Source organism: Apostichopus japonicus, chromosome 8 (genome assembly GCF_037975245.1).
Source record: "Apostichopus japonicus isolate 1M-3 chromosome 8, ASM3797524v1, whole genome shotgun sequence".
Classification (NCBI taxonomy): Eukaryota; Metazoa; Echinodermata; class Holothuroidea; order Aspidochirotida; family Stichopodidae; genus Apostichopus; species Apostichopus japonicus.
In genome coordinates, this window is record NC_092568.1 from 30945616 (window position 1) to 31017704 (window position 72089).

At 35.2% G+C, this 72089-nt stretch overlaps 3 protein-coding genes across 8 annotated transcripts in view; 1 reads left to right on the forward strand and 2 right to left on the reverse strand.

Moving 5' to 3' along the window:
- Window positions 1–549: 549 nt before the first annotated feature.
- Window positions 550–23353, forward strand: LOC139971554 (lysosomal proton-coupled steroid conjugate and bile acid symporter SLC46A3-like). 4 transcript variants are annotated; one of them, XR_011794419.1, is made up of 8 exons: window positions 550–691; window positions 1716–2663; window positions 3744–3809; window positions 4178–4351; window positions 17506–17589; window positions 18021–18180; window positions 21345–21486; window positions 23085–23353. XR_011794419.1 is itself a non-coding variant. In XM_071978132.1 (8 exons), exons 2-8 carry the CDS (start codon window positions 1772–1774, stop codon window positions 23114–23116), a joined length of 1482 nt encoding a protein of 493 aa, XP_071834233.1. In that variant the 5' UTR covers window positions 550–691; window positions 1716–1771; the 3' UTR covers window positions 23117–23353. The 4 variants fall into 4 exon arrangements, 3 of the variants coding, with proteins under 3 accessions (XP_071834233.1, XP_071834234.1, XP_071834235.1); XM_071978132.1 differs by having other exon boundaries at window positions 21345–21418; XM_071978133.1 differs by lacking the exon at window positions 550–691 and adding an exon at window positions 717–1047 and having other exon boundaries at window positions 21345–21418.
- A 136-nt stretch (window positions 23354–23489) lies between these two features.
- Window positions 23490–53596, reverse strand: LOC139971556 (large ribosomal subunit protein uL4m-like). Of its 3 annotated transcripts, none has more exons than XM_071978137.1 (9): window positions 53449–53596; window positions 49660–49756; window positions 49016–49175; window positions 48128–48179; window positions 47609–47726; window positions 44421–44578; window positions 43174–43232; window positions 34059–34138; window positions 23490–30435 (listed from the first exon to the last, which is right to left on the reverse strand). In XM_071978137.1, the coding sequence occupies exons 1-9, from the start codon at window positions 53503–53505 to the stop codon at window positions 30242–30244; spliced, it is 975 nt and encodes a 324-aa protein (XP_071834238.1). In that variant the 5' UTR covers window positions 53506–53596; the 3' UTR covers window positions 23490–30241. The 3 variants fall into 3 exon arrangements, with proteins under 3 accessions (XP_071834238.1, XP_071834237.1, XP_071834239.1); XM_071978136.1 differs by having other exon boundaries at window positions 49016–49178; XM_071978138.1 differs by lacking the exon at window positions 23490–30435 and adding an exon at window positions 31254–33430 and having other exon boundaries at window positions 49016–49178.
- An 8230-nt stretch (window positions 53597–61826) lies between these two features.
- LOC139971559 (protein phosphatase 1 regulatory subunit 21-like) overlaps window positions 61827–72089 on the reverse strand; it is a 127244-nt gene continuing 116981 nt past the window's right edge. The window contains exons 18-19 of the mRNA XM_071978140.1: window positions 64367–64495; window positions 61827–63775 (exon numbers count right to left, since the gene is read on the reverse strand). Of these exons, the coding sequence (XP_071834241.1) occupies window positions 63740–63775; window positions 64367–64495 (165 nt within the window). The 3' untranslated portion in view covers window positions 61827–63739. The remainder of the gene's footprint in view (window positions 63776–64366; window positions 64496–72089) is intronic.

Below are 72089 nucleotides of genomic sequence, written 5' to 3' on the forward strand. Positions count from 1 at the left end.
AATGGCATAGGAAGGTACTTTTGAGTGGGGGGGGGGGGCTGAAGACTGATGGCCGGCCTGGGGGAGGGTTTAAGGGGAGGGGGTGTCCCCCTCCCCTTTGGAAATTTTGGGCATTTCCAGGTGGCCTCAGATGCAATTTGGTGCAATATAGCACACTTCAACACCCACTCCATTTTGTAAAGAATTTTGCATTTTCACCTGGCCTTAGATGTAATTTGGTGCTTCAAATGAGATTTTTTTCTCATTTGGAAATGAAAAAGGGGTTTTCTGACTTGCGGAGCGGGGGAGGGGGGGGGGGCGGAACGATACTTCCGCCCTTATATTTTTCACTGGGGGGGGCTGGCGCCCCCCAGCCCCCCGGTTCCTACGCCCTTGAATGAACTACACTGAGGCTGGTATGCAAGATATGCAATTTTTTCAGCAATCATTTTGCACAGGATTGCTATTAATAAAAAACTAAGGCAAATTTGTCTACAAATGGACTCAATAGTTTTACAAAACATGAAGGTATGCCACCGCTCATTTCAGTCATAGCATTACCATGTTAAATCTAGCTTATAACTCTCCGAGATTGTGACCACCATCTTTCCACAATTCTTGTGCGGATGACGAAAATCTAATGTTTTGTTGCTTCTATAGCAATTGTGGAGATAAAATATACATATTGAATAACAGAAGAATGCAACTCTACGTAATGCACTTATTTTTATTCCAAGAGAATAGTTTTGTTGATTTTATTCACACTTTTCCGATCTTTAACAAATACAATAAAACATGTTTCGTGGATCTGGTACAGTAGTAGACTAGGCCGTTTACGCCAAGGACTTGAGCATCACGAATATGAAATCCCCATGAACTGTTCACTTGCTATCTGTTAATCTTTGTTTAGGTCCAAGCCCTGCGCATCAGCCAACATGTGTCAACAAATAACATTTAGTGACCAATCGCAGCAGTTATCCTAGGCCTAGACTAAGGTAGATATGCCCGGGTTAATCCCAGGCTTGGTGTCTAGGGACCATTATTCCAACTTAGCCAGCATTTGACTATGTAAGTGACTACGTGACTAAGTGACTAGTGACTACTGAACTTAAAACAAGTCTCCCATCTTAAGTATGTTAATTATTAAATATCATCCAGGAGAGTCCATGTACATAAAGCTTAACCCTCATGTTGCAATGAGAATATTATGAGTGCTGCATTCTAAAATTCATATTATAAGCATGGGCTAGGCCTAGGCAATAGTGTGAATACAAACGTAAAATACGTCATACAATTTGTAAATGTCGTATACAAGTTTTCCATTACAAATTTTAATTTCATTTCTTTCTTAGGATATTGTGGTCTGTGAATAAATAGATTACCTTGAGTATTTTAGCTAATTATGTGTTCAGATCATATTTAGCAATGCACCATATGCCACAAATTGATGAACTATTCATGAAAGGACAGTCATACTCATAATGCACAATAGAATTAGAAAAGCAAGTAAATTGTAACAGAGTTTTTGTAAGTCAAGTTTAAGGTCTGCCATTGCTTTAGGAAACTTGCTTTCCTGTTCTGATATTAGAGTAATGCAATGACTTTTGAGAAGACAACAAAGTTGAGGGCAGCAAGGAAGGATTGAGCCGATAAACAATGTAGGCTAATAATGTACAAGCAACAATTAGTTTTCATTGGTAGCTCTGATATTCATATCAACTTTTTTTCCCCAACAGATGTACCCACTTTTGGAGGAATTTCATTAAATGGTATAAATTATCAAGCAGGCAAAATGGTACTTGGAAACCTTCTGCATGCCATTAGCGAGGCCAGAAATGTGGTCACCGTTGAGCCTGTCCTTTTCCTGTACATGTTGGGATCGTTTCTCCAGTTTATCGCAGTTCAGCAGTTACTCTACTTTAAAGTGTGCGTCATCAAATTCAATGATACAGTGATGTGTAACAACTTAACAATGTACAAGGATGAAGAGAAAGAAGTTTCCTCTGCAGCATCCCATTGGGTGATCATATTGAATCTTGCACTCACCGTACCCTCTGTAATTAGTTCATTGTTCTTAGGTTCATGGTCTGATACCACAGGCAGAAGGACGGTCATTTTACTTCCCACAGTGGGTACCATTATTTATTGTTGTTTCTTAATTGTTAGTGCCTCTTTTATTTACACCTCTGTGTGGATAATCATAGCTGCTCAAGCTATTCTTGGGGTCACTGGAGCTTACCCGATTTTAACATCGGCTGTGTTTAGTTACCTTGGTGACATCACAACTAAGGAGAATCGCACGGTCCGGTTCGGTATTTTAGAATCCATGACTTTCATTGGAAGTAGTATTGGACTTTTTACGAGTGGCTTTGTGATTGACAACTTAGGGTTTGTAGCTGTCTTCATTTATATAATCATTGTTGAAGTGTTGATAGTCATCTACGTTTTGTTGTGGCTGAGGGAATCTGTTTCACAGTACGGGAGATTTGGCATTCCCGAAAGAATCGAGGACAGCGTCGAAGCTGATTTAGGAAAAGTGGAAAAGAGGAGATGCGTGGAGCTTTTTAAAGTGGAACATTTTGTCAAATCCTTTTCAGCAGTGTTTCGTGACAGACCACAAAAGAGGCGCTTGCAAGTTATCTTGTTAGTTATTTGTCTCTTCATCCTTGAGCTTGTCGGAACTGGTAAGTAATTCTGTATCTTAGCAATGAGCATATGACTGGTAGTTTCACTTCAAGAATTTACACATAGTCGCTAGGCTTGTTGAATGACAGAACCAGACCCTTACAGACACCCCATTGATCGACATACTTTCTCGCTCACTGAGACATATATGTATAGTTTGAGCTCGCCTATTTTTTGTTTGGCAAACTTTGTCATTGGAGAATTAGGAAACTACATTGTGGCCAGTATATCTGCAACAATTAAGTTTTCATTAACATGTATCAGAAAGATCGGTTCCTTCATGTATATACCATGATCATAAACATGATCATAAACATATATTGTATATATATAATATAAACAAGGTTTGTTGAACTGGGTTTGTTTCCTCACATGTGGTTCATTGCTGGAGAATCTATAGTACAATAGCCTACATGCTTAAAGAAAGATTTCAATGCTTTATATATATTTTTTTTGGGGGGGGGGGGACAACTAGATCTTATTTTTTGGTTGTGCAAATTGCAAAGTTGGTTGTCTGAAAAATTCTGGCAATATAACAAACAATGACAAATATTTATTGTATGCTGAAGGAGATGTTTACTGTAGGCTTGGTGAATAGAACGCTAGCTTTGGGCCAGTAAAACCCCCATTCATGTTGAGGAGGACCTACCACTATAGTATTTTGGCTTTATTTCGGTATCTTCAAAGTGATGGAGGGCGATACCAAATTGTCATTGTTACCTATTTGAGGATATTAAGTTACGGTTCAATTTGAATTTGATGTTTAGCAACTAGTCATCTGCCGGACAAACTATAAAGGTGATTTTGGTCGTCCAAACAGAAGTTTGGTCATTTTGGAAAACCATTACAAAATTTGCCCTGAAAGCCTTCTTTAAAAGAAATGATAATGATGTGATTTTTTCCTATGTGAATTCTTGGAAATGTGCAGTGGACTGAAATGTTCTTCTGATGTTGTATAATCCAGAGGAATGTACAGTACTTGCAGCATATGATTCTCTTCCATCCTCTGTAATCTACTGTTCTTATGAATGATCTGATAATAAGAATATTTCATCATTGTGAATGTTATTCTTTCATAGGTGAAAGGGACACAATTACTTTCTATGTGAAGAAAGCACCTCTTGCTTGGAATTCTACATTGATAGGTAAGTGTGCTCACCATGCTTCTATATTAGTTCATAACGAGACTGTACTTGAACCTGTACTCGCTGATACCCACCTCTGCTTCCCCTTGTATTACCTTTACTGCAAGCAAGAATAATGCTTTGCTGTTTTTTCCCCCTCTTTTTTTTTCTAATTTTTTTACTGAAACCTAAATGTACTACACCTTGCAGGGAAGATGTAAACTTCAGTTGTAGCCGTTGGTTACCACATCTGTCGCTTTATTACAAAAATGCCAAGTTCATATTACTGAGTCAGTAGTAGCCATATTTATTCCACTTTATGTTCAGATTGTGATTCTGTTTCTCATACATGGTTGATTTTTTTCTTAATCTCTCTTTCTTCTCTTCAGGTGTTTTCTCTGGCGCAAGAAACCTGGCCAAGTGTTTGGGTCTGTTAGGGGTATTGCCGCTGGTTCATTTTCTTGGCCTTGGAGACCCCATAATCGCTGCAGGGTCGACTTGCTTCAGAATGGTTGGCTACATCATCATAGCTTTTGCTAGAACCACACTTGTAATGTTTTCAGGTATGTTTATGACAGTTGTTGATTTAATTGAATGTTGTAACTCTATCTTACTCTATTGTTTCTTGGAATCTTGACTGATACCCTCATGTAGTATACTGCTCATCAACTAAATTAAACTCAAATTAACTTACCTTTTTTTGTTAATTAGAGCAAACTTTGGTGTTTGGTCAACAGGTTTTATACTTCAATACCAGATTTAAGAACTATTACTCAAAATTAGATTGTATGTATGTATGTATGTATGTATGTATGTATGTATGTATGTATGTATGTATGTATGTATGTATGTATGTATGTATGTATGTATGTGTGTGTGTGTGTGTGTGTGTGTGTGTGTGTGTGTGTGTGTATGTATGTATGTATGTATGTATGTATGTATGTATGTATGTATGTATGTATGTATGTATGTATGTATGTATGTATGTATGTATGTATGTATGTATGTATGTATGTATGTATGTATGTATGTATGTATGTATGTATGTATGTATGTATGTATGTATGTATGTATGTATGTATGTATGTATGTATGTATGTATGTATGTATGTATGTATGTATGTATGTATGTATGTATGTATGTATGTATGTATGTATGTATGTATGTATGTATGTATGTATGTATGTATGTATGTATGTATGTATGTATGTATGTATGTATGTATGTATGTATGTATGTATGTATGTATGTATGTATGTATGTATGTATGTATGTATGTATGTATGTATGTATGTATGTATGTATGTATGTATGTATGTATGTATGTATGTATGTTAGATCCTCCTGCAAGCAGGAACTCGCGAAGAAGCCTCATTGGCTTATCAAAGTCGCAAGCTGACCGCTTGTCAAGCCAATTTCAACTTAAGGTCAACGAGCGAAGTTCTTAACAAAATTCATTCACTTCTCATCCTTACATAATACCTTTTCATATTACCATTCACAGTACCATTAGCAAATTGGGAAATTTCAGAAAGTTTGACTGTTTTCATTACATGACTCCATTAGACCTATGAACTAATTTGTTGTGTGACTTAGATTGAATAGCTAGAAAAGTTTTAAAATGTTGAGTTAAAAATCCAATGAGGCTCGGTTCCTTTTGTTGTTGTTTTATCATATTACCATGAAATTCACACATAAAAGAAAAAATGTTAAACTTTTCCAAATTTTGGACTGTAACCTAACATTCCATTACCAACAAACAACATTTTTGTGGGACTTTCTAGTAATGAATAGCTATCATTTCAAAACGCTATTTTCAGGTCCAAATTAGACACACTTAAATTGTTGGTTACTGATTTGTGCATGTTTCTTCGTGTATATGACTACAGGTGGCTACACCTTATTGATCAGATACAATGGATGTAAAACAATAGTACAGTATATTGTAATCTTCTGTTTTATCTATTGGTGCTTCCATATCTAGAATAAATTTGTTGTTTTTATTGTTTTCAAGTGATGAGCTTTTGTTAGTGTGTGCCTCAAAGAAGAATAAGAGATAGCCAATGAAAACTTTGTAAAATTACTCCCTCGACAATACAATACTATACAATTTAATACCCAGGGTTAGGCTTTAGCTTTAAAGGCTTTCTGTTGTGCTCTTTTAGTTTAAAAAGAAAGATGTGGTGACCCACGGGTGAATTGGGAGAAGAAGAAAAAAAAATGTTCAAGTTACTTTATCTTGTGTCACCACCACTACTCCAATATATAGCACATCTCCAATATTAAAGAGAACAGACAGTAGGAAGAAGATTGTAAGAGAAAGAATAGGAAGAGTTACGTTAAGAGTTACGTTAAGTAGTAGGGATGCAAAGGATATACTGTCCCGCCGGATAATAACAAACTATCCAGTTCCAGTTCCGGCTGGATCTATCCAGATATCTGCCCAGAATTATCACTTTACAAAGATGTCGGTAGTGACTTAAATTTGTGCTCATTGAGAAAAGCTAATAAGATTTATTTTTTTGACAAATGTATGTAAAACAATGACTGTTCATCTCAAGTTCCTTCTTTTACAACATTCTGAGCAAAAGTCCAATCTGGCCGGATCTTTTGGAAGGATCCAGCTTAAATTTTGGGGATCCATTGCATCCCCAACTTAAAATTGTCTGCAGATAAAGGACAAAAGGTGACAGAAAAAAATCTGTCTTAAAGATTGATTTTGCTGAAAGAAAATCACAGATGTCAACATTTTACTTACTATATGTCCGTTTGATTTTGTGAGCAGTCATAGGAATGATATACTGTAACATATTGGTCTACACAGCTCTTTCCTTGTCCTGATAATTATTCATTTTTATCTCAATACATTACATGTATAGAGATATTGTAACAGTAAGTGGGACTCTCTCTTCTCTTAAAAAATTTTCAGCGTGTTCATATAAAGTTCTTTTTCTCTGAAATTTCCAGAGCAAGCATAATTTGGCCAAATCCCTCTGAAAAACCGTTGAACCAAGGCTTTTTTGCACACGCTACGAAACTTGTTTGTTTCCTTGTTTTTGATAATTAAGCCCCGCCTCCAAGTTTGGTTTGTAGCAGATTGGCAATGACTCAAGCCCCGCCTCCAAGTCTGGTTTGTAGCAGATTGGCAATGACTCATGCCCCGCCTCCAATTCTGGTTTGTAGCAGATTGGTTAGGACTCATGGCAGCTACATGTTAGATATACGAAAATGGCCACCCTCGCGACCAATTTTCTATACTGTTGTGAGATATGCTGCTGGTACTGGTAGTGTATTGCACTCTAATTTCATACACATTGTCGTACTACATTTAATTTATATTAGGACTTCGTCTGTTTATAGCTCCATGGTTTTAGTAATATCAATTTAAGGATTGTACTGTTGTTCAGGTAGTTTTTCAGAGCAAGAGTCATGATAAATTTGTTTGATTGCCCATCAGGTATTTTTGTACAATTACTTATACACATTGTTGTGTTTACAAGTTTAGGCTAGGCCTACAGTAGTGCATCCTATATTAGACTTTCATTTAGTAATGGCCACATTAGCATTGTACTGGTGGTGTTCAGGCAGTTTTGGGCCAGGGTGCAGTAAGTTTGTTCGATTGCCTTACAGTGTGTTTTAATTTTAACTTAAGTTTCCAACTTATATTTTAACTGTGACTCCATAAATTTAACATAATGTGAATGGTATAATACAACAACTATTAATTTGGAATAGGCCTAGAGTGTATATTGTGCATTTCTAGAATGAAGCATCATTATGAATTAACAGCTTGTTTAGTATATTTCTTTAACCCCCCCCCCCAAAAAAAAAAAAAAAGAAAGAATTAAGAACAAAAAATATAATCTATCACATTTTATTTTCACTGGAGTATGTATAAAAGAGGAGCCAGCCTTAGCATCACAACTTTTATAAGACTATAAAAATTGGATAAGGTTATGTTTTATTTATAAGGATATAAGATGTATAACTATAAGGTTATAAGAAGTATGTTTAGCTTTCTTTTGAACCTGTGATGTTTGACATCAAATATTCAAAGAATTAAAAGAAAATACTAAAATGGAGAGGAACTGGGGTGGCTATAAGGAGAGGAGGAGGCCACCCATCACTTTCAATTAAAAACTTGTAATCTACTTGTACATTTTTTTTTCCAAGTCATAAATCCACGAAATCTTCATGTCAAAATTATTGAGAAGGAAAAACGTGGGTTGTTTTGATACTTGGAAGTGTACACAGTTTTGATGGTAGTCACCACAACAGTCTACAGTAACGTACAGTAGGTCGATAGGCCTAGCTTTCTCAAGGTGGGCATCAAGAATATGGTTGAGTTGTTCGCCTCTTCTTATTTGACTGTTGTCATTGACGTCAAACTATATGACCAAAAATATTATATATATTGATATTAATAATTGTAGAGACAGAGCAAAGATATGAAAGTAGGAATCGAAATTAGAACTTAAAGTATTGAGATACTGCATCATTGATGCTCTTGTCTATGTTTTGTTGTGTTGACAGTGTTGCTCTGGTATGCCCTCCCCACATCCCAGTATACCTCTGTCACAGTGGTGTGTGAACAAGAAATAAATGGATGAATGGATGAATGAATGAATGAATCAATGTATCCACAGTGCAAACATAATACATAGTAATATATACAAGTAAACCAAATAATGATAAGAACAAATGTAGAATTACAAAATAAACAACAAGTGTACACTGAGATAAACAGAGACCAGAACAAAGTTCTGAGGCGAACTTACACAAAGTCTGGCCACCGTGCTAGGAAAGAAAAATAAATAAATAATGCTGACAGACATTGCTACTTTGTTACATACATTATCAATGTGCAATGTGCAATTTAGATTCTCATGAATAGTAACCCCTAAAAATTAAGTACATGTCACTCTCTTAACAACAGTTTTATTTATTTTGATATTTACATGTGGTAACCTCTTTCCCATAAAATGAAATAAAATGAAACTTGTTTTATCTGCATTTAACGATAGTCTGTTGCTACAAAGCCAGTTATTAACAGAATAAAGTTCATTATTTATTTTTATTGCCCCTTCTGTTAGGTCTTTATGATATTAGAGAATAATAGTGGTATCATCAGCAAACATTGTATAATTAAATTTGTCAGAAGAAGCACTGATATCATTCATATTGATAATGAATATCAGGGGATCAAGTGTAGATCCCTGGGGAACTAATGTTCACATACTGAGTGCGATTTTTTAGATGGCTAGAGATCCAGTTGTGAACTCTGCCTCTCAGGCCATACACGTATGTGCAATTTATGTAATAGTATACTATGATGAACAGTGTCAAAAGCCTTCTAAAAGTCTAAAAATATACCAAGAGAATACATTTTATGATCAAGGGCATATGTTACCTTATTAACAACATTCCCAAAAGCCATAAACGTAGATTGTGTACTCTTACGGAAGTCATACTGATTATATATTGGAAAGAATGTTGGAATTACTAAGAAAATGTGAAAATCGTTACGAAAGTTACATCTCATATTCTCTTTGACAATTTGATTACAGAGGATGAAACAGGAAGTTATACTGCCCACATATTTACCTCTCTCCCCCAACAGAGTTAAACTAATGTAACAAGAAATGACCACACTATGGCATCTATGATGTGTGCCATGGGGAAAGGAGTTTGATCGGCTCCTGCAGCACGAATCAAACTCATGGTATCAAGTAGATATATAGCCAGATGAAGATCTAATATACCATTTAATTCAACTACTTGTTCTTGACCTTATTTCTTGTTAACATACCTCTGTGACACCTCCATTATTGAGATGGGCCATTTAGCTGACCCAGTGGAAAATGTTGTTCCTTTATGTCTCTTGTGTAAAATACTGTATGCTGTACTCAACCACTCTTATGTGTAGTGCGTTACAGTATAATTATACATACCTATGAGAAAAGACCTGTGGGTGGGAGGGGGGTGTGGGGGGGATGATGAGGGAGAGCATTACCTCCTCATCAAATCTTTTGTGAGGTTATGTGGGTTCTCCTATGTTCTAATGATAAGATGTGCACTGTTGCAGATTGGGAGTTAGTCTGTGTCATGCTATCCTTAAAACAAGCAAGAAAAATATGGAAGTTTTCCAAAAATGCTCAAAATGTTATTGGCAAAACTATGTGTACAAGGTTGGATGTCATCATTCATTTTTACAAGTAAATATGGATATGCAAATTAGGATAGCACCCCCAAATTGACATGGATACAGTACTCTGGCTATCCAACCTTCAGAAACTCATGTCAAGGCAAGCTTGTTGTCATTTATGTGTGAAATGGTTGCAACGGCATAAATGACCATTGTTCCCTCCTCCGCCCCCTCTCCTGCAGACCACCAACACCATCACCTAACCCCCTCTGGCTAAGTTACTCAGCATTATAACTAGTTGCAAGATTCCATTGCATTGTACTGAACATAAGAGATATCAGTTTCAGAATCTAAAAGGTTCTGCTCTTCTAAAAACTGAATCAATTTTTTTGATCTCAGCCCATTTTCTGCACCAAAGGAGTAAATTTTACCAATACAATCTGGTATAATTTCACAGAATTTGTTTGACTTTTACAAAGTCATAAACACCCACCTGCAGAGCTTTGGGCCATACTTTCTGGTAACTTTGAAGTTCAAAAAAATAAACACTTGTCATATGACCTTGGAATGTAAAAATTCCACAAATTTGATTTCTGTTTGATGGTGTGCGACCTATATTAGTTGACCTTGACCTGGGTGACCTTGGTAATAGGTCATAATAGCCCAGTTGGCTGCGTTCCCCTTCAGGACATCAAACAGCAAATTTTTCCTTTTTTTAATATTTTTTTTATCTGATATGATCAATTGTAAGGTCATCCAGCATTTCATATTACTACATATAAAGTTTAACTTTCATTGACATGGTATGTTTTAGACTTTAAAAGGCTTCATAATTCAATAAGACTATTAAAATATCAAACTAGCTCAGTGAGTAGTGAGTATTATTAGTGTGTGAATACTTTCCAAACTTTAGCAATGCTACAGTATTTTTACTTACAGTAGGAAATATTAGTGCTACTTGTAATATTAATCTCAGCAATGGACCCATTCTACTGTATCAAGAGGGGATTGTGACAATCATGCATTTCATTTAAAAGGATTGTCTGGTGGCCCAAAGAAGTTACCTTAAAAAATGATAAATAATTTTCCAAACATGTTGTCAAAGTATGAGAATGCTAAATGTTGCGTTTGACAGAGAAACAATTGTTTAATCGTTAAGGATGGACATTTCCAATATGATTTGAACAGTACAGAACGTGGAGTCATCTACGCTAATGCAGATTGCAACATAACCCACACTCCATACAAAGTGAATTTTATTTCAGCAATTTCGAAGAACAGTTTATGAACTGTGGTTTGAGTGTGAGAGTATATTATGTGCAACGCTATACGTATACCAACTGGGCATGGTACAGTAGGCTATATACGTTCGCGATATCTACGTTATATATAATAGGCAATCACCTGTGCGTGTACACGTGAGAGTGTATTTGCTGCGGAAATGGGAGTGCTAACTTCAAGTTGCCTGTTTTGCCTATTTGCCTGCACTACGTCAATCACCATATTGAAGCGTTCGAACAAACGGTACTTTTGGTGAGAATCTGGTGAATTTGAAAACCAGATTTCTACATTCATGAAGAAAACGTCGAATGGGGTCAATTTTTACATGATTAGAAAGAGAAAAATAATGACTACAAGAACAATGTATCAAAATCTTCCACCAGACGATTCCTTTAATACACAGGGTATTAAATATTCCATGTTGTGTAGCAAAATCTTATGGAACATTTGCTATGAAATTGCTATTGTATACAAAGTCTGCAAAGATGTATAAAATTTTTTTTTTTACACAGGAATTGTAGTACTTTATAAAGAGACCAGATTCAGAGCCTTCAAAATTTCTATACTCAAAATTTGAACACAAAATTTATTCCCCGGTTTACATTACCATATATATTTAAAAAAATATAAAAACTTGAAGTATCTGTGGTGAGAAGATGAATATAAAGCTCCAAGTGGCCAGATGAGATTGAATTTGTTTGCCGAATATTTAACCAAACCTTTCTACTTCAGACAGTACAGTAAATAGTCCATGTATAGGGTTCATGCCTCTGGGTAAAGCTTAGTTCTGAATGGAATTTATACATCTCATATTCTTAAGGTTTTTCCCCCCTGATTGATGTTATTTGAATATCACTTTTAATCTGGTTTTGAATTTTGGCATTCATTATTGATTATTGATTATGTCAGTGACAAACCTTGTCAAGAGGGAGATTTAGGGCTTTCTTTTCATTTTCAAATATTTTGCCAACGGTGCTGTGAAACTACAAGCTGGACAATTGGCCAAACAAGTGTCCGTTTTTTAAATTGGTCAGAAGTTATTTGAAATTTGTACAGAATGCAGCATCAAGGTGCAAAATGAAGCATTGCTTTTTATGGTATTAACAAAAAGTAGCTTAGTTTATGTCAAAATGTAAATTTGCAAACACAAATCTTGTCATAAATTATGAATACCATCAATTGAATATTTGCACAATCTGTCAAAAGAAACAATATGGCTTGTTTTAATATTTGCATGTTGTGGCTATTTTAGCATATCTAGGTAACTGAGTTTTGGTTACTATAAGTGTATTGGTACTCTCTACGGGTAGAGTCTGTATACAATTATTTTAAGAGGCATCCAGGGATTGCTACAGCTGCAAGAATAATAATAAGAAGTCTGCAATATTTGACTGTTTTAAAGCACTCACCATTCAAAAATTCTAATAATAAAAGCCCCACATAAATTCAAGTTTAGAATCACAATAAATTGAGACAAAATTGCGAAGTAGTTTATTATCACTGAGTCTCATTAAATGGCTGGCAAGTTGTCAAAAAGTGGAGCTTCTCTCTTCATTAGACTAGCTAAGAATATATAGTTCTAATATATAGTTCTAAAGATCACCCACTTCACTCCGAGTTGATCTCTCTGTGCAATAGAACCGACAATCTACGAAATCCTACTATCTTGCCAACTTTTAGAATTATGCTTTTTAAGAACTCATTTATCTACAGGGCAGCCATTTATATTCCAAATGGGTTTTTAGAATCTCTGTTATAATCCTTTTAATCTTTCAAACTTCTAATCCTCCATCTTGTTTCTTATTTTTTCATACTTTCTTGATGGTACATTTTTACGTCTTTTGTGTATCATTATTATGTGTCCTATTTATAAATTTTGTAATTTATACTGGAATAAAGAAATTGAATTGAATTGAAGTAAAACACAAATTAATTACATTTAGAAAAGCAGTAGGTGGGGTACTTGCTGATCCCAAAGTTTACCATTACTAAGTGCCAAAGATTTGTGTCTCAGTCCAGTATCACAGGTTGGTGATGAAAAACATTCAGATGGATTTATTACCTTGTGCTTGTACTTATGATAGAGTCTGGAAATAAATATTATAAATCTGGAAAGCATTCATAGCAGCAAGGTATTTTCTGTAATTGTTCAAAAAAAGAGTGAAAATCTTGTTTAGACTTTTGATGTCATGTCAGGCATACCTCGGCAAAATCACAGAGAGTAAAAAAAGACAGATGCCACCCACCAGAGAGAGAAAGAGAGGGTCTTTTTTGATGTTTCAGAGCAGATGTTCCAACCTGTGTGGGTGTATCTGGTCATTCTCCAAAGTGAATGATGTTACCTAACCAAGACATCAAATAGTCTCCATGCCTCTTGTGACATTTCATGTTTAAATATTTATGCTTTTATATCTGCAAATATTCCCAGTTAAACCTATTTTAATTGACAGTTCATGACAGATAACGCTGACAGTTGTCAAGTTCAAGTTTTCTTTACGGAATGATGAATCGAAAGGTCTAGAGTTGTACTGCAGAATATATCCTCCCCCACCAACCCCCCCCCCCCACCTCTGTCCAAAAACAAAGAAGGGAAAGAATCTAATAGGTTTTCTTTCATTTAGCTTGTAAAATATGTCTTATTGCTTTATTATTGTTAATATTTATCTGTACTATCTGATTGAAACTAAACCATTAAAGTGTGAAACCAATCACATTTCATAATTAGCATTAGGCTGTATATCTTTTTGGAAATTAAATGAACGTATTGCGGCTTGGAAAAACAAAGCCAGGTTGTTTATGTCCAGTCCTTTTTTATTTTTTTCCTTTTTCTTCTTCTTCCTTTCATTTGCTGTGCTTGTGCCTTTTTAGGTGTGAAAAGTATCACAACTGTTTTCCCTAAGCTGTCATTCGGTATTGTTGTTTTGTGTAACTTTTTATCCTATTGTTGTGACAGTTTGCAGTTGCTACGGCAACAATGTCAACTACCATAACAGTTGTGTACTTTGCAGAAAGAAATATATTCAGTTCATCAACTTCTGTAACATCTCTTTGGGTTTGACTCTTGTTGAATCTTTTGCCAAAGGCACAAAAAAAGAGGTAACTTTACCTGAGAGATTTGATTTCATAGGTATTATTCATATTTTATTGATTTTTAAATGTTAGCTTAAAGCAGCAGGATGTGTTATAATAGTGGTGTTTCTTGCTGTGGACTGACTTGACTACAAATACCCATTGTATATTTTTTTTGTAGTTTTAATGCCTGTGGCCACAAGAAATGCTTGAGTGCTTTACAAAATTAAGTCATTTTCTTCTGAAAAAAATATGAAAAGAAAACAGAAATAAAATAAAATAAAATTGTAACTCTTAACCTACCTAGGAATACAATGTCACCTAATTAGTTTTTAATAACATGCTTGTTGTCTAGTCTGATTTGCATGTAGACCAATAGGGGCAAAAATTGCCAGCTGATTGCACCATTTTGGGGAAGGCAATAGATTCCCTGCACATATGCACTGGATGACAGTTCTCTAGTTCCTTCACTGAAAATATTCCTCCTAGCACGTAGGAAGTACATTAGAGGTTTCATTTAAATAAAAAGTCTGCTACTTTAAAGATGTTACAAATACAGTACTGAACGTGCAAAGCTTTTAACAGATAAAATTACACCAGGCAAGCCTGACTCTAGTTTGTGAAGGCCGGTTGTAGCATATTGGCGGGCTAAATTGATGAGAAGTGGGAATTTAGGGAAAGCTCACGGTGAGAACCGATATTTACTACCTGAGCTAAGTACTTTATCTATATAAAGGGAGACTGAAGAAGCTTGGAAGGTTACACTATACATTTTATATACCAAGCACAGAGGAATGGATGAATTAGCATATGGATTGACCATGGAAGGACAAGACAGAATATAATAACAACAAAAATCCTTGAATTTACAATTTCCAGGAGAATGGAACTTAATTGACATTTCTTGATAAGAAATTTTGGTATTTATTGTGTCTGGCATCAAACTTGCATTAGAAAGTTGAGTTAAACATTTATTTGTAAAGAACCACATGAACATGTTCTAGAAAAAAAGTTAAGTCCATTTTCTTTGACTATTTTTCATCTTCACATTCTCTTGTTATATAAGCTGTAAAATTAAATCTCCATTTTGTGTATTTGGAAGCAAACTTGGATGCCCCCTCCCACACCCAAATGTCATACACACAAAGAACTTCAAGGGTCTTGTTTCAGAAATATGTGTAATTATCAAAAGCATCGATTGTACTCACTAAATTTGAAAAGTTTTACCATCAAGTTTGGCACATACTGCTTTTCACTACCTGGTCACTATAAACTAACTGTTAATCAATGTGTGCAGGTACGTTCCACAGGGATTTTGCCAAAGCAATTTAACACCCCAAATGTGTGTTTTTGGATAGGCTATGACCTGTTCAGGATTCTAGTTTTGGTAAAGGCATTCCATGATTTCAAGAAAATAACCGGTGCTGAGGACGGATACAGAAGTATAATGTATACTAAAGCGGAAGAGACAAAATTGTTTTAACATTATTGGAGTGTGTAGATGGAAATTGGAAGGGGTGGGATAAGGGTGTGTGGGATAAGGGAAACTTCATTGGCTCCGTATCAGCTACAGAATTCAGTATAAACTACTTCTTCTCACCTGTTGTGCTCATCATCTGGGAAAGCCTGTGTACCTGTCGCAACTTCTCTTGCCATATATTCCAACTCGCACACTTCGTTCCTTCAACAAACTGTATTTAACTGTTCCTAAACCATGCTTGAAGACCTATAGTTACAGAATCTTTGAATGCTCTGGCTCTTATATCTGGAGCAAGTTACCAGATCACATTCGAACTTGCTCTAAACTTTTTACATTCAAAAGTCAATAAGACCCATCTTTTCACTTGCTCTTTTGTAAATAAATCTGCTTTCTTTGTTAAGCGCCTTGAGCAGTGACTTTTGTCTACTGATTTGGCACTATATAAGTCTCATTTATTATGATTATTATAAGGGTGTGTGGGATAAGGGTGTGTGGGATAAGGGGTGTGGGATAAGGGGGTTTGGGGGATTGACCCTATATAATGGAATAAAATCTCCAGTGCATCTTATCATGCTATAACATTGTTGTTGACAATTTACTTGTATTATAAACAATTTAACTTCAGCATGTACTGTACTCTTTTCACAGTTACAGAAATAGTTCAGTGATTTAAGGTTTGCATGGAATGTTAGCTAAGATAAAGAAGTTACGTTTTATCTGATCCTTGGCAAATCCTGGCGACATGCAGTTGCCTTGTAGTCCAGACAGCGGTTGAGTTTTATCTTGCTTCCATTTGTCTTGCTGTTAAAACAAATTCCATCCTTGAACTGAGAACTAGGTTTTTTTTATTAAATGCTGAAGAAAAGGTTTTGTAGAAGGGAGAGAAAAAAACAAAATCTGTACTGTTTGAAGAAAAAATCTCAAGATGAAAATGTACTTTTGGCAAATTCATGAACTTATCTAAAATTCTAAATTTGCAGGGATTTTGAGGGGTTACCTTTTAATAATGCTATACAGTTGTGCTTATATTTGTAAACTTAAGAGTAACTGGTCTCTCTTGTGAGTCCCAAAGGGTTCATGAACACAAGAGGTAAAGTGAGTTTGTTGTACTAGTCTGTTAAAGTCACAAAAGAAACACGTGCAAACAAATATCAACATAATTAGTCTCTTTGCCAGCCTTTTGTTTTCTCCATTTTAGATGAATAGTTTATTGTTTCTTAGTTCAACCATGCGGTATGCTTTGATAGATCAAGTACTTAGTAAAAGGAATGCATGGGCACCCTCCTCAGGGGTTGTACTTGGGAAGCATTTTGGAAAGTGAAATGTCACCATCTTATACCTTCTTAGATTTACTTTTCTTGAAACATGTTCTCTGATTACAGTCTAAAGCAAGTAACTACCACTAATGACTATCTTTTGTTATGCAGATGTAGACAAGTTTATTGTTATGTACATTTGTGGTGATCTCATGAAGCATATATATATGCAAATGCATAAACAAGTTATCTGAAGTGAAAATAAACCATTGGGAGTTGCATTGTACTGATAACCTGGGGGAATACAGCTTCATGATGCAATGTAAAGTGTTGCTTCTAGTGAGAGATTCATACATTCAATTGGAAGAATCAATCGTTCATGAATTCAAAACTTTTTATCTTTAAAATATTGAAATTATTGTCATAAAAAAAGTCCTTTTATTTTATTTTATTTTGTTTTGTTTTGTTTTCTCTATTCTTTATAGCTGTAGCTTTCATGACTTTTGCTGGAATTCCTGCAGCTTGTACCAGAGCAATGTTATCCAAACTGGTGGCTCCATCAGAACAAGGTAAATATGTGGTACATATCAGGGAGTCTCCATGGGAATAAATGTTCAAATTAAACATCAAATGAACGTGTATCGAATATGGGATGTAGACGAAATTTCACGGCTTGCCGAGATTAGATTCTTGTTTTCCGTTTCTATTGTAAATTTACCATCGAATGGTCATATCAGTAAAAGGGTAAATTAAACGTGTTTTGTACGAGTGTTGCATGGGCCCATCACATTTATAGCAAGAGACAAAAAATGAAATAGTTGAATATTAATAATGTGTAGGACTTTGGAGTTTAACTTTCGTGAGGGCGTTACTTACTCCTAATTTTAATGACGCATATATTAGCACAGCCGTCCGTTACCAGCTATATTTATACAAATGAATATGAGTGTAATTTTAAGGAATAACGAAACTCATTATTATGATTCTTTGTTCACTATAGGTAGTTTATTTGCATTTACTGCTGCCATGGAGACGATCACTGGTTTCTTGGGTTCACTGGTCTTTAATGCTGTCTACCCAGCCACCTTGGACATCATCGGAGGTGGTTTAGTCTACCTTTTAATGGCTGGGCTTCTGGTTATTCCTGTCGCTCTGCTGATGTAAGTAAACTCACAATCTTGCCCGATGGGACAAAAAGACATGTTGAAACAAACCTCCAGAAAATATCTATTTCTCCTAATTTATTATTATTATTGGCTACTATGTTCAAGAAGCTAATCACCAGAAATATTTAATTCTCCTTATTATGATTGGCTTTCAAAAAACCCTCTGGAAAGGTATAATTCTCATTATTATTTTATTGGCTACTGTGCTCAAACAAATCACCTTACTATTGTTATCGGCTACTATGTTTAAACAATCCTCCAGAAATATTTACTTTTCCTTATGATTAGTGGCTACTATGTTAAAACAAACCTCCAGAAATATAATATGAGTTTAGCAAACTTCTAGAATATTTAATTCTCATTATTATTATTATTATTATGATTATTGGCTACTATGCTTAAACAAACCTCCAGAAATATAATATGAGTTAAGCAAACCTCTAGAAATATTTAATTCTCTATGTAACAGTTGCCAATAAAAGTTCCCTAAGGAAATAGTAGAGATTAAATGCTCTGAAGGGAACTTTCATCACTTTTCTTTAGTCTTTTGTTGTATCTACCAAAAGAATATTATCCAAGTAAAATAAATAAACAGAGGTTGTCTTAGGTTGGCTCCTTAGACAAACTTTCTTTTACTAACACTCGATAGTTTTGATTAATATTTCTGACTCGAAATGAAATGTACCGCTTTATGCCAGTGTGGATTAGAAAGGCTTTTCCACTAGAACCATCACTTTATGATATGGTCATAGGATTGAGATCACCAACAGTTCAAGTTTTCGCAAAAGTTGGGGGAAAAAAGAAATCCTCTTGAAGGTTTAAACTCTGGTGTGTTTCTCTACTTGATCAGAACCTATCATCTGATTGATAACCCCCTCTCAAGGAGTTTGGGAAAATTGCTGTATCAACTCATAAATAGTTTATGGGAGTTGCTATGAACTATTATATTAAAACATAACCTTTGAAAATGCTGGACAAGATATTTTATCACTGTAAACTCAGAGTTCATAGAGGAGACAGCCTGAAGGGTGAAGGCTTGTACCATTTATAAACATAATTTACGTTTGTCTTGTCTTTAAGGTGAAAGCAAAAGACGAATTGTTCTTTAAATCAGGGAGGTGGAGAGGGTGGGAGGGGGGGGGGGAGAGGGGGAGTCAGAAGGCTGGCTGTGTGTAGATTATTTATGGATTTTCTATGTTTGGGGATATTTGATTATACAAAACCACTTGAAACACTCAAGAATAATATTCCCTTGTTGAAAAACAAATGGAACTGATTTTGAAAAAATTCCTGATGTAACTGAAAATACAATGTATCAGAATGTAACATAAATAAGGATGGACAGGTGTTTTTAAGACAGATTAAAAAAAGAAAATAAAAAAGGGAGGAAAAAGAATGCAGAGTGTGTTATAAATTTTTCAACAACCAGGGTCCAGTCCAAGATTGTAGATTAAGTACAAAATCCCAACATTTGAGTTCTCCAAATCTAAAGAGAGGAGACATTTGGCAATTTTATCAAAAGACTTTTTAAGACATCTGATCTGGACAGTTGCACTCCCTCCACCCACAACTGAATTCTTGATTCTCTCATTAGATAGAAAGTCCTAGCCATTTGTTGATGAGGTGAGGGGGGGGGGGTTGGGAATGTAAGTGGGTGATGTGATAGTGGGGGGACTTTGTGGGGATTTTTTTTCTCAAAATTTGATCGAGTATGTCGATGGCATTTTAAGGTTACCTTAAAGGAATACTCCTGACTTATGATGTTTGATTTAAGTGTATACATGCATTTAAGAAACTTAAAATAGAACATTTAATATCATAATTGTACACATATCTCGGTTTAAGACAATGTTGCAAATTGTCAAAGAGATCTTACATAAATCCTGAGCGCATGGTGTGTACTAGTTTTTGCATCATTGATATCTCAGGTTAAGGTATATTATCTTTTTGGCATTTCACTTCATTTGTTTTGTGCCTCGGCTGAGGAAATCGTTGACAGTGACTCGGCACAAAGTAGACTTATTTCCCACAGGGCTATTCTCCAGATCAACCCTGCTTGACAGTTTAATACCATCCAAAATATTATATAGACACACCGTTTGTTGTTAAAAAAAGTTACTGCCAAACAGTGCTGATCAAATTCGGATTGGGGGGGGGGGGGGTTCTGTGATTAGTGTTTGATTTACGATGCCCGTAAGGCCAATGTTTACGCAAAAAGTGAACGTGAATTCCCAAAAGTGACATATGTTGATGACAGATTTACAGATTAAGAGATCTTGCAAAAAATGTATCCAAACTAGATTTAACTTTTGTCTCTTTCTTATCTCTGCCCTGGTATTCAGAGGGGGCGAGAATACATCTGATGGTGGTCCTCAAGAGGGTGAAGCAAGGGTTGGGCTAGCTATTAGATGGTTTTCCTCATACATTTAGGTTTTTGATAGTGTGCGTATTACCACATTCAGTTTGAGCTAGCTATTAGATGGTTTTATTAAATATCTTTGTTTTTTATTGTGTGTGTATAACCACATTCAGTTTGAGCTAGCTATTAGATGGTTTTATTTACATATCTATGTTTTATATTGTGTGTGTATTACCACATGCAGTTTGAGCTAGCTATTAGATGGTTTTATTAAATATCTTTGTTTTTTATTGTGTGTGTATTACCATATACAGTTGAGCTAGCTATTAGATGGTTTTATTTACATATCTATGTTTTATATTGTGTGTGTATTACCACATGCAGTTTGAGCTAGCTATTAGATGGTTTTATTTACATATCTTTGTTTTTTATTGTGTGTGTATTACCATATATACAGTTGAGCTAGCTATTAGATGGTTTAATTTACATATCTCTGTTTTTGATAGTGTGTTTATGACCACATTCAGTTTGAACTAGCTATTACATGGTTTTATTTACATATCTATGTTTTTTATTGTGTGTGTATAACCACATTCAGTTTGAGCTAGCTATTAGATGGTTTTCTTTACATATCTATGTTTTTTATTGTGTGTGTATTACCATATACAGTTGAGCTAGCTATTAGATGGTTTTATTTACATATCTATGTTTTTGATAGTGTGTGTATGACCACATTCAGTTATGAATGTATCTAGTTGTGCCTCTGACAGTTTTGTCTTACCATTACCGTATTTTACAGATGGGTGAGATATCTGAAACGGTACGACGACACTTACCAGATCGAGGAGCAGCCCGAGGAGCAGCCTGAGGAAGGTAATTGATATACACTCGTGCAACCTCTCTTCTCAAAATCACTGTATACTGCAGCATCATCACATGGTGTAAGTTTTAATGTCTTGAATCCATGAAATGGTAAACAGATTTCTGCCCTAAAAAGAACAGTCCCTTCCCCCACTCCCTATTAAGGGAATAAATGTTTTAGCATCCCTCCTTGCACTAACTGTTAACATCAGTTATGTACATCAACTTGTCTGACATTTCATCAAATGGGGCAGAACTACCCAAACATCTAAAAACAAAATTTAAGCTTCCTTTTATATCCTCATTTTGTGATTGGGGAGTTTTCAAATATAATTGAAGGTGAAATTTAACACTGAAATTCGTTTTGATCTAATAACATTGATGCGAAATGTAATTTAATAAACAGATCTATAACTTATGAACAAGACATCTTCTGATATCATGAGATTTTATGGTTTGATGCAACTACTGCAGAACATTGATTGATCGAGTGGTTAGTTAAACTGTGTTTCATCAAAAATGGATTGCAATTATTTGAAATGAGAAAATATGGTAATTTAAAATGGTCAAGTTTTTTTCATTGAAGAATGTGAGGAGAAGCCATATGAAACTTATTAATTAAAATGTTTTAGGAAACCTGACACAAGTTTGAGAGTGAGGGGCCGGGGCCAGATAAATCAATGCTGTGATATGTATTTGGGGGCAGGGTGTTTGGGGCCTGGCACTTAATACAAATCAAACCAAGTTACTAATGATCAGAGCTGCTTATATTTCAAGTGTTTTGAATGTCATTAAATTGCTCAATCATCTATCAGTATGGGTTTTCAGTATTTATTATCGCTTTGATAAATTTAAAGCATTCTCACACTATAGGAAGCTATGCAGAGTCTGGTGTCTATTGCTTTGCCACAAGAGGTGGTGGGGAGGAGGTGGTGGGGAGGAGGTGGTGGAGTGGAGGTGGTGTGGAGGTGGTGGAGAGGAGGTGGTGGGGAGGAGGTGGTGGTGAAGAGGAGGAGGTGGTATGGAGGTGGTGGAGAGGAGGTGGTGGAGTAGTTATTGTTTGTTTCTCATTACTGATCATCTTAATCGGGTGTAGATGATCATTTTTTTCTATCTATGGTGGCATGAGTTCTGTGAGAACTGCAACATACGTTTAGTCATGTCAACATGTTGATGACAGTCACCTTACACAGTAGAACAATGAAAGGAACCAGGAAAATATGAATTTAAGTCTCATGTTTGTCTGTCAAAAGTATTTTGTTTTGTTTACTTTTGTTGCTCACAGTAATATTAATTTGTTGTCCATTGGTTTTAATATTATTTCATTGTTTTGTTGTTGTGGTTACTAATCGCACATAACACATTGCTTAAATAACCTGCATTCGTGAAATACATTAAAGTGAGCAATCAACTAGGGTGAGCATCACTCACTGTTTTGCCAGTGTATGTGTGAACTTGTATGTGACTTGCATTTTATATCCATGAAGTATCTAGTTAATGCTCTGATTATTACATTGACTGCTACTATGAGCATCCTAGATGATTTGGATAACAGATCAGATTGAGGTAAGCCTTGGGTGGGGTTACTGTATCTTGAGGGGTGGGGGGAGGGGGAAGAAAAAAAAAGGACAAAACATTGCAGCAGCAGAAATCATTGGATTTATGAATTTTCTTGCAGATCCACCATTAACAGAAGAAGGAAGCTTTTAAGAACCATTTGATATAACTGCAGCCTAGATTGAATCTCGCAGCTTGCATAATAGAGTACACTGCTATTTGCTGTTTGTTTTTAACTGGTCTTAATTTAAAGCTTATTATTTTTGGAAGATGTATTCCTGTGCGTTCATTTTATTCTACAGTGTATTATAATGTAGTACATGTGTTGGAAAGTATTCAGATGTTTCTTTAAGCTTTTATTTAAATTCCTTTTGTAGTAATATCTGGTTCCTGCTCCTCCTAAAAACATTTTAAGTTAAAGCCATTGATGCACAGAGACTAATGTATCCTCTCCCCCTGTCCCCTCTCCCCCACCACGCTGATTGAATTATTGGATGTCACTGGGTTATGTCAGGAGAGGATGCTGTTAGGGTGGGGTTTGGGAGGGGGGGTGGTTGGAGACTACATAACCTTTCTTCTTCATTTTGCTCCTTCATTTTGCTTCTTCTTTTTCGGCTAGTATCATTATGCACCTTGTTCCGCTCAATAGTAAACTTGATATTATTTTTAGAGGGATGGGAACCCTCTTTCATAGCCCTCCTCCAGGACCCTTGTGGACCTCTGTCACTCCTGGCTAATTGTTATTTGTTCATTCTGGATGCTCTCTGGATGACATGATATTACTTATTTCATGTAGAATAGTCTTTTGTTATCAGTTCCATCCCTTGTGAATACTAAAGAGGTCAGCTACATTCACTTAAAGTGAACTTCTGAGATTTCATTCTATCTAGAACATTTTGAAGTTGGGTTATTGGTCAGTCTATTTAGTGGTTAATCTTTATGCTACCAGTTGGATATTACTAGCATTTTCTAACATAGACCCTTTTATAGACATAAAAATTGGTTACAACCTTGAAAAACTTGGTAAGAGCATTATACAAAATATTGACAAAACTTTATACTTCAATATTTTTTTCACCCAAAAGGCATTTTTAAAAAGGTCAGGCTTTGTTATATTCAAATTCAAGACAATTTATGTTTAAATTGTTCTTTTTCTGTTTGTAGTAAATGGTTTGATATTATACAGCTTTTGTAGTTTATCAGACAACTCACCCTTTCACCTTTATTAAATACCAGTGTTACCATGGTTTCATTAATTGAAACAATTATCAGTACTCAAATCATATATTTGTAGATTTCGTAGTTCTTGTTTTGTGCTATTAATGTTATACTTCTCTTTTAAATGTGCGCTTAAATCGCTTTGTTTCTTTCATTTACACTTTTGAAGCAAAGATACTCTGAAGGTGGTAGGTGCCATGGATGTAAACATTGCTGTGTTCTGAGGGATGTGTTGGGGGGGGGGGGGGGGGAGTGGGACTGTGCTGAGGCTTCTATGGGTCCACTGTGGACATTTTTAATATTATGAAAAATGTTTGTGTATTCCAAGCCTACTTCTGCCACCTTGTTCTAGACTATGGGAGTAAATTAAAATTTTCTTGTATTTTTATGCCCCATTAGCAATGCCTCTGGATTTCCAGTAGATGCCAGGAGAAGGGGGGGGGGTGTGGGGAGGGGAATGGGCAGAGGGGATATTATACTATGCTGTAGGGGTCAATTTGTCCAAATATTTAATTTGATGTACAATGATTGTAAACTAGGAATATGAAATGATTTTCATGATGAATGACATCAGTAGTTGTTATGTTTGTAAACTGCTTGCATTCCATTTTTAACATATGCCTTCATTTTAGAGTTGGGCCCCCTGCTACAGAAATATCATGTAAGGTTGATCATAAGGGCTGTAATCCTATAGATATAGTGGGGGAATGAGTGAAATGTGGGCTAGGTGGTGGGGGAAGTGGGGGGAGGCATTTATTGTAGGGATTCATTATATTAATTTCAACAGATGTGGGCTAAAAGAGCGCTGACGTCGGCAGAATTCTCAAAAGATATTTATTTCTTCATGGTTAGCTGTATCATTGCAAGTTTAACGTGCAAATTTTCTGAAAAGGAGCAACGACCCACAACCCTCCACCCCCGCTCCCCTTTTCATAACATATAATATTATGGTTGCATTTAATGCTACTTGAATCAGATCTTATCATTGGTTTTGAGAGCCTGAGGAGGGAGATCTGTTAGTCTTTTGTAGGCTAAGTGACTCTCTCACAGAATCAGGCATGTGGAAGAAATTATTCAGTTCTCTCGGGACATTACAAGATTTTTTGTCATAGGATAGGATGGCCTTTTGACAACTTTTATCAGTTTTTTGGCAGTCAGAGAATTGTATAAATTAATACATAAAGTTGATCTCTTATCAAATTGTTACATGTTTTCCTGATTAATTTATCTCTGCGTTGGCTTTGCACTTATTAAACTTTTACGATACCGGAATATGCCAGATATCTCCAGATATGATCAATTCAAAGTTTTATTTAACCATGTTAGGATAGAAAAGGGGGGGGGGGGGAGAATTGAACCCATTACATGGAAGTATTTAGTACTTTGGGTCATTTTTCTCTTTGGAGGCTGTTTTAATCCCTATTGTAATGATTTGGCATCTGGTGTTATAAGCTATGCGGGAAAAGAAAAGTGCACCGATTTATATGTTTTAGCCAAAGATTTTATGCGATTTAGATTCATTGGAGATGCCTACGAAAGAGAAACCAAAACAGCGTTATGTCTAGTAAGTTTTATTAGCATTAGAATAAGAAAAACAAACAATAATAATAATACTGCAGTATTTTACCAATTTGGCATCTTGTATTATAAGGTATGATCCCAAATAAAATGCAGGTACACTTGACATTGTATATGAAAATGCCAACAATTTACAAGCAATCCAGTTGAGAGGTTTTTTTATTCACTAGAGAGTACAAATTAATTATAAAAAAAAGAATTAAAAAAAGAAAAAGATACATCAATATGGTAGTGTGCTGCACTAAGGGTTATGCAAGAAATAAGTTTTCATGAATATTCATGACTTTGTTTGTGATTACTTGCATAACTAAGCCATACTATACCATGCTGAAATCTACAATCTTAAATTTGTAACAGTATTTTTGCTTGAAACTCAGTGTAAGTCAAAAGCTGGGATGAATAATTTTGGTGATTGGGTAATAGGAGGGATCACGTGATGGGAGAAGAGGGGGTGTTGATGGGAATGGGGTGATGGGACTGGAAGAAGCATGCATAGACATGTGGAAAATTGAAACTAACAGAGTTAATGAGAAAGGGTTGGTTTTTAATTGATGAGAGTAGGTTCTAAATCCAGTAAGAAGTGTATATTTCATAGATATTATTAAAATATTAGATGCATGTTTGACATATTACTGAGCAGTCTGATAAACTGGAGGAAGGGGGTGGGAATGAGGTTGGGGGTGGGGGGGGGGTATAATGATACAATCTGATCTGATAAATCATAAAACTATATTATGCAATTGTTTACACTTTGTCAATATTCTTAATAAGAAAATTGAAAATTGAAAAGATGATATTAAATGTCATATCAGTTATAGAAATATCAATAAATGAAACTTCTCATTACAGCATAAGAAGATTGAGTCATTTTTTATTTCATCTCTCCTTTATGTCCTACTTTCCAGTAGTAATGTGAAGAGCACTTTATTTTGATTGTTCCTGTCATGAGTTTCAATTGTTTTAATTACTAACATCCTTATGATTTCCTGCAACAGAACTGATTCAAGAATGTCAATATTAATTTCCTGGTGGCCTAGTCTTTTTTTATGTTCTGTGTACTTTTCTAAATTTTTAAATTTTTTTTGGGTCAACGTTAAAATGTTAAGAGTCCTGTTACACATCATTAACACTTCTTTAGAGAGGTTTGTCCATTCACCTCCTTGAAGATCATTTTCAACATCACATTTGGTGTCCTCAACACCAGTTTTATGCAACCCCAGTTTTGGCTTTCATATCTTTGGAAACCTTCTGATAAGGAAAAAAAGTTTTGTTTCTCATCAACAGTTTTGGTTTCAAGAAGGTACTTTATATGTTAATTTTCTGGAGAGGGAAAGGGGGGGGGGAATAATTAAACAGGAGATGGGGGGGTCATTTATATTTTCTTTGTACCAACTTACAAGTTTGATCTGTGAGTGATATGAATGTCTTAGTAATATGAGGTTGGGGGAGTGGGTGTGAAAGTTCCTGGTCATCTATAAGTATAGATGTGTGTACTACTGGCAGGTAGAGGTTTAAAGGCCTGTCACATTCTAATATGCCACAAATGGAAATTAAAATCTCCATTTTCAATGAGACCGGACAGAGCTTTATCAGCTTCATCAAGCTAGGGGTATTTATGAACTGAACTAAATTCCAATCAGATTGTCTTCATAGAGAGGATAATTTCCTAGCTTGCTTTAATGATGTAGTTCTTACTGTCGCCACTGTAGGCCGCACCTAGCAGTTTTGGGTCTGGAGATGAAAGATTTGTTGCTAACTTCCGTGCTTTCTTAGAGTGACTTTTATTTGTTGCCCCTGTCACTTTATATTTATCCCTGCATAGAGGTAACTGTTGACCTACATACTTTCATGTTTTTAGTGTTTATTTTTCCAGTGATCCTGTTCGGAGGCTTTTCTGATTCTATCAATGACACTCAAATGAGAATTAAGCCGGCTGGTTTATTGGGAGGTCTCCAAAACAATTAAACAATCTCTTTGTATGGTACCTGACAAGATTGGTAAATTTTTGTGATTGGTAATCTTTCGGTTTAGGTAATGTATATGAACATGATACACACATGACAAATAAGAGGGACATGATATGACGATACCAAAAAGTACGGATAAACCAAGGAATGATAAATTGCTGAGAAAAACCAGAGAACCAGTCCTTTCACTAATTCGTAAAGAATAATGTCAATTCTTGTGATTTATGTTCTGCCTCCATTGATCTTTTAAACTATAGATGTAACATTAGTAGCGTTGTGCTATTATCTTTGTGTGCCATCCCTTCTTTACCTATATGCTTTCCTGTATAACATTTTGTGAACTTCTTTTAATTTCTATTTAGGTTTAGTCACTATTATTTCCCTTAATTTTCTTCTATTCAATTTTTAAAAAGCGATAGGAATTAATGTTTTTAATTTTTGCCAAGGCAGAAAGCAATTTGATGCAATTGCATGTGATGCCTTTGCATGAAAAAACTGGAAGTCAAAAAGCCAAGCTTGGATGAACTTAATAAGTGATAAAAAGTGGCATGTGGGTGGGGGTGGGGGGAGATGAGGGAATTCTAAATCTCCCCCTATCTGATTTAAGTTGGGTCATGGACCTTTACGGAAGGGCCAGAGCTGCCGCAAGGATTTAATAAAGGAGGGGAGGGCGACCCTGAGGTCTTTGTTCATTTTGTTGACATCCTGCTTACCTGTACATGACAACTCAATCTTTAACACCCTTTGGCCAGTAATACCCAATATGACAGATATTTCTAATTTGCAAGACCATAGCAAAATATGCTTAAAAATTCCAATGACTTCATGATGAACCAGAATGCAAAAACGCATTGTGGTTTCGATGATGTAACATGAGCAGTTTTCTTCATGAATCTGACAGTGAGGGTGTACATTTACAATTTGGCCTGCCACTGAACATTCTAAATAGATGTGGCCAATGAGAAGAGGTGACAAACAATCACACAAAGAAGAAGAAAATGCACATGTTTATAGTTTCACACTCTTGTAATTTGCATCTCTGTTTCTTAGCAAAAATCATTTTAACAAGATTAATTAGTTGTTTATTTAACATTTAAAAAAAATAAACAGCTGGGAAATTCAAAAAAACAGAAACACCCTAAAGAACCTTATTTTGACAGGGTTTGTGGTAGTTTTAAGGTACATTTTTGGAGATGTAGACATCCCATTTGATAGTTCAACTTGTATTTTCTTTAAGCAGCATATTGAAAATATTTCAATGATCAACATACAAATGCAATGATCAACATACAAATGCTATCTAGTTACTTTGAATAGGATATAACCTTTGACCTTCTCACAATGACAGCATTCGTGAAAGTTACTTTTGAGTGTTGTTAAATACTGTCTATGGAGACATGCTAGGTTCCTAGGGTAAAACACTGATTACTGTCTTTCAACAGCATAAAAGAGGGAAAAGGACTTAGACGGCAGAGTTCTTGAATGAACCTGAGATAAGAGACTCAAGGATACACAGAATGAAAGATTCTTTATACAAGAATCTGATCATCTAATACATTAGCTGTTAGCTAAGCTCCAATTGATTGAATCAAAGAAAACATGAAAATACAACCAAAGAGTTGTTTTATTCCATATTTGTTTAAACAAGCCTGTGCAACATGAAAGATCATTGTAAACTAGAATAATCTTTGCTGTCCAAAAACATCTCAGCATCACCATAAATAGAAATGTGGCAGAAATTGATGGCCAGGGTAAGAAGTCAATTGTTTGTTGGGTGGGGGGGGGGGAGGGAGGGAGAGGTAGTATTGAAGCCTACTGAACATTACTTGTTACAATCAAAACCACTTTCATAAATATGTAAAGATTTCCTTTAAATTGTATACAAAAGATAGCTTTCATATTCTAGTCATTGATGTTTATTGTTGGAGATTGGACAAGCAATGAGTGGATGATAGAGGGCGGTAGGGAAGGTTCACTTTTGAGTGTCAGCTAAACAGCCTTTACCGTACATCAAATATATCTCACTTTACCCATACTTCATCCAACATAATAGTAACACAGATGTCAATTGCTATTCCTAGTTAGGGATTCAGGTATCTTGTTTTTATTCTGCCTCTCGTATAGCTTCCAGCCTCAAGCCGTACACTACTGATATACTGATACGTTGTGATTCAGTCAGTAAGCAACTGCACCTACTGGAATCACTAAATCTATCCATGCCACATTGTAGCAATTCCACATTCCTTTGTTTGCTAATCTAAGCTCATTCGTGGATTAGTATGGGTATTAAACTGACCTTTATAGACGCTTGATATCAAATGTAAATCATATTCAGTAAACAAAGGCTCAGGACATAATTCCGCTCTCTGACAAGAGATAAAGTATTACTTGTGAGAGCTTTCCGTAAACTGCACTCTCACCACCAAATGACAAACCTAGTTTGCCCAGGATCGACAAAGCGTCCTCTGTTCTCGTATTTATATTTTCCAGAGCCCTAAGACTACAGGATCCTTCTTCATTCTTTTGATGAATAACTCCTTCCTCTGTGAGGATCCATCTTCAGCTGTGATCTTAAAATTGGTAGGTCCTGTCTTAAATCTGGGCTCCCATACTGTTTTGTAAAGAACATTAAACGCAGCTCCAAAAAGTTGACAGCATCCAAAGTCATCACAATAGTTTCATGTTTCAAGAGACTGTAGCAATTGAGCCCTGTGGAAACAGTGACAGAGAAAACAACATACAAGAGAGGAAAATCTATAAATAATATTACAGTATTCTGAACTTAGTGACAAAAAAAAGGTGTTCTAGGACACTTCATCAAGGCTACTTCCACAACGTGATCATGGATGAGCTACAATTTTGACTCTATAACAACTACTATAACAAAAGGAAAGGTAGACACATTACTAAAATAAAGTAACTTGTTACCTTTTATAACAATAACAGATTCATTCCTATAGAAAAGTCTCAAATACAGTTTATATAGTGATGGTTACAGCTTTGGCCATACAAAGGAGGCTACATACATCTGCTATGAAGTGTGATAGGTCTAGAGATGGTCTTGGCTTTGAGAGACAAACACACGTTTAGTCAGAATTCTAAACATCTAATATTGTGACATCAGTACATTACAATAATCTGATAGAATAGCTTCTGTTCATACACAAATGATGGTGTGCAAAAACTTACGTTGTAAATGAGACAAGGCGGTTTAAAGAGATACGATTTAACCAAAGCATGCATGTACATGTAACACATGAGGAGACTACCATATGAGGAGAATACCAGTGAAACATCCCTGACATCTAACAGATCTCCAAATATAACATCATCAACTTTAATTTAACAAAGAAACATGAATATTGATCAAACTTGAACAATAAATCTTTAATAGCTTCCTGGACCAAATTTAGTCTCAAAACCATATCTGAAAATATATAATTTTTCAGTTGGGAGAGCATGAGATTGCCTCCAAAAACAGAGAGACCCCCCCCCCCCCCCCTTCATACAACTGTTAGAGTTGGTACGTCTGTTAAACCATCATCCAAATGAAATCCCGATACAATTCCTACAAAGACGAGGAAACGACTTCCTGTGTGGCTAGTATATATATTCCTCTTATATCTCTTCCTTCATGCCAAGGAATGTGGACAAAAAACCTACATTCCTGACAACAAAAGAGGATATGGGACAGGTTTTTAAAGGTGAAGTGACATAACTATATCTGCTGTAAGCTATTTTCAATAAAACCTGCCACAACAAGTTAAATCTGAAGAAAAGGGAACAGAAATAACAATGAAAGCAATAGGAAGTGGGCTATTGGGCCCCAGGCATGATGACCTTGATTTTTATGCTCTACCACCAAAGGAATATTGATGAAGAATATTCTTTTCTCTTCATCTGTTTTCATCCACTTCATTTGGCAAGGACTCAAGGTTCACAAATATGTACATGCATACTGGAATTTAACTCATTTCTTGATATCAAATCGCACAAATTCTTGATGATAAGAGAAAGAAAGTTCGGCTGTAGGACTGTGAGTATCAACTAACCACAGAGGCCTGACAGGTAGTAAACATGCTGCTTGATTTATGACATACAGAAGGACTTGGTTCAAACTGCAAGATATTTTCTCTTAAGCTCTCCAGTCCCATGTTTGAATGGTCATGTCTCAACAATCGAAGAGTTAGAGAAACATTTACAACCTAGACTGCTATCAGCGGTTCCAAGTCTTACGACATACCAAAATTAGTTTTGTGCCTGCAGTGATCCTTTAAAGTTTCATCATAACCTGTTTCTTTGTCACCAGAAGACTAACCCTTGTACTTCCACCATGATTTCAAATTGATTCCACATAAGAAAACCTATCAAAACCTCACAAAGCTGACATGGATCCTACTGCTAGACCATCGCCTGCTGCGAAAACATACGTTTTCATCCGAGATGAAAAACACAGATATCAGAAATGAAAGCGAGAGATACACAACCTCGCTTTGATCTCTGGAGATTGCACCTGTACTGTACCTTTGGGAGCCCCTGGGGTTCCAGGTGTGAGGAAACCCCACTCACCTTCTATTTACAAAGACAACAAACAGAAATGAATGGGTAAAAGGCCCACCCGTCTCAGGAAAAACTTGGGTTCACATAAGGGCAGACTGGTTGAAAATGTAGAATTAGATGTGACAATACTGTAGAGAGTAGACTGTATGATGTCATTCACCAAAGACAAGATGAAAAACTTCTAAATTTCAAATTGAGTTTTGTTTAGAGCTTTTCACAACTTCAAATTTCTTTGAGAGTGCTCTTTAATGGGATATTTGGCATCAGAGAACAATATTCCACACTTATTAGTTGAAAACCCATCTTACTTAAAATATTTTGTCCATAGCTCGAGATAGGAGTTGACTGAATGTAACTTGTTTTGACCGACTCAACCTTTGACCTTGCTTCAAGAAGTGGATCACAGGAGACCTGTGGTCTGTGGTATGTAATCATGGCAGATGTTCTTGAAAGCTAACTTACTTAATCTTCTTGTCAATTTATTCTTGAAATGTGATACACTTGAAATGTTTGCTTGGTTGTCAATATTCTTTGTGTTTAAAATTTCATCAAAGTGAAACTATTTTTGTGGAAATATTACTTTCCTTAGTGGAAAAAAATAATATAAAGCTAAACATTAAAAATAGAAAAATCCTGTACAGCTCAAAATGTCATGATGACATCAATCACTCTACTGTTGCCAGATGCCTCCTTAAAGTATCATCAAATTTAAATAAATCATAACTTTGTCATTCAAAATGCTAGGATGATGTGATTTCGATTTACATCTATGCAGAAAATTGTCATTTTTTTTTTATCAAGCTACCACCTTCAGCCACCTATAGAAGTCATCACCCACGAAAGTCAGACAACAATGATGAGAACTGCCAGAATATGTGAAATGTGAAAGACAAGTAACCTTCGTATTTATGTGACTCTTTGTAAATTACACATTTCCATTATATTGAAGAAAGCAAACTCCTGTCATTACCGCAGGAAGCATGTGCGTAGAGCAAACAGACACATCCCTAGTGTTGTGGCGGGTTGCTTGGAACGACACAAAAACAGACTGAAAGGTAAGATGCTGATGTGCAGAATCTCAGGTGCTGAGGTTCAACACCTGTCTTTGTTGCTATGGAGATTAGAGAGCACGATAACAATGGATCTTGTGGCGCCAATTCAAGGAAGAGAAGTAGGAGAACAAGAGGAGAAGAAAGCAAGTATCCAGGGTAGCCTTGAAATGAGAGAATCTAAGAATGGACCCCAGGGTTAGTGAGAGGACAAATCACACAGGGAGAAGATGAAGTTAGACTGGGTTTGAGAGAGGAAGAGACTGGGAATCTCATACATCGCTGTTATCACAGCAGACGTTGAAGGAAAAATTAGACTAGTTATCTCCACGGACTAATAATACGCACGAACAAATTTGCTTGTCAACAGCTATACCTGTCAAGACTGGTTTGCTCTGAATGGTAAATTACCATATTGTTGCTAATGATGACATAAAAGGAATTTAAAAATAGCAAATGATAATCACTAAGGAAGAATGTTCACAACAATACCAGAGAGTGCAAAGACATAGTTGAACCTTCATTCTTACTTTCTTCAGAGCCAATTGCTTTACAAAGTGTTGCAAAGAGCAAACCAACAGATATAGACAGCATTTGTTCATATCAAACAATCCCCAAAATGTATAGAAATAACATTTATATCCAACAATGTTTTTTTGATGGGTCTCCCCCACCAAAAAACAAAACAAAACATGAACAAAATAAAAAAATGTGATCTCTTACCTTCTGTTGAAATGATATTGTATGTCTTAATTTTGTTGATGGCATCCATAAAGTTTTCAGACATTTCTTCCAAAGGTTTGCTGAAACCAAGGAAAAAACAACCAAATTTAAAATACTGAGTATATATAAAATTAATCCCAGAATCGAAGAAAACTTTCTTTAAAAATAAGAGGGATTGTGGAAGGGTGGGTAGTGAGTTGGATGGGACAGGTGAGGTGGGATATGGTAAAGGATTTAGCTTCAAGAGGATAAAACAGAATGCTTACACTATTGCATCATTACAATATCGAACTATTCAATTTTCTGTGTTGTGCTAAATAAGTGGAAAGTCTAGCCAAGAAATGCTACCAACAGTCTCTTCAGAGCACTATTTGAGGTTTGTACATTTGACATGCCTTCCAAATATCTGATCTACTGAAATGCCATGTGCTGCAGTTCATTAGTTGTAACATGGTTCCCACGTTTTTTAAACAAATGAAATTTCAGACTTCTTCAAGACCAATACATGTCCTACTGTTTACTATGAAGCCTACACACCAATGATGGTGTAATGTTAGGCTACCTAGAATTAGGCTACTTAATAACTGAAACTCCTGTTAATTTTTGATGAGGAGTATAACCAAAGAGCCATGAACCCCAAACATGGCATGCTCTAGCCATAACCTTTCACCACAGTTTGATTTAAATGCCATAAATTTACATTATCTCACATTTATTAAGAGCTTTGCTCACTGATTTAGTTTTTTTTTTAAATAGCTTGAAACTGGTATTAACCAAGCACAAAGAAGTTGCAATAAAACACTGGCCACAAGCCAAACATGTGATCACAGGTTCTGAAAGTTCAAAGCTGGAATTACTTGACTCTTCAAATTTCAATGGCTTTCAATTTACACTTAATCGGTTATCAACACCTTCCTTATTGAACCTCCATTTGTATAAGGTTTGGGAATATCATTTCCTAGAAATGGATGGTGCAAGCCAAAACCTCAAAATAGTTTGAAACATTTTCAAGTTTATTTCTCCTAAGGCTAAGCTTACAGTAAGACCACTGATTATCTATAAAAACGAACCACAAATTCTTACAAATTGCACTTAATATGGTGATATTTAAAGGTTTGCCACAATCGGAGTTGAAAAAGTTTGAGCACTATTATAGCTGTGTCATTTCAAGTTAGACTGCTCATTGTCTAAATGTAGTTTTCATATTAAATAGTAGCATCATGAAATCTTTCAAACTATCTCTCAAAAGTTTTGCTGGGATGATGAGGTTTTCTATTTATTAGTTCTCTAATGCCTAGAGAGCAAGGAATGGGTTTGTTCTAGATATACAGGAAAGTCAAGCCAAAACCATCACTTTCTTTACCTCATGTGATAGATATACTTGTGATGAATGATTTGCTTATTCCAGAACCCAACACAAAGTTGTTCCTTGGTGAGGGTGGGGGGGGAGAGGGGGGGAGGATGGGAGGGAGAGATCTAGGTTTGAGATAGGACACCAAATCACACTTTAAGCACTAGTGGCCATTTTTTCCCTAATACTTTCCCAAGTCTCATTATAAAGTTTACACAAGTTTATAACTTACAAGTTATGCTTGGAAGCAATAATTCGAATCCCAAGATGCAAAACATAGATGAGATTTAAGTGCAGCAAGGTCATCACTCTCTGTGCCTCTCCATAAAATGGTTACAAGATCATGTTTCTGCTCGATTAGAAGGTCATCCATATTAAAACGCCAACGTGTAATGAGGTCAACGTACCTAACGAGCGATGCAATTATAGCACCTTAAAGCAGTGTGCATTCATGTTATCTTAGGGCAACTGGTGTGTTTGCAATTAATAAATCTTCTTTTGGCAGAGATACTTGCAGGTACCATCCCCCCCCTCTTCCACCCCCTTCTCCTCCCCTTTCAATGTTTTGACAGATACCAAATCTTGAGTGTTTTGTCAGGTTTATTTCATTTATCCAATATAATTATGATCATGTCACAACACCTTCATGAGGTTGAACTTTTGAAGTTTCCTTTCTTCACACAAAGTTTGATCCTCCCCCCCCCCCACTGAAATCCTCTTGTTGCTCCAAATGATTAACTATTCAAACCTGTACAGACAGTTTTGTGTTTCACAGTTTTGTGTTTCATTTTAATTTGCTATTCTTCATCTTTATCATTCAGGATGCAATTTCTTTTGGACTAAAGAAACCAAATATCAGATCTATTCTTCAATAGTTGACTACATGGTATTACCACATTGTAGCACACCCAACATGAAATGCAGCTATAACCTTTTATACATTAAAATTTTGATTTTAAAGAATTCTTTCAAATCATATTAGTATGGTCTCGCTGTTTTCCCCTCCTCCCCCTCCCCAACCCTCCTCCCCAACCCTCCTCCCCCAACCCTCCTCCCCAACCCTCCTCCCCCAACCAAAATGTATGTATGTAACAGCTGATTCAAACAGTATTAAAGCGATCTCTGTGTTGAGAATCAAAAAACATATTCACACCTGGTAGGTACATCAGATGAAAGTCTAGATACTTGTGTTAATAACACATTCGCAGGGGTAAGAATATATACACTTAAATGTTTGGATCGTTACTGACAACTCAGTGGGATCTCCCATCCGGATGTTACCGAGTCAATGTTTATATTACAAACATTAGTGAATGTAATAAAATAGAGTTTAAATGGATCAATAACAGCATAAAAGTATGAACATCCTTACCACAAATATTTCAAAGCAAGTAACAACAGAGGCTGTAAAATTGTCTTTTTTAGGTTTCATACCTATGACAAAGCTAGAGCAGTTCAAGGTTCCCAGACAAGACAACCAGGAACGTTAAAGTGACAGTATTCAGAAGGAATGATATAGATTATAGTCTAACAGTACATCCGCAACAATCTAGAACTGAGGTTGGTAAATTTTCAAGAAGATTGAATACAAAAGTACCATGACAATGCACTTTAATATTAACTTGACTAGCCAAGTCAAAACTTTTGAAAAGTTTTAGGTTTGTTTCAGAACAATGTGATATTTTATATTATATAGATAAACATTCTGTACAACAAAATGCTGGAATTAAAACTTGTGTTCATTAATAACAATTTATTAACATTAACATTCATTTACCTAGTGAAAGAAAATCTAATTTGTCTTTTTATCAATAACTACAATGTTCTCCAATCGTACCCTCTTCTTCTGAATACTCTGTTGTTTTTGTAAGATAACAATAGGCAACCAAATGTAAATCACTACCTTAAAATGGAGCACACTTATTGTTGGTTCCCGGACAGTTGAAAGGGGGGGGGGGGGAGGAGGGAACACAGGAATGCTGAAAGGAACATAGACAACTGCACAAGGGACTGCCAATGATAGAGGATGCATAGTTAAGGGAACATGAAATGACGGGCCAGGACTGCTATCATTACCAGAAGCAATAATCAATTACAGAATACCGTAAGGGACGCTTAAAGGGAACATGTAATTCCATCTATACGACCGCAGGGTACAGAGTATATTCAATTAGGGCGTCCATGTTTTGTTCATAAAACAAAGGTCTGTAATGATATGCTGCGATTCATATGTACGAACACACATACTATGCCATAAGGGAATCTAGCTGTTTCAATCATGGCAACATGCCGAAAGACTCTTGAGGGAGAAGCACTGTTTGGTCAATCTTGTGCAACATGATGGCATATACATATGCACAGTTGCTGTAATTATCACCTCTTTCACTTTGAAAATTGTGAAACATTTGATGAAATATGCAAAAAATATGAAAAACAAAAGCAGATTTGCTTCTCTCTGGCTTATACTTTCCCCAGCAACCCACTAAAACTCACTAAAAGTTGAAAACATTTTGAAAAAAAGAAAAAAAAAAGAAAGAAAAGATATATAGGTCATCAGATTGACTAGACAAGTTTCACTTGAAATAAATAAATGAAATAAGCTTTGTGAAGGTTTTGCCAGTAATTCAAATAATTACTAGTACTATGTTGAGAATTTAATCAAATTAATTAATAACTTACTATTTATCTAGGTAAGGTGCATATCTTAGTTTGATCAATTGTAATTTGCTTTTAAGTAAAATTTGGCAGACTTGGAGAATCCATTTAAGGCAAAGAACTTTTTGGAAAATGAAACTATATAGCTGTCCTTTAATTTACAGACACATTTAAATGTGGGTCAACAATTCACCAGGTCAGTTTGGAGGTTTCAAGTTGTCAAACTTTCACTCAAGATCACTTACTTTGAGTTAAAATGTAACAGATTTTGAAAGGTTTGCCTTATGTGCCTTAAAGTATCGGGTGAAAAGCATTGTGGGAGTTAATTGCTCGTTACTCTGCCTGTGTTACATATCGAGTGATGAAACTAAAGAGGAATGGAGGTGTTTATGCCCTGCGAACCTAGACTGATCTAATGTGTCTGATTAAATGGATTTTTACACCCTAAGGCTAACAGCCAACTCAAAACGTACTGATGTGAAACAGCTTGATGACAAAAAAATTGTTTTCTCACTACATAAAAAGTGCTCCACAATTGAGGAACTCTTTTGTATAACACTCAAACACTGGCATGAGTTTTTGATGACAGGTTGTAATTTTTGTGTCAGTTTATAGAAACTGTTTTGACGGATTTTCGTTTGAGATCACATCCTTTTTGACTCGTTTAGACAAATTTTCTCATGGCTAGTTGTCTTAGCAATTAGTTTAATTGAATTGTCTGTAAAACATTTGCAGCTTTAGTTACAGAATTGTTTCATTTGAGAGTCACTCCTGCCTACCTATCCATTTGTCTGATTATCTGAAGCAATAAATGAAAGATCAACTTGAAGAAGACAAACACTTCACATGATTTCTGTTTTCCTTCAATTGAAATTTCAAAATTCAAAGTAAAATATGGGTGAAAAATGTGTCTTATGAAGAAGCCAAGTTTGTTAAACAATCATTAGAATTAAAATTCAATAACTAATTCTTTTATGCAGAATTAGACGGCACTTTCAACAGATTTGAATGTAAAGAATGTATAGCTAAAATGTAAAAAGTTTGGTCATACAAATTTCATAGAAAAAGCTAGATGCACGGGAAGTGATACATAAACTGTCATGTCCAATTGAAATATAGATATAAAAACAATAAACCACTAACGAGTATGGCAAGTCATTACAACATGAAAGGAAGTCTACTGTCAGAGACATTTCGATCAAGGCCGGCTATAACGTAATTACTTCTATCAAAGACATTTGGCAAACTGTACATTTTAACATGATGCAAACATGTATGTGTAACTTTCTGATTGAACTCATTATCTTACCCGGCCACAGGAAACACATTCAGGGCAAAAGTTGATTTAGGATGTGGTAAATATTATTGGCAACATTCCAACTATTACCTCATAATATTGTCAAATATTTGAGTGGCAAACAATACGAAAGTAAGTGACACTACTGTTTTTACAGACAGAATTGTGTATGAATTATATGTATGATGGTGATGCTTTATAGGTAAATTAGCTAACGGTCGATCCTTTTCACACTTAAAGAAGTAGTTTATTGCCATATATCTTCAATGAAATTCCCTGACAGAGACATCAAAATTTAACACTCCTAACTATGTGCCAATAATGTACTTGTTCAAGTACACCATAAGATCTGGAAATCTGTTGCCTTGTGATGTATACCTTCTTAAACTGGTCGTTTGTTTGGGTACAAATGCACGTGTAATTTAACTCTAGTACTAAATGTCTCCAAATATTATTCAGAGTGACAGAACCACCAGAAAAAAAGTAATATTTGAAAACAAACTGGCAAAATTCATGGACAACTTTTGGTGTTTGCCACCTATTGTTTAAATGCATCGTTAGCAATAGATCCATGACGTTGCATCAAATTTGGGTTGTCAATGCATTTTACAAATTGATGCACTGCTATTTCAGCTCAGGCAACATTTCATAAAATATGCAGTGCCATTGATGCAATGAAAATACTTGTTGCTATAGTGATTTCCATATAAGTCTGACTTGAAGTGAATTTGCTCATTCTGTTACACCCATAGTTTTACCCTGCTTGGTATCAAAGACTGACAGACCTTCATTTAGTTGTTAATTTCTACTGTAAACTGTCTGATGTGTAATTTCAAGAAACTTTCTAATTTGGTGTTTTTTTTTCTCTCTCTAATAATCCACTTCATTGTAATCCATATCCTTCTACATCTTACACAAGGCTTAGTTCCATACCATATCTTGCACCTAATAGCACATTAATGAAAATAAATTAACAAATCATTTATTTCCAAGATTTACTTCACAGTTATTGCTATAGGTTTGTGTGGAATGTACTTTGTACTGTATAATACTGTACCGTATAATACTATTGTGTATTGACTGAGGAACGACCGTACAATGTTATGCCGAAAATATTTTTTTTTTCTTTATCAGAAGGTGAACTACATCTCATGTAAAAGCATCCAGCAGTCACTTGATTACCTGAGGCCTTAATATAACTGCAATTTAAATCTAATGAAGCCTTGTTTCCAAACAGAATGGAGCAGTGATTGGCCTCCCAGTGGCTGGTGTTATCCGTGTCACCACTAATTGCCGAGCTTGCTAACTTACAGGGGGTATTTAGAACAAGGCGATATCGTACCAGCAGGGGGTTTTGAGGGAACTGTTTACTGTACTCTGTGGGATATGCTGTGCGATCTTGTAGAGTTTGCTGTGCGTGAGCGATGTATCGACTTTCTACGGATAATACTCTCTCCCTAAATAATTTGAATAAATATGTAGCAAAGCAAAAAGGTTGGGTAAATAATTTAATTGAATGAGGGAAAAGGACAGCTCATTTATTAGTCAAATAGGGGACTGTACTATTCAGAGGGTATCAGACATAACTGTATGTACGTTCAGCAAATCTGGAAGCGCTTATGGTCCTCAAAACTCTTCATTCCTATTTTGTATGTATTGTTGTAAAGATTTCCTTTCTAGCATTGAAGTAATTGTTTAGGCTAATTAGGGTCTACCTGGTGACAAGTAATACATACACAAAACCAGTTTTGTCATGAAGCCAGGAAAGTGACTCAAATGAATTTGTCAATTTTCCCCCCATATAGAGATATGACAGTGATAATTACATGAATCCATTGAAAGCATAGATTGTGTACACAATCTATATAATTCCCTCAGTATTCAATTCATCCCATCACAGCTGCAAAAGCAAGGCTGTTGTGGTGGCGCTATATCAGAATGACAAATCTAAACCTAATCATGACGTTGACAGCTTGGACAACAGCTACTTCAAGTCTCACTTGAATCTATTTCGTTACACAACATGTTATTGGGGACTGTTCAACTAGACAAATCTAAACCTCTCCTTAATTACTTGTGATTCTTGGGAGAGCTTTTCACATCCATATCTCATACCTGCTAACTATATATAGTTTAGGTCTGTGTCATTAAACCTTTCAATTTAAACTGCAAAGTGAGATTATTGAAACCTTTTTTGGTTGTACAATAAGGTTGTGGAAGTTACTCTTTCGGCTTCCCAAACATTTTCAAATAAGAAGAAGGTATGGAGAAAGAAGGCAGAGGAAAGAGTGGGGAAAGGGAGAGGGAAGGGAGAAGGTAGGAGGGGTGGGGGTGATGTAGTGAAGGGAAGGAATGAAGGAGTAATTCCTTGGCTCTATTTGACTTAATGTGAGTTAAAGAGAATCTATGAATGTGACTCTCAACATATTTGTCAGACCTTTGTAAAATCAGTTTTTTTTATTTGTGTGTTTGAAGTAATGTTTGTATGGTGAAAAAAAGGCCAAGTGGTTATTTAAATTGAATTAATGATTATAATTTCAGACACAGATGGCACTTGTGACCAAATTATTGTAAACTACATTTGCCTTCATAAGCTGACTTAAAATTGTTCATAACTAGAAATATGTCCAATTATGAAGCAAAACTTTAAAAGACCCTTGCCTAGCCACACAACTGATGAAAGTTTATTTCAACAAAAGTTGTTTTGAAAAAAAAAGACTAAATAAAAACACAAAACTTGTGCTTTGTTTCAAAGACCTACTAACTAAACCTAATATTGACAGTATCAAGGCATGAACAAACACAAATGATACATTGAGATGAAAGCAGGTGTGCACATCTGGAGGAGCAAGTCAATACAAATATTTAAGGGATAAGCAGAAATCCTGCTAACTACATGAACAGGTACAGAATATGTGAATGTCTCTTTCAAAGGATGCTTACGAATTGAATCAGCTTAATAGCGGGAGAAATGTATAAGGTTTGTACAGTCATTAACCTATGGAAATGTACACTTTCTACATCTTCAACAAAGGTGATAATAATGCTCCACTTGCTATGTGTATTAATTTCAATCACCCATATGGATGGTAGCTTTGAAAGCTGAGGCATATAGGCATTGGCCTGTGCTAACATTAGTAACAGTTTCATATTCCTCATAATCCTACAATACTTTTTCATGATACTGCCCTGGGCCTATAGAATATAGCCTAGGCCTATCCCAGATTACAACATCGGCCTCAGTTTCTCCGTACCCTTCGTGGCAAGTCAAACGTTTATAGTAGATATTTGCAAGAAACCTGATTGGACTGTATCATTATTATCACCTTCATTGAAGATGTAGAAAAGTACATTTCCATAGATTAATGACTGTACAAACTTAAACGTTTCCTTCGCTATTAAGCTGACTCAATTTTTTTTTAATTTTTTTTTTTTATTTACTCAAATCGCATCTACTGGTCCTTTTAATTAAGGTAATGAATATTTATGACCTACAACCAAAAAGAAACAACAATAACTACAGGGAACGTGATGACTCTGTTTCAATTGACTAATGTATAGAGAAAAACAAAGTAGGATAAATTTATATTTCAACATTTTCTCATCGTCTTTCTCTGTGGTACAGCCTCTACTATTGTACATCAAACTACATATCATCTTATTAAAGTTGCTTTAGCATTGTCTTAAAGTGCTATGATGAAATTTTAGCAGATCAAATCCCTTCCCTCACCCCCCCCCCTCCCCCAAGAAAAAAACCAGGGGTTAACATTTTTTTGAGTAAAATAAGAAAAAGATTGAAAGTTGATACTTACTCATCTACAAATAAAACAGATTCTCCCCAGTACCTCTCTTTAGCAATGTCCTCTAAATACTACAAAATAATGAAGAAAAAAAAAAGACACAGATTATTGAAGATACCAAAAAAATCATTACTTTTGGAATGAACACTTGTACCCTAGATACTTTTGCTGCTTTTTCATAAAACATTCACTAAACAGAGTCCCCTACACAGGTTTAAGATGGGTGGGGTGGGATGGGGGGTTTGGGCGGAACTGGTAACAGACCAGTGTTCTGTGGCAGAGAAGAAGGATCTGTGTGGCAGCACCACACCTGAGTGAAAATTATTGCCTTGGAAATAACTAAGGGCCTGGTATGGCCTTGCCAGATGCCTATGTAAATGACGCCTGTCCTAATCAACATATATCCTCTCTTTCAGTGCTAATACCATCACATACTCTGTTGTCCTTGGCAAAGTATTAGCAAAGCGTAATATAGACGAAACTATGATCTTCCAGGCTTTGTCTACAAAGTGTGCCCTTTGTTGTTGAAAGCTTGATTTGATATAAATTGAAAAACTGCTTAAAATAAGTAACTTTTCATTCACTGCTCCTCAAACAAAAAGTGTGTCAAACCATCACTTGTAACCTATCATGTTTATGTCTAAGAGCCCAACTCACTTGAAGTAACATGTTTTTATCTGACGGAAACCACCAAATTAACATCTTTCTGGTTGTACAAAGGAATGCTGTAGTCAGACTTGAGGTAAGTGCACAACAGTCCGAGTGCGAATACAAGTAGAATTCCCCTTGGTGTGAGTAGGAGTGTAGCCTCTAAGCTTGAGTACGAGTATCTAATACTCAATAGTATCTATGCACGATTGCTAATATCTACTAGAATTTGTGTACGAGTAAGGACTCACTAAATATCTGGTGTAAGCAGATCTCCATGAAGAATGAAAATGAATTTGTTGTTGCCAAGGAACATTTTGCAGAGCATTCCACAGAATGATGAAATACTTGCTAACAAAATACTTTGTGGATGAATAATTTAAGTCGGCTGTCTACATCTGATACTAACATGTTATCCGAAATATGTATGAAATTAGAAACAAAAAAAATAGGTATGTAATTAAAAGAAAACAAAATAGAAATGTAATTAAAAGGGAAATGATAAAAATATGACATAATTCATTACATAAAGATATATTACATATCGCATAAACTCAACTCAAAATAAATGAAGTATATTTACATTTTGCTTTCTTAGAATGAACACTCACCTGAGGATCAGAGCTGGGTATATCTAGAGAGTCTACGATACAAAGATTATCCTGAGCATGTTTGATTGACATCGCTATCCTCAGCCCCCAGGCTCTAATGGGAGCAGGAAGGACATACCAGTAGGTTCTACCACCTCTAGGAGGGTGTGCTTTGCCACCTGTGTAAAAAGCATACATGTGTCTTAGCAACAAACAGGATATTTAAGGAAACCTCCTGTACATGACAGAATCCATGAATGATACATGATGTGTCTTAGCAACAAACTTAACAGGATATTTAAGGAAACCTCCTGTACATGACAGAATCCATGAATCATACATGAATGGGTCTTAGTAACAAACTTAACAGGATATTTAAGGAAACCTCCTGTACATGACAGAATCCATGAACATACATGTGTCATAGTAACAAACTTAACAGGATATTGAAGGAAACTTCCTGTACATGACAGAATCCATGAACATACATGATGTGTCTTAGCAACAAACTTAACAGGATATTGAAGGAAACTTCATGTACATGACAGAATCCATGAATGATACATGTGTCTTAGCAAGAAACTTAACAGAATATTTAAGAAAACCTCCTGTACATGACAGAATCCATGAACATACATGATGTGTCTTAGCAACAAACTTAACAGGATATTGAAGGAAACTTCATGTACATGACAGAATCCATGAATGATACATGTGTGTTAGCAAGAAACTTAACAGAATATTTAAGAAAACCTCCTGTACATGACAGAATCCATGAACATACATGATGTGTCTTAGCAACAAACTTAACAGGATATTGAAGGAAACTTCATGTACATGACAGAATCCATGAATGATACATGTGTCTTAGCAAGAAACTTAACAGAATATTTAAGAAAACCTCCTGTACATGACAGAATCCATGAATCATACATGATTGGTCTTAGTAACAAACTTAACGGGATATTGAAGGAAACTTCCTGTACATGACAGAATCCATGAATGATACATGTGTCATAGTAACAAACTTAACAGGATATTGAAGGAAACTTCCTGTACATGACATAATCCACGAATCATACATGATGTGTCTTAGCAACAAACTTAACAGGATATTTTTTGGAAACCTCCTCTACATGACAGAAGCCATGAATCATACATGTGTCTTAGCAACAAACTTAACAGGATATTTAAGGAAATCTCCTGTACATGACAGAATCCATAAACATTCATGATGTGTCTTAGTAACAAACTTAACAGGATATTGAAGGAAACTTCCTGTACATGACAGAATCCATGAATCAAACATGTGTCTTAGCAACAAACTTAACAGGATATTGAAGGAAACTTCCTGTACATGAGAGAATCCATGACACTGCTACCAAAGGCTTTAGATTTAACTTCAAACTGGTACTGCACATTCTTCTCAATAACAGTTTTAACAAACATTTCAATCTAATTTCATGATTGCGGCCAGATTTCAAGAACCATTAACCCCAGCGCTACACATACTGTTTTGATTTTTTTTTAAATTCCTCTTCAGTATTGAAACATGACAAGGTATCTTTCAGGGTTTTTTTTGTTGCTTTCTTTAAATTCTTTCACATTCATCTTGTTTGTATTGCTTTTATTTCTCTTTTGCATTTAATTCTGTAAAGGGGAGCTGCCAGTAAATGCATCTAGCTTCCTCAGCTCTCATTCATTTTATACTTTGGCATTGATTCTTGTTACATCCTTTTTTTAGTACACAAGTGAAAATAAATTGAACTGCAAAATTTTAAGTGTAGAAATAGTCAATTATTCAAAGCTGTTTGAGATGTAACAACTTGAGATTTCTCCTCTTAAATGTTCATAACATCAATAATGAAACATATTTTGAACAAAAATTGTTGAATGTTTTAAGTTTCCTCATGCTTACCATTTGCCTTATAAATCCATTTGTTAATTTATTCTTGAAACTTGGAATACTTGAAATGTTTTTTAAGCATTCAATATTCTGTCAGCCTAGGCATACTGATAAATTTTAGCAACTTAAAATGCATTATGCTAATTTAAGGTTTGCTATATAAAAGCAGGCAAGAAAACACATTTTCTCATTTTTGCTTCCAATATTAATGCTGTTAAGATGGTGATGAATATGCATCACAGGTTATTGTATTTGTATAGATGTGCTACTCTGGTTTTAGAGAAGAAAACTACATCTAAGTAAATCAAGGTAAAGCTTCTCAAACCCAGTGATGTTTATTAACAGAATAACAACACCTTGCTTTTACTTGATATGCTGTCGCAGAAAAAAGGTCACATTCGGCCTGTACTACAAAGAACATACAACTCTGCATGTGCTTTGAAAGACCTGGTCATGCTTCATGGAATTGGACACAATCAATTATTCCTCACATTTGGATAACTTGGGGGGATTCTACCAAATATAATATTTTTCAGTTTGAAACCAAACTTTGAATATCAAACAGTATGTCTATAGAAGATGTACTTATCCGATGTATCTAGTTTATAAATCACCAATTTATCAAGCCACAAAGGCAGATACTGGATCAATAATTATACTTAAAGTTACATTCTGTTTGTTTTGTAACTTCAACGTGCCTTTTATTAAATCCCTGCTGCATGATGTCATCTCCATTTATCAACCTTTATATTCAACTTGTTAATGTTATCTCTGATGGGGCTAAATGCTTTAAATACTTACAGTAGGCATTTGGTGACTGAAGCTGGAACCTAGATGCCACTTGATAAACAAGTTATATTTAAATTGAGAAGATTTTGCCTAGCAATTTGATTAATTTTTGATCCAACTTGTTGTCAATGATATATAAATGATTGTTGTATTGTCATTTACTCTCTAATACTGGCCTACTCTGCAAATTGCTCAAACTAGGAAGAGTGAGGTTTTGATTCTTTCAAGCACCTTTACTTCAACCAGTGCTTTTCTCTGGTTCTGGTATAAAATTAATTGAGAACACCTGGTTTTAATATAAGCTAGGTAGATGGGAAGGTGGAATAGTCGAGAGAGGTTAGAGAGAGGCACAGTAAATCCATGTAACCGATTATGGCAATGGGTGAGAAAACAGACATTAGACAAATAAACCTCTTTTTAATGGTATTACTTCAGCAATGGATCAGTACAATAGAGAGATGAAAAAAATAAAGCCAATAGTATCTGGTTATGAAACAGAATGAAATAAGGTTACCTTTCAACCAAATTGGTGATCTTATACTTCCATGCCTTGCTCGTCCTGTTCCTTTTTGCCGCCAGGGTTTTCTTCCTCCACCTGAACATTCTGCTCTTGTTTTCTCTTTCCTTACATCCTACAGAAAATCAAGTAAATAAATCAAGGAAAGCCAATTATCTACTGTCAAGTGTTATGAGATGAGGGAAGGCTAAGAAGCTTATAATATTATGATTGGAAAAAGAATTGACAAGAGACAAAACTGTCCCAATAAACTTCTTTTCTATAAGAGAAAAAGCGAACAGAAAGCCACCTAAGTGAAAACATCAGGCTTCTAATTTGTACAAAAGATCTATGTCAAATAACGAGAAGTTCTTATTTGTATTACAGCCTATCATTGATGTACAATCTTTCTAATATTTCAGCAGAAGATGATAACGTCTAACATTGAGAAAACACTGAAAAGTACTCGCATGAAGGCAAACAGAAAAAAGATAGAAAAGATGGCAGCAAAGTTCTCTCTTCCAACCAGGTACTTACTATAATTTTATATACTTTCTGCCATTCTATGTTTCTGTGGAGTATATCAAGCCTGTGGATGAGAAAAGATAACAAAATAAGAGAATTAACAGTTAAACTATTGACAAATACCACATCACATGAGACATAATTATAAAGGTGACAATTAACAAAAATTGCTTGTGTCACATTTGCCAGTCATAGTTAATGATAATTATATAAATACATACATGTATCTATTGCTATTTCAATTTGTTTTTCAGTGTTAGTAAAAAATCAACAGAAACTGACTGAGAAATTTTTATCATATTTGAAAGAGCAAAGAAACGATTGGCTGGAATTGGGTTTGTAATTCTGTAGTCCAGTTCTAACCAATATTTTTTCCCCCTCTTACAAACCTGAATAATTTTGTTGATAAACTTGTCAGTGGTGTCGATGAGAGATTCCACATCTAATATAACCATATGATGCATCTCTTCCTTGTGAGAGCATAAATGAACTGCCATGTGAAAGTAAAAAAATCAATGACAACCATGGCCACTACCACAAAACTGTGATGATTGATGACAAGTCTAAATGAAACTGAGAAAAAAAAATGAGATGAACACTTTACACACAGCATTGCATTCAAAAAAGGAAAGAGAACTCAACCTGCTGCAACAACTTTCTAAATTTGGGGCTGAGAGACAACCAGAAAAAAATCCATAAATATTTGCCCTGTTTTTGGACCATAAGCATTCTTTCATGCAGTCCATTTTATGTACTGTACACTCTTTTGGACAACCAAACTGATGTTTGGACAACTGCAAAAGAAGACCGCCCAAATTGTCCAGAGGGAAACCAGCAAAGTTTCTTCAGAATACGTACTGCTGATTATATTTGAAGCTGAATATTAAATACTCTCTTTACCTTGGAAATGTACCAAATACATCTGGATGAAGGTCCACTATTGCCAATTTTTTACTCTCTCTTGTCTCTAGGGATTCTAACCAGGCCTGCGGTTTCTGCAGATGAGGGGGACAAGCAACTTCTCTCTCCAGGACTAATGATTCACTTCCATGATTAAATGCTACTGAAGGGGAGAAAGTAAAAAAAGGGTTGTATGTGAAATATCAATTTGCCATATCAACCACTATGGAATATGAAATGAAAAAATTGACCTGCAGATATATAGTACTGTACCAAGCACTATATTCAAGTATTATCAACAAGCAAGGATAAGAGTCACCCAGAGAAGTGACAGTAGCTTTAACTGAACACACCTACAATAGTTCTATAAAAACATATTCAATCACGTTATTTCAAGAACACACTGGCTAGCTCACTACCTTTCACCTTTTTTCACCATATCCTATAATGATGCATATAAGCTATCAATTTTGTTGAACCTTAATCATATTTGAGTGGATGTTGCCAAAAATACTTCCAGTTTTATGGAAATGAACCACAGTAATAAATACTTAAACTATTCTTTTCTGAAAGGGTAAACAATTACTTAATAATTTACTATTTTTACAGACTTATGCTGGATATTGTTCACACTGTTTACAAACCTGGTGAAGTTGCAGAGTCTTTGGAACCATCTGCTACTTCTGATGAAGAAAATCTTGAAGCGATACATCCTCTACAAACTGGAAGTACATATTGGACCTGTCAAATGAAACAAAGTAAAAAATAAAACAAGAGGACAATCCAAAGAGTTTTGTATCTCATCGCCAGCAAACACTGATTTCACAAATTTATAATTGGCTACGCAATCTGGCAATCGGGAGGAAAGTATTACTTGACATTTCCACAGTTGAAGGTTCTATGTCAATTCAATGTTTCCCCTTTAAGTTATAGCAAAACAAAAACAAATTCATTCTATTCACTACTACATTACAAAGTTTTAAGTTTGCAATATTTATTATCTATAGCTATACTACATCTTGCATGTGTTTACCAAATTTGACAAAGAATGCTTTTTCCTGAGAGACAAAAAAACATTTTGAGATGTTGACATTGATGTCATGCTTTGTGCCTTAAAGGGTGTGAAGACTCATGTCGGTAATCTGACCTAGTTTCGAATGAGGTGTAACAGAAGTGTTTGACACCACCATCGATCCTAGAAAATACACACACAACTTGCTACCGTCGGTAATTAGACACTAGTGTACAGTCAATACATACAGCTACGGTCAATACCCACAACACAGTGTACATAGCAGCGTGGACATCTCAGGTCTAAATAAAAGATAACAAGGTATCACATATTACTGTCTGCATTTTGTAGCGACAAGAAGAAAATGTCATTTGCAAGCAACGGAAATTTAACTTTATCAGAGCGAGTCTTCAATGCCTTTAACTTCACAGAATGACCCAAATACCATGAAATCAATAATTGCTTTTTGGGTGGTTTTTGCTCAGCAATATTTTTCACTACTGGGCAATTCCATGAGAAAGTGGACATGATACCCAAAAAATTAAAAGTGTGTGACAATAGTAAATTTGGTGTCAAATGAAAGCTAAGAGTCCATATTTTCCAGAATCAGGTTCAGAAATGCAATTTTCATACATTTTGGAATGAAAATATATGGGTAATTGAATATTCATCAGTTGATACAGAAAATTGGATGATTGGTAACAAAAACTATTGGTCACTGCTAATTGATAGGGAGTATATAAATGATATCAGCCACTACCATGTGAGAGTATAGATCATGGAAAACTGGATGGATAATATTTTCGCCCCTTTTCTTCATTGGTTCCGCTTCAGTGGCCTTCGGTATTTTTGCCATTTGAAATGTCCTTCCGTTACCGAAAATATAACTTTTTTTAGTTTTTCAGGAAAAGTTGCAGCATGATTAAAATGAATGTTCATCTTCAAAGCAAGTTTAGATTGGCCAACAAAATGAAATAATTAGTTTCACCCTGGTCCTCTTCGTTTGTTCATTATGATTGATTAAAACCTGTCTTTCCGTTACCATTTTGGTAACGGAAGGACAGTAACGGAAGGACAATTTTGTTTTCCAGTCAGATTATTGAGTCATTTGCCAATGATTAAAAGTAAATATCATTGCATGCATACATATATATTGTATACAACATCATGTTGGAGTTGTTGACTCTGAGAGTGATGTTTATATCTACTAAGGTGGTGTGATTGTATAATCTATTGTTGACTGTCTGGACTAGGGCAGCCAACACTTCTTTTCATGTCTCAAGGCTAAATGTGTACAGTTTAGCGTTCAACTTGCCACAGTTTATCCACTTCTTCACATAGACTGATGGGGTCCAAGCTTTGTAGTGCCCCTGAATCCCCTACAGTTCAACGACCAACACAGTGTGGGGACTTCATTCTTGTAGAATATGTGGGGGAAAATGAAGTCAGCAAATCATACAAGTTTGTAGCACTTGTTCATGAAAAGGAAGTGTATGTGACCCATCTCCACAAGGGTGATAAGGAAGGCAAAGTGTATGTTGCAAGGGATCTCACAGACAAATATGGAGTGGTCACGGAGGATCAAATTGTGAAGCTGCTACCATTCATGGACAACAGGGAGAGATCAATTTTCAGTGAAGCTATCCCAGAGGGGAATTAGGTTGTCCACAGTATCACTGAGTAACATTGCATGCTTATGCATGAAGATTGTGTGATTGTTTGTTCCTTTAGATATAATTACTTCTCATTAATTATTCCAAAAGTAGTAGGATTTCAGCTTCAGTTGACTTATATTTTAGATTAAATTTTGTTGAGTAAATTGATACACTGTAGTTGCCTCGACTTTTTCGGATTCACTTTTTCAAAATTCAGGTATTGATACCGTTAATAAGCGTTATAATTTGTTTGTACTTTCAGATACAATCACTTCCCATTAATTAGCAGGTGATTATTCCTTAAGTAGTAGGACTTCAGCTTCAGTTGATTAACATTTTAGAATAAATTCAGTTGAATATAGTGATAGTTGCTTCAACTTTTTCAGTTTCGCTTTTTCAGTTATTGACATACAGTTAATTAAGATAATATGGTTAGTTAATAATTAGAAATAACTTCCATATTTTTGCTTTGGATGGTCAATACATTGTTATAGTTCACATTGGAATGTTGGTTCTGACAATTTTATTATTGTGTCAACATGTGATATACTCTTCTTTGCACACTGTAACTGAGTGGACATATTTTCCTTCCGTTACCGTCCTTCCGTTACCAAATTTAACTTTAATTAGCACAATATTTCTAGAAAACCAAAGCAACAATTTCAGAATTGAAAGTGGTACAGTATAGGAAACAGTATTGGGATAACATTTCTCACCTCTAAAGTAAGATTACTCCATAGAATTCACAGAGTTTTACAATAAACTCAAGACGTGTGAAAACCCTTGTCCGTTTGCTGTCCTTCCGTTACCGACCTCATTAATATTCATATTTCAAAAATGGGAAGGGTTTGTGTAAAAAAAAATATGTGGAAATTGAAGTATGTAGTTATAGCTAGTCAGTGATGACAATTATTTGTTGTAATTAATGGGGATATTCATGATATACTTGTTCAAATGTCAGAAAATTAGTCCCAATGTCCTTCCGTTACCATGGAATTGCCCTACTGTAGCCTATAGGCCTAGCATAGGCTACATAGTTTTTCAATGTTATATGTATTGTTATCAAGACATTTGCTAGTGCATGCATTTGCTTGATAGTTTGGTTCTGGTTACTGCTAGCCTACAATGACAGGGAAAAAACTTTGTTTGAATTTTTACTGCTTTATCTCTGGAAATGGGCAAAACGTTTTGTAAGACAGTAGGCTGATCAAGTGTCTCATCTCTTGTTGGATTACATTACTTTTTAGGGGTATTTTGACAGCAACAAGGTTGTTTGTCCTTTGACAACACACCGGATCATTGTAATTGCATAGAAATCTCTTACTAACAATTATTTACATTAAGTTAAATAAGTAAAAGATGTGCATTGTCACTCTTGAAATAATTGGAGAATGACAAACAACTTTGTTGCTGTACATGGGCCCTAATAAATAAATGGAACAATCCAACCATGGAAAAAGGAGGCATGATATGACTTGGGGATTGGGTTGTTCATGTTTATAATGGAATGCACACTGAGATATCAAGCTGGCTTGAGCCTTGGGTTTAGATGATTAAAAAATAGTTAGGCAAAGCCTATGACTGAAGGGAACAGCCTAACGTGGGCCTAAAACTTTGAGTGTTAGGCCTGGGACCTAGCCTAACAACTAACTTTAGACCTAGCCTAGGCTCAGTAACTTAGATCTACCTAACTGCAACGCTTGTGTTAAACCTAAACCCGCCGAGGCCGAATGCTTTCATTAGTGACCTTTGAAGTTGTAACTTACATTTTGATTATTAACGTAGCTTTGGCGACAAACTCTCTGTAGGACTCGACTAAACATGACTGGACAACGAATTGAAAAATGTTACTGGCGAGTTCTGTTCTTGGTAATGAGAAACTGACAATGATACATACTGTATAGGAGGTACTAGAGACATCACAGCTTTTTCAACCGTGAAGCATAGCTGATGGCTTTTTGTTTCTGTAAATTGAATAATTTCGTATTAAACAGTACAACAAATACAATTATTATATTATCAGATAAACATTAATGTTCAAACATTGCTATATTTTCATAACATTTTTTAATTTTCAAAATTCCTATCGAATCATCATATTTATCAAGATATCTTAAAATTCCCTTTGGCAAAGCAAGGGTTCGCTTCGTTGTTCAGTGTAAGCAATACTAGCTTTACAACTATATGTATCATTGGTTGCTTCATTGACTCTTTCGCAGATCATACACCTCATTGACCTGACATTGAGACACAACCATATTAGAGAAGGTATAAGTGAAGATAAAAAAAACAAACCATGGATTGATAAAAACAAATAAATCTGTATTTTAAAATTTTATTAATATAATATATATTTAAATTATATTTTTAATATTTTTCCATAACCTTAATGACTATTAAGTTGTAATAATTACGGTAAAATGTTAATAACATCCCCCTTACTCCTAGTCCATAATCGAACACACCATTCGTCGTCTGCTAGTAAAAGCAAAGACCGTAATCTTTGCTAGAACCACAGTAGAGAACACATGGTGCCATTTTAAGATTACGTATTCCAAACTAAGCTAGCCTACACGAAAACCTCCATTGCTAGTAAACAGACGATATCACGAAAGTTAGGCATAATGCATCCTGATTTATCTTCAAACTTACATACCGACGAATGTAATGCATTTATCAGAGCCTTACAAAAGTGTCACTCAGAAGTAAGATGATATTTTCGCTGTCTTTACCACAAAGATTCTGAAACATGAATTTTCGTTGGACCTGTGTTGAGCTCAGAACCTCAATTTCTATGGTTTCGCTGAGTCTAAAAGTTAGGCCTTGGCTATGGCCTACGTTAGGCATAAATGAGACATTTATGATGTAGGCTAGGCCTAGCTTTGGCCTAAGATAGCCCTATACAATTAAAAGGCAAATATGATGGGTGATTACATTTTGAAGTGAGAAAATGTGTTACTTTCTATGATTCATGGTTCCAAAACATTTCAGTTTTTCAGCTAAATGCTGAATCATGCATTACATATCTGTACAGAGAGTTTATAAAATACCCAATTAATGACCTTTGACTGAGAAAGACATCACTGACAATGTTGTTGTTTCTGTTACACCAACTGTAGCTTGGTAGATGTTGCGAAACAAAGATTGATATTGTCAAAACTTTGCAGTAAATCAATGCCATTCAGAGTTTTGGCTGTGTTTGGTTAGAAATGCAGTGTGTTTTTAAGGTGAAATTTCCTTTTTTGCTGTTATTAAAAGGGATATGTGTTATATATTAAGAACATGCTGAACCTTTAAAAGTATATGTGATAAACTAATTACCTAATAGAAAGTTCTACATACTATGCTAATTTATGCACATTACTGATAGTAAATGCAGGAGACAGTTACATTCTGGCTCTCAACCAACAAACACATACATGTCTGTGTATTCCTTCGTTTGTACCCAAGCCTTGGAACCTTGTGGTGATTTGTACAGTTAACTTTGCCAAGAAAGAAAAATATGTAGAATATTTCTAACGGTACATCATCAGTATGTATGAACTAGGAGATGTAGCCCGAATATTTACTGGCGAAATTCATAAACAAATCATTTTGACTGTTAGGAGACATGGATCAAGTGTCCTTGGCAATACAAGTTAATACCACTTTAATACAGAGCAATATTTAACTGGCCAAGTATAGCAAAGACTAGTGCAATAGGAACAGAAGGTTTCAGGCTAGTGCTGGAAAGTTTTGTTGCTGTCAACGACTAATATTCAGTGTTATTTGTATGTTTGTGTAATGACACATGCAAACTAGAAATTTGACAGAATAATTGTGTGGTTGATGTTGACAGAATAGCAATTCAGACAATAAATGTTAATATTTTCTCTTTTCAGCATCCGTTCAAGAAGTATCTAGGTCATTGTAATATTGCCAATGAGGCAGTCAACCAATGTCTTAAAAGAGAGGTTAGTGTTTATCAGGCTTTCAGCTTTATACCTTTGCTGACCTCCAGATGAAAATGAGGAAGGACTAGAACAACAGCAAAGATGAGTTCTAATATATACCATATATTAGTCTTAAAAAGTTTCAGTGCTGTTTGATACTCAAATCCCATTACAACATTGGTCATTAGCTAGTTTCATTTCATATAATGAAGTAAAAGTTACAAACTTTGAAACTTTTTGGAAATTTACATGTTATTAGTATGATATGAAATGTGTTTGGACAAAAATATGATGAGCACTAACTGGAAACATTTATATTACTTGCTTTGACAGCTTCCTTTGATGAACATTTTTAAGATGGTATCTGATGTTTGATTAGTTGCAGCCTTACTTTAAGTACTACGCTGTGGCTTTGGGAAAAGTATCGACCAAATTAAAAAGTCCGCCTTGAATGATATGCATTTTCGGTGCCATTTTGGCACATAATTATTTTATTGGTGGTGGGGGATGGGTGGTGGTGTAGAGATCCATGTAGAGAGGAAAGAATGAGGAGTCAAGCGACATTCTTCTATGGCTGACAATAAAGTCTCAAATTTCTGTTTAATATTGGCCAAGTGTGTCCTCCTCTTTCTCGAACTTGTGAAAATGTATTTACCTGTCAATAGCATCGTCGCCCATTACATGCAGAAACAAGGAAGCCTTGAACTTGGCATCCTTTGCATCACTTCCGGTGGCTGTTAGAAAGAGATCAGACCGTTGTACAAACTTTCTCCAGTTTGCCGAAATGTTGCCTTCTAAACTCAGGCCATTTGGTGGTTTCAACTGATCCATCTTATTTGTTGGTTGGCGTGGAGTTTTTCTCTGACACCATGTTATATAAATAACATTGAGAGGTGGCAGTATTGTAACTCTGTTTATTGTTGGTGGCGCTATTTCACAACCATCATCACACTAATAAAATTTAATAAATTTATATCACACAGCAAATTTAACAAAAAACAAAAAACATTGGTCCAAGTCACATCTTGGTAGCTCATTGCGTTGCTGGGATATGAAATTGTTATAAAAAAATACATGTTACAGAATAGTATATTGTGTAATAAATTGTGATGTCATACATGGACAACACCATAAACTGTCTTTTTATTTCATTATTTGTCACTGAAACAATGAGTAGCCCTGCATAATTTAAATAACAAGGTTATGTAAAGATTATTATCAGTTCAGGTTTAAAGAAAAACAAAACCAGCTGTTGGTGTCTTTCATGAATGACATCACAGGTTATGGTGAATGTACTCATCCAATTAAAGTAAAGAAACTGTAATAGTTTATAGATCTCAATAAATGGAACATTCCAGACCGCAACAGGGATGGAATTTCAAGACTACTTCATTGTTTCATCTCCGAATTATTACCAGGAACCAGCCACAAATTTGATTGAACTTTTCAAATGTGTTAAATTTTCCCCAAACTTTCCCAATCAGTTTTCCATTATTCTATTTTATTGAGTTTAAATATTAATTAGCATTGTAACTAAACAACATGTAATTTAAATCTGAGACAATGCTTTATGAAAATACTGTATACATTACACCTTACTGAAGAAATCTTGAGAGTTTTGATTGAAATTTGAGATGCCTAACTAAATAACTAATTTCAGTTTTACATCAGTTTCAACCTAAATGTGCCATTTATAGGAAATGTTTAAAGTTCTTACTTCTTTCTAACTACTTTCCACAGAGAGAACAAAAGAGACTAGAAAATAAGATCAAGACCATGGAAAAGAGGAAGAGAATGGGTTTAGCCTGAGAGGTGACAAATGTTGCAAATAATTGCAACTTAGAAGAGATGGATCTGATACAGATGCAAGGAAGCCTCGAGGATAATGTCCTGAAGTAGGTTTGTAAGAGAAGCAGAGCAGTGGAGAACAATTTCATGGACAATCAATGAGGATGAACTGAAAGCTACAAGTTGTGGTAAACTATGCCCAAGAGCAACAACCGAGTGAAAAGGTTCAGAATATTTTGTGCATTGTTGTTGTATGATTTTAAATACCTTGTGACTTATTATTAGCACTGAAGATCCTTTCCTGGGTTGCAAGTTAAACATTGAACCAATGAACTTCAGGTCATGTATTCTGTTGAACAAGCTAAATGGTCAAGAAGTCTCTTCCGTTAGTAATGAGGAAACAATGTCAGATGTGATTTCTCCTCATTAATTGAGGCAAGAGTAGACAAGAGTTATACATCTTCAATGCTCCCCAATCAATAGACTATTTAAACTGCATCCTGTTTGCTCCACCATTACAGTTACATACAAATTGAAATGTTTGGTGTATCGTTAGCCTTCACATTATAAATAAAATACCAACCTACTCTTCTTTTCAAACTGTGTTGTCCGAACTAAACCAATTTGATATAGATCCTGCATGCTTACAATAATCTATACTTAATGTGCAATGTCCCCCTCTATTCAGCTTTTTTATATGACTCATATCAGTATATCCATTGAATAACCCTGCTGTGTCCTATAGCAACTTTAATTGAGTTTTGTATCCCAACTGGGCTGAATTCATGCATATTGCAGTAAAATATACAGTATTAAATATGGATGAGTGTCTAGGTGTTGTAGGGATGTTTCTCATTGCATAAATACATCTTACCAATGCTAAATTCAAACTCATTGACAGCCACAACATATGTATCTTCTGGTCTATAGTTAGCAAAATATTTTTCCCTTCAGAGACAATTAGGCTATAAATGTCATTCTCATGAGTCCCTGTAGAATGTTAACTATGCCTATAATTCATAATTCACCTTTGTTTTGTCACTTTTGAAGAAAAGAAAATGACACATGGATTCTTTCACTTGTCAGCAGCAACTAGATTATTTGTATGCAATGTCATTGACAGAATCAGTAACAAAGGTGGCTCATGTATGATGTTATTTTATTACCCTGTGTTACTAAATATATGGTTTTAATAATGTTACATAGTATTAAAGACCATCCCAGTTTGTTTTCAGAGATCTTCTTGACTCTTTGGTGCACTTTAAAGACTCCATGGGTTAACAGAAAGGAGATAATTGTACATGGTGCATTTGGGCAGGTATGATTCTGGTCAAAAGTAATGCTGTTAGAGACCAAGGAGGATGGAAACAATCTTCAATACAATCATGTTGATAAAATCATCTTGACCTGGCTCTTATCTTTCTTTGCATTTTATGTTCAGTTGCCACCTCACCAAGTCATGTAATATAATGTCACATAACTGGATGCGTGACTATGAGATCCTCGTGGATATAACCGCAATAGCTGACCCTAAATTGTAGTTTGGTTTAGTTAGTTTAGTAGAAAAAAAGGATCAGGAGGGACACTCAAGTCCCCATCAAGTACCATATAGGAGAATAAAAAAACTGACGATACAAAAACTCAGACCGGATTAAAATAAACTTGTATTCAATATTAGACAAAATTCAGTGTCCCACAAAGTTAATGCTATGCCCCTTTTATTTATTTTTTTAACTCTTTTTTTTTTATCATTGACAAACCTTTGCAGAGTTTGAACAATTCAGTTGTTCCAGGTACATTTGTTGGTGGACTTAAGTTGCAGAATATTTCCAGGTTCATTTATCTCGCCTTTTTGCTACTCTGATGTGCCAAGGTCGTTTACAAATGCAGCTTTTAGTACTCTGCAAAACTTGGTTATTGAACTTAGATATTGCCTACCAGCATATTTCCTTTTCAGCTCATTTCCATATGGCCCAATTCCCGAACTTGATAGGATATCTGGCACTACACATAGTCAACACTGTGCACCTTCATCCAGATACTTCAGATAAATGTTTACTTCTCTCAATCACATCATACTTCTTTTTTTTTGTTTCATGAAACAAAACCTGCAGAATCACATTACTTACATGTTTGAACTCCTGGAAGTCAGGCTTGTTGCCTGGGAACAGTGTATAATAACCTGTAGTGAAGTCTGTGTGTTATGTACCTTTCTACCACAATGTAACTCAAGAATTCCAAACCAGCTATTTTAAAGCAGCAGGATGTGCATTTGGTTGAATTCGTATCAGAGCTACCAAGTATTTCTAAAAATTTAAGACACATCTTACTCCATCGAATGAAGTGATAATAAAGTAATGACTGATTACATTGTGTCATCAATGTTTCATCACAGAAATGCTTTTCATTACATGTTAATACTATCTGGATGAATTTCTTCAAGGAGTTTGCTCAGTGCTGGTGCTTGAAATAAACTTGACAAGATTGTCTTGGGATTAAGGTATCGAACAATTGATCAAAATCAACTCAAAAAAAATGCCTTGTAACCATTTGCTGTAATTGTGGCTTTTTTTTCTCTACAATATGATTATATTCAGTAATATTGTACTTATGTATTTGCAGCACATTTTGCTCCAACAAATTATAGGGATATTTTCATTTTTTTTATAACATTGTCCAGCCCAGACTTCACACTGTTCTGTGCTATCTAAACGTTAGAGTAAGATATTGAAACGTTAATAAATATGCATAAAAAGAACACAAACACACTGAAAGATTAAAGGGAGAAAAGAATTACAATTCTTTAAATACAACCGCTTGAATGTATTTGAATGTATTTATTAAAGGTTGATATTTAACAGATCATATATTTTCAATAATTGTAAATTATGACAAAGTTGAAATGGGTAGATAATAATGATAATGTGGGTGTGTCTATAGTAGAAAGATGAACTGAAAGATTATACAGAGACATTGGATCATAGTAGATACTATATCACTTGGAACCCTGTCCAGAAATAGTGGTTACCCAGCAGCCCTCTACAACCCCCCCCCCTCTCCATATGCATATATGCAAATGTATGAACATAGAAAAGTGACAGCAGGTAAATGAATAAAAAGAAAATATTTATTGTGTCAGCAAAGAGCAATGATTCAGGATGCAAATTACAGACTCAGATTTAAGTAGAAAATGTTCAATTTTCAAATCTCTTACTTGGAGGGAAATGTTCTTGACGTTAGGCATTTGATGCAACTAACTTTTGGGAAATATTTTGTTACATTTGATCATGATGAAAATGTTTTCTTTTCTATTTGTTTCCAAACAAATCAGATGCCAAACATGAAAAAGAAATCAAAACAGGAGATCTTGATACAAGATTCAAATTTGTGTATCACAATTCAAATTGATTTCCTTGAAAGGAGATGAAACTACTTGATATCTCTAGCACTGATGGTAATTGACATGTGGCAGAAAATTTGACAGAAAATGTCCACAACAACGTTGCATAGTATAACTGAGATTCTACTAAACATGGTTGATAATCGGTGTACTTTCCAGTTTGATTAACAGTGTTATTAACAGCTGAAACCGGGTACAATCCAAACAATTCAATAGAATAAAATACTAGTTTATCAGTCAAAAATCTAGTCTTATTTATCAATACTGGATTCTTTATAGATACACTAAATTATTTTGCTTCACTCTGTCTTGGAGTGTACCTTTATATCATGTAAAATGTACACCTAACAGGTACCCTCCCACCCTGCCCAACCCCCACCTTCAATCCAACAAAGAGATAACTGTGGATATAACCTCATGGTTACACCTTTACTCAGTGAGTTTTAAATTGTTTAATGTCCCACCAATTACACATGAATGTTTTATCACATTTGCACGTTCTTATGCATACTTTCCTCATTCCTGAGTGTTTTCTTTTAGTACAAGGTCTTCTCAATGACTACACTGTTGTAGGATGAATTTATATTGTCGTGTGGAATAGCAAATTCACAACAATGATGATTATGCAAAAATATGCTTTAATGACCGACCTTAACAGCAAATGGCAGCCACACATACATCTAGCTGTACTAGCTGATTTATCTTTAACATTCAAAATAGGTCATGATTTCAAATTAATATTCATGAAGACATGTCATTTACCAAATGCACTTTTCAAAATCCATGGCCTTCAAAAATAACAGATGTGATGCATTTACTTTCATTCAAGAGTTCAATGGACCATTTTTTTTGGCAAACAAAAGTTCTTTTGAATATTAATGGTAGGAAACCATCGTTATCATCATCAACATCAAACATAAAATTCTCAGAAAAATATAAACAAAGCTGGTAGCGGCATTAATTTATCTACTGTGGAGATACAATAAAAGAAAGAACAAAAAGTACAATTAGTCGGTGAATGAAATCGTTTGGAATTGGATAATCAATTTTTATTAGCCTCATCCATTATACATATCAAATATGAACTTTGTCATCAAAAGTGCAGACACTTTTGAAGAATTGCAATATTGATGAGGTTAGATCAAGACATTCAACGAAAAGCATATGCTGTGTTTATATATCACACTCTCGTATAAGATAAGCCATGATCAAAAATTATACATTTGGAAGTTTCCAAATTAAGATGCTCACTGATGGACAAGATTGTCATTTATGTAATCAACTGATAAAAATGCAGCTTTTCACAGGCTTATTTTTAGTTGTATATCTTCGTACATTTGAGGGTCTCTGTAATGTTTCTGCAGTAACTGAATGGAGGCTCTAAGATGGTGTCTAGTCATTCTACATGTAACCTGGAAGATATCCTAGTAGCTATTCTGCCACCTTGCCACCATCTCAAGCTTTGACCAATAAATAAATGAAGAAAACAATATGATCTTGGCAAACTCTCAGGGAAGGAGTAATGAAATTCTTTGGCAGTGAAAGCACACAAAAGCAGATCTTCATCAAAATCCTTATGTGTATTTATCTTTGACAATTATTTTGTCTAAAACAAGGAATAAAATTATTTTTGACTTTAATATAGCCGTGTCTGTAGAGGAACATCCAACTACAATAGAGGTGCAACCAGCTTTGTAATTGTAAGCTTTAACCACTCAAGTCAACCTTAACCAAAATAGTCAATATTAATAACTGAAATTTATCAGAAATTTATTTATCTATGAAATTTTTCATCTATGATATTTTTCATCTAACGAAATTGATCTGAAATTGATTAATCTATGAAGTTTTGTCAGATGGTTTGCAATAATTGACCAAACTTAACGATGCAACCAATTAATCAGATTTAGAAACCACTGTCCGGAGCTGTATTCATTCAAAGTCATTATTTGAGGAGTAGGTAATAACTAAATCCAATGCAGATAAAGCTTTTTTTAAAATAATTTTATTGATAATGCTTTTGTCGCTGATCATGGCTTTTCATATTAAAAACACCAAAATGATTTTGATTGGAAGAGGTCTAAATCATGAGTTTCTGTTCTTCATGGACCAATAAGAGAGTTGCCCGCGACACAGACGTGTATTACTTGTGTACTTAGCACTTCGTAATACCTATTATATTCACATCGGTTGCACAGATAAGTAAGAGAGGGGAGGAGTAAACCTTACAAAATTTGGAAGGGAAACTTGTTCAGAAATGTTTAGACAAGTGTAAAGTACTACAGCATTTACACTGACAACAAATAAAATAAAATTATATTACAAAAAAAAACAAAAAACTATCACGCATGGCACAATAGTGGTTCTAACGAAAGTGAAGAGATGGTTTTTATTTAAAAATAATCACTTTTTAATGAATTATACATCAGATCTGTGAGTTTATGTGGGTTCTCTATCATAAATATGTTATACAACAACAGAGCAACTTTCACGATATGCCAATATAAAACTAAAAGATTTAGATTAATATAGTTCCATAATCAACAGAAACTATACAAACAGGATCAACACACATGAAATATGTTTTATAATTCAAGTTAGCATAATTAACCATTTTGAATGAAAAATCATGTGAATGTCCACTGAGAAATGTGTCTTGATTCTAAAAATATGACTGTTAAATGGTTGAAATCAAAATTTGTCTCTGATTTCTTCAAATATTACAAATATTCAAATATTACAAATATTCAAATATTACAGCCAACAGTCAATGACAATGGATGTGAGAGGGAGGTAGCAGACAACATCGTTACTACCATGGTTCAGTCTTCTTCCTATCAATGACTCTATCCATAGAATAATCAATTTTATCCTTGAACGAAAGAATCGCTCCCCCACTTTCAATGCAATGTGAGCTATGACGGTGCAATCGAGTCTTCATTTCCCTTTACCCTTCTTTGGTTGTGGCTTTTGCTGCAGGAGTGAAAGGAAAAAAAGGTGCTGATCAGTATTGAACCCACAGGGAAGGGGGGTGTGGGGGTAGGAGGAGAAGGGAGGGATGATTATTTTCGCTTCCTTGTTTTTCGACTTGGGGATATTTTAGTATTGGTTTGCCAGGCTTCTGCGTTCACATCCAATGTGTCTAACCCTATTGAATAATGCACCTTTCAGACCTCATTGTCTTATATGAATATTCCTTTACCAAAAAGATGGTTTAACTCCTCCCTCCCCACCCCCCACCCCTGTTGGGAAACTTGTTTTACCTAGCTAATTCTTCACCCATTTTGGGTGATTTCTCTTACTAAATTTATCTACAAAGTTTTACTTTCAAAGTTAGAGACAGGTCCAATGTGCCACCATGAAAAGGAAAGTCTTGCCTATTAAGCAGAAATGTATTGTGCTCACAGTAAATTTACCAAATACCAACAAATAAAACATGTTTTTATATTTAAAATATATAATTAAATCATATAAAAACTTATTTTTTTTATATAAATTTAATGAACAAAGAAAATATGAAATTTTGCTTAAAAATTAGTTAATTATGCCAACATTGCTAATTACCTGCAGTGCTATCCTCAGGGCATCGTTTTCATCCTTTTGAGCCGCTAGCCTCTTGTCCATCTCACAGACATGATCACTCATCGCCTCCAGCTGGGCAGCATAATTTCTTCTGACCACTTGTGAATCATCCTAAAATGACCAAAAACACCCAAAATTATCACTGTAATTAGATCCTAAATAATGCATATTACACTCTGTGTGAATTTTTTAAAGGCCATCAGTGCTGCCCCCAAATATGCTAGGAAGTCAAATAAATAATAATGGTCACCCATACTCAAATGTTAACAAGCATTTCTATTGTCAAGTGTTGTAAAATATAGTGAGACACTTTGAGATATTGAATTGTCTATTTCTAATGCTCGTTAATGAATAATTAGTTTGTGGATCAGAGCCTCTAGGGAAGTACATTTGAAAACTACTAAGCAATTATTAGTAATTGTTAAAAATGTGGGACCAATGATACTGATGAACTTTAATATTTCAAACACATATCGGTTGAGAAAGGGGTTTTATAAGTTCAGAGCAAATCTTTGTCATATCTCTCTATCTTATTCAAATTAATAAATGAAGAGTGCCTAGAGGGCCTTTTCTCTGTACTAAAGCTATCTAGATGATACAATTTGATGAAAGTTAGAGGGATTACACAGTCACACATACAATAAAAACATTTAATGCAATGCTCTCTTTCAGAATTTCTCTGATAAAAAAAAATCAATTGCCATGGTTTAATTTCAAAAGGTTGTGAAAGACATTGTATGTAACAGTTTTCATAGTTCCATCAGGATGTTGAACTCTCCCTGGTGACTCCTAGCTTCTCAACTCCATTTTGTGGACCCTAGGGATAACTACAGACTGGGGAAATAATTGCCAATGACCTCAGGCCTAAACATTGATTGAAGATCTACCACTGCTGACATCATATTAATCATCCTACATCAATTAATAATACAATCTTTCACAAATGTGCCACAAAAAAAAAAAAAAATTATCAGTTCAAAGCTGGCCAAACTAAGAAGAAATGAATGTGTTTCTGAAAACTCCACTGACTTTAAAGATACTTATAACACTGCCTTTTTCAAAGTCAGTGAAGCACACTTGAAAGTTGAAACTCCAGACATTTCCTACGACCCAATTTACCAGAACCCTCTAATTTATCAAACAATGAATACTGTCTGAAGTACTACAGAACATTGCCCCATCATTTTCTTTAACTGAACTAATATTAACTAAAAGTGCATTGCCATCCACTGTACTTTTTACATCCAGAGGAAAAATGAAAAAAATAAAAATAAAAAAAAAAAAAAGAAGAAGGGAAAATTGAGAGTACTGGCACCTGGGAGCGTCCAAACAAATAATTTGAAGGCGGAGAACATAAAACAGTGGTAGTTTCATAATTAAAGATTTACAGCACTCAGGACAGATGGGGAGAAATTGAGAGGATATGCCAATTGAATATTGCCATTGTTAGATGGGAGAGAAAAAAAAAACCCAAGAAAGTTCATCGTTCTTAAGGGAACTTGCTAGTACTTTTGGCACCCAAAGTGATCAGTTATGCTATAAGACTTTCAAGAGAAGACTCATCATGCTCTATGATACCAGTTTAAAATTTTAATGACTTGAGATTCAATTTGCAATAATATAAAACAAAGAAGAAACAGACAAGGAGAAGAAAAGAAAGAAAGGAAAAACAATGACAGCAGGATGAGTTATATTATAACAAGAACCCTTCATTAATTTACAATTCACGATTAATCAAGGATAATTTTGTGCCTCCTTCAACAACTGTGGCTAAAGAGGTCATTGGCATATATATACATGAGAGTCAGAAGATGATAAATTAAAAAAAAAAAATTAAAAAAAAAGGAAGAAAGAAACAGGCACGTGCACTGAGACGCTTTTTAGAATGATATAAGTGTTACAATATATGCCGAAGCTGCGTTCTCAAAAAACAGGTCATCCAACCCGATATTAAAACGCAGAAGAGCACTCTCATCCAATCAAGACTTGCTTCAGGTCAAGCTAGGTGGATTCACTCTAGCGGACCTGTATAAAATGTTAAAAATGTGCTTTGAACAGTTCTTGCCCGAAAGATGGAAGTGCACACGTGTATTTATAGGTCTAACGAAGGTTATTACATGCAGTGGTGTACTTTTCTAAAATTCACAACAGGATTTAGTCTGATATAAAACTATGTGTCAGTTATCCCTGTTTGCTGATGACATGTCAATAACTTTTTTTCCTTACAGAAGTATTCGGTTCTATTTTGGTCTTCTTCATGAATAGAGAGGTTATTATGCATAAATTAATATAGGCCGACTCTTGCAAACTTGGCCTTGACATAGAAAAAAACATTGAAAGGGATCAGAGTGAAGTACAAAAGTCACAGAAAGTCTATCTGTATAGTTTAACCTTGCATGTACTATATATTGTACTATAGATATTAATATTTCATATCTCAAAACGAAATTGAAACTCCCGGGAAATAGTAAACCTTGCATGCATACATGCACTATATATTTAGTAATTAGTTCAAGAAGGGTTATCATAGTGAGCATATGTATCAACAGATAGATGTATTAACAGTAGACTTGATTTAAAATTCCATGAAAAGTGCATATATATATAGATTCAACTCTTAATACCAGCATATCTATTGTCTAAATGGAACAAGAAATATTGACACCAAAACTGCAAGCTATCGAATGCACTTTTCAGGCAGCATTTTAATTATATTTTCAACTTGAAAAGTGTATCAAACTGATCGCTGTCTGTTCTTATCAAGGTCATCAGAATTGGCCCCCAAAGTTTAGGTTTTGCTAGACATGTTGCTAGACATTTTCAAATGTTACTTTCCCTCAGCCAAGTTCTGACTCTTCTACTTTTGCACAGATGTTCAGGAACTATGTTAAAATTAGACAAATAAATGTCTTATATTTGGATAACCATGTTTCGAGTGAGATTAAAAATGCTTGTTGAAATTGATCATGTGTGACCATTATGTGATATTCTAGCATATTTTGGGGCAATACTACATGATGGCCTGCAATGGAGAACTTTGCTCAACACCATCATTTATTTCTACGACGTTCAGTTTTAAATGGATACTCTAGAGGAAAATTAATGTTTGACTTTAATATTAAAGAAGAACATATTATAAACATGCTGGTGAAATTAATAAGCAATACCAACATTTTTTTAATAATTTTTTTATTGAACTGTAACTTTTTGTACATAAGTGAATTTTTTTATTTTCCCACATTTATTGTTTTGACCATGGGTAATTAGGTTAATTACCATGACTCAAACTAAGTTTGCTGTCCTTTGTGCTCACTCTGCAGGTTAAAACCAGCAGATTATTCACCAGGAGGGGCGAAATAGATAATAAATTGATGAACTTGTCTTCTAATACAGTCTTACAATGGCATTGATGCCAGTATATTAAAATATCAATGAAAGACAAAAGCGCAAATTAAAAGATATGCCATTGTAGTGGTATATTAAATGACATCAAATACTGATAAAATGGAAAAGGCACTCGCTGGAAAAGTTGACTAGCCTTTCCCCCTTCCTTAGAATTAATCTTCTCAAATTTCTTCGCAAGTTCTGACTCTTCTATTTTTTCACAGACATTCAGGAACTGTATTAAAAATTAGACAAATGAATGTCTCATGTTTGGATTACCATGTTTCAAGTGAGATTAAAAATGCTTGTTGAAATTGATCAAAAACCTGTAAATCAAAACCCTGTATTGCTCAAAAACCTGTAAATGAACCCATGAAACAGAAAATGTCCGTTCCATCTATTTCAATCCTTACATCAAATTTTTTAGACTGCACCACTATTAAAATCTTTCCGAAAACCCCAACCATGTTTTAATATAGAATCTAACCACTGCCTGCATTTTTCCCCGCTTATTTTTCTGAGTATTATACTCCCGAGCAGGATCCATTACGGAAAAAGGTCAAGGTTTTGTTTTCCGAGCCAGAGACCCCTAAAAGTTTCTTTGAGACAAAACCTGGTGAATGACCACCTCCCTCCAAGTGTGTATATAATACCCCCATGAGTAAATTTACTACGGACATTAGTAATTTTGGCCTATTAAGAGCAGAAGTTCAAGTGATATGGCCATAGAACTTGCCTGTAGGTTGAAAGTACTTTAGGGATTTAAATTTCTAATTGGATTGATTTCATAAAAAAGGAGAGAAAAAAAAAAGATGAACTTATGAATGCATTTTGATGCTGGTCATGAGACCTGACACTATAGGCTGAGAGGTTTCTGACCTGGCAAAGATAGGGTAGTGCACCCACCATCCTAAGTACCTGAGAGGTCACAAATTGATGTTAAAGGGTCAAATACCTTCTGACATGTAGGTCTAAAGGGCAGAGATGTTAAGAGATGTACTATTTTGTTGGCAACTTTAAAGCAACAGAGGTGATTGCACTTTGTCACAGCAGATACATAGATATATTTATAGTATATTTATGTATATATCATATATCATGGAATAAAAGGTTGTCCATTCATTCACAGAGATAGTACATCGCAGCTGACATATGATAGCCTCCTTTTCATTACGAAACTGTTTTATATATAGTGAATAGAAAATTTAGTAGAAAAAAGTCCAGGCAATCTTCTCGATACAGTGTAGAGCTCGTTAACACCTTATCGTGCCTGGCATAGTAAGCAGCAGGATTTTCATACTTTACTCACAGATTTTGCAATGTAACTTGTTATAATGTATTCCAGTGAATAATTTCTCCAGTATCACATAGCAGAATGCTGTGCAAAGTACACAAGCATATATGGCAGATTTTGTACATAGAATCATATTATTTATAAACGCCAAAGCTCGTAGCCTTCAACAGTACTATGCAAAATTTTTACACTGATAGATTCCTGTATTAATATAAAGGAAAATATGATGGTGACAAGGTGAAAGGGGATCAGGAGGGATTTCAAAGGATTTCACTCCTAAACTACTTAAGCTTAATACAACCAATCTCTGTATTTACTCCTTACCAACAGGGGGGGGGGGGAGAATTCCCCACTGCAAATAGCTTTCATGTGACTGTGCTACATGGAGAGAGAAGGGGGTGATCCAACTCTCCTTCGACTCAGTCGATCATGAAACTAATGCACACGAAACATTGAGATTGTCCAGGAATAATATATGTGCATGCATGCATCTCTTGCTATAACCAGTGTACACTAGATGTGTTTGTTTCATAGACCTAGCAACTCCAGTATGGATAACCATATAGACAACCAGAAACCGAAAAATGTTTAGTGGTTCCGATGCCTAAACATATTCATAATTGTGGTAAGCCATACATGTTAATAGTCATGAAATTGAGCACACCAAAACTAATAGGGATTATCTATTATTAACTAATGCGGCAACAGATAAAGGAAGGTACCAGGAATCAGTTAATATGTTGACAAAATTTAATGGCATAGTATAAACAGGGAGCTGCTACTCTAAGAGAGTAGCAGCTCCCTGGTATAAAATAACTGTGTTGTATATATATGTCAGTCATTCAAATTTTAGTGAAGTAAATGCTAACACAAGAGCCCAAAGGCACTATCCAAAATTGGGTTCGGAAAAACATTAGCTCAAAATGATTTGGGACCAAAATAGTCCAAAAATAATTTGGTTACCAAAATGTTAGGCCCAAATGGGCCTGAAATATTTAGACCCATATGTACCAGCTATAAACCAACAATGGTGTTCCAAATTTGGATACAATCTGATTTATGGTTGTTGAGTTATTGCAATTTTAAAACTTTGGGCACTCCCAAAAATCAGGCCCAATAAATTTTGTGCCTAAATGGTCCCAAAAATAGATGGCCCAAACAAAAATTTAAAATTGTCTTTGCCTCCTACAAATTGAACCCTCAAAATATGGGCCCCACAAATCTGGGCTCAAAGAATGTGTCCCAAAATGCACTAGAGGTGGAAATAAAATTTGGGTTGACCCAGCACAAAAATGCATCATATTTTGAGGCCCAGAAGGTACAAAAAATGTAGGCCTAACTGTTGTTGCAAAGAACATGTACATAATATGTAGTTACATCACAATCCCAAGAAGGAGCTAAATCGGATATACTGTTGAAGGAATATTGATATTTTAAGAATATTCTGTTAAGGCCTGACCCACTCATTCATATTCAAGAGATGGAGCCAAAAACATTAGGGCACATGCATCTAAACATCATGGGGCATCTACCTACGAAGTGTGACATTGACTCAGCTTGTGGTTGTTGAGATATCATGTTTACAAGCTGTTTCCATGATTTTGCTTTAAGCCCCACCCACTCATGTATATTAACAAGGTAAAAATTGTTGTTGCAAAGAACATATACTTACTATGTGCTAACATCACCGTACCAAATATGATCTAACTCGGGCATAGTTGAAGAAATATTGCCATTTAAACAGTTTTATGTTAAGGCCTGCCCACTCATTAATATTCAAGAATGGGAACCACAAACAATAGGGCACATCAGCACATCTACACACACACACACACATGCCACCACGATTACTGAGCCTAGACTGTTTCTGTACACCAAAAGTGAGAATGCTAGGCACTCGGCAGTTTCATTTGGTCACATAGGATGACTCCATTTCCATCAAGGGTAAGAATTAAATATATTTGTTTTACCACACTTATTCATCACTTTAACCACCACAGATTTGGCCAACAATTTTGAACATTACATGCAATAGGTTCAAACTCATGCATATAAAACTCATTGTTTGCAATATGGATATTTATGTCAGATTGAGAATGTTCCATTTTAACAACAGGGGGGGGGAGAAAAAATGGAAGGTTGAAAATAATACTGTTTTCAGACACTTCACATTTTATTCAATGAAGTCCCCACAAAAGGATTTATAACTTTGGTAACCTCTGGTCATATTAACTATTGTAATGAATAACCTTTGTCTACAAATGAAACCACTCGCTGAATTTCGAGAGGGCTATTAAGACTAAACAATATTTTTTAATTCTAAAGTCAATAAACAAAACAGTCTTTGTGGACCTTTTTCTTGGCCTTTAACACAATTACACAATTACAATAACCGGTTCCCCCTTTTGTTTACAATTTTTCAATGGCTCAATTTACAAGGCATACACAGTCCTCCTGAAAATGCATCATTAATCTGCCAAGATAAAATAAACTTGCATGTCTTATAGTCCAATTAGCCAGCCTTTTGGAACAATCCAACCTTTGGCACACTTTTTACCCTCCCCTATGTTTGAATTGTAATCCATCATGGTGTGCCTGTATCACTTACTGTATAACAGGCAAACAAACACAAGATGCATCATCATAACTGATATATTGAGTGAAAGTTATAAATTAACAAGCTGTGTGAGTTTCAGGGATTAAAGGGGTCGGACATCACTGCCACGGTCAGCTAGAGCTAAAATCGTAGAGCTACTACTGAACATTGAGCTCTTTGGATCAGTTTTAGAAAAGTACCGAGGGTGGGTGTGGTAGGGGAGGTATCCCCTTCACTACCCTTCAGAGGAAGAATACCCCGAGGATGGAAATTACTGGACTATGAATAGTCCCCTTTGTTTGTTAATGATGGTAACAATGCAACATTAGCATATGTGCATAGTCATTCATAGAGCGGGATGGAGAGCAGAGGACAAAAGCCAAATGTTGTCTTATCAAGGGTTATTGTGTCATTTTACTGATCAGTCTATA

Excerpts from the sequence above, each read along its gene's own strand:
- LOC139971554 (XM_071978132.1), top strand. The coding sequence starts at position 1,772 with ATGGTACTTGGAAACCTTCTGCATGCCATTAGCGAGGCCAGAAATGTG. Across the intron at positions 2,664-3,743 it reads CCTTGAGCTTGTCGGAACTG|GTGAAAGGGACACAATTACT; the intron begins GTAAGTAATTCT and ends ATTCTTTCATAG. Across the intron at positions 18,181-21,344 it reads ATTCCTGTCGCTCTGCTGAT|ATGGGTGAGATATCTGAAAC; the intron begins GTAAGTAAACTC and ends CGTATTTTACAG.
- LOC139971556 (XM_071978136.1), bottom strand. The coding sequence starts at position 53,505 with ATGTTTAGTCGAGTCCTACAGAGAGTTTGTCGCCAAAGCTACGTTAAT. Across the intron at positions 48,180-49,015 it reads GTATTTGGTACATTTCCAAG|GCTTGATATACTCCACAGAA; the intron begins GTAAAGAGAGTA and ends TCTCATCCACAG. Across the intron at positions 47,727-48,127 it reads AGAAAGTATATAAAATTATA|GATGTAAGGAAAGAGAAAAC; the intron begins GTAAGTACCTGG and ends GATTTTCTGTAG.